The sequence below is a fragment of the Abramis brama genome, assembly GCF_963993115.1.
Source record: "Abramis brama genome assembly, chromosome: 10".
NCBI lineage: Eukaryota > Metazoa > Chordata > Actinopteri > Cypriniformes > Leuciscidae > Abramis > Abramis brama.
In genome coordinates, this window is record NC_139972.1 from 10,296,541 (window position 1) to 10,368,629 (window position 72,089).

The following is a 72,089-nucleotide window of genomic DNA, read 5'->3' on the forward strand; positions in this document are numbered from 1 at the left end:
TTCATCTGAGCCCCGGCCATCAAAGGCCAAAACTCACATTCGAGAGTTGTCGCCTTATAATCTTTTTTGTAGAGATATATTGAAAAACAAAGGTGAGAAACACAATTTAAAGGTGCTATAAGCATTCTTGCACGTTTTTTTAGGCTGAAACGTTTTATTTTTCACATATCGCAACACACTGAACACACTGTTAAAAAAAAACAGTCTCTGCAGACATCCCACGCTCCACAAACTGAGCAACATACAGAGTGACCAGCAGCACAAAACATAACAAACTGTTCCAGCCAATAACCGACAAGAATGTTGTGGGGTGGGTTTGGGGGGTTATTGCATGGATGAGAAGGAGAGAGGGTCTAGCTAGCCTCCATTTTGTGTGTTAGCTCAAACATCAACAAGAGGTACGCCAACCAAGATCGCTTATAGCATCTTTAACGACTGCTTTTAATTTTTATACTAAATTGTTTGTTTTTGTACAACCTGTTGAAATCAGTTTCATGAGGGTCATGTAAGGTCATGATGAAACAGATTTTCATGATAGTATTTAGCAAGTACTTTACTCACGCAAGTTGCAAAAGAATCATCAGTTGATCTATTTCACGTTATTTTGTTTTTACAGAGTTGTTACAGAGAAGTGGGTTTTTCACAACCCAAAACCAGTGTTTTCGACTGATTGTCGTCATGTAAATTTACTTTAAAAAGAAGATGCTGACTTTGTGTTAAGTTTTCTGTGCATCTATTTTTTCCTCAGGAACAATGAATGATATTAAGGGAAGGTGGGCCACATTGGGGGAAGAAGAAAAAAAGAAGTATGTTGAGGAGGCAGCAGCACTGAGGGCACATGGGGAGGCACAGGACCTAAGCCCTGAGATGAGGGATGCCCGGATAAAAATGCACCTCAAGAAGATGAAGTTAGAGGTTTGGAAAGAGGATTCATTTATTAAGCATTAGTGATATTCTTACATAATTAGATGGAAGGATGATCAACAGCAATTGTAATGTGTGCAGAACATTGTTTTAGACAACTGGATTGTTTATCTGTAGATTTTATCATAATTTCAAATGAGTTTATTCCAAATTAATATTCCATCTGATTTTTGTTTACAAGGCTTTCAACATCAAATATTCTCACAGGCTAGTCTATTCAGATCAAGGTGGTCAATTGAAGCATTAGTAGTCACAAATGTCTATGAGTCAAATTATTAGTTGCATATAAAAACACAGCTAATGTATAGTTATTGTAACCCTGGTGGTCCCTGACCACTTATTTGCCACGTGTGACAACACTGTTTTCATATATTGCCAAGACCAAGCCCTCCCCAGGGCTCCCTTGTAAAAGAGATTTGACTATCTCAATGGGACATCACCTGGTAAAATAAAGGATAAATAATAAAAAAAAAAAAAATTGCCAAGCCCTGTTATGAGTTGTTTCCTCAGTGTATGTTGGATTTTTAAAAGTAAGTTTTGTCTATTTTGTGTATAATACATTTTTTTTTACAATTTTTGCGGTTGTCTTCTTTATCTAAATATTGTAAAGGTGTCCAAGCTTGAGGAGTTAGGTGTGGAAACAGCCATCTTGTCCTTTGATCGTCAAAAGTCCTCATTAGAGGTTTTTGAAATCAGCAGCAGAGGAGCCACTGATTTCCTTGATAAATCTGATACAGTGAACAACTTTGCACTGCATTTCAAAGGTATTGGTTTATATTAAAATCCACAGAAATGGTCTCAGGCCCATAATAGTGCAAATTTACATAATACAGTTTTATGAAATTAATTGTTGTCTGTTGTTGCATCTGTAGCCAGCTCCTCAGCCGCAATGCCCAGTGCCAGAGAACACGTCTCTGTTTTGGTGGGAAAAGTAAAAGATCTCTTCAACCAAAAATATAGTAAGCATAATTTCAAATACTTTTAAAAAGGATGTAAAGAAACTGCTTATCTTGATAACCTATTATACCTTCATGAATCCATGGTATTATTATCAAATAAATAAATTATCTAATGTTTGCCCATCAACCATTAGATTGTCACCTTACCAAAATGACTGTTTGCAACCTTTACACTGGCTAACAACTAGAAGGGAGGGTCACAATTGTCCAACTGTGTAACATTGTTTAACATATGTGTGCCCATGTCTTTAAGAGGAGGCCGGAGGTACTGGAAGGGTCCCCTACCAGTCCCTAGTGAATCAGGGCTTGGTCATTAGAGTTTCTGGACTGCCCAATAGCCTTACCCTGAAAAAGCCTTCCTTTTATGGAAGGAACCAATTGGTAAGAATATTGCAAGCAGCAGAGGAGATTACATTTGAAATAGGTAAGTGAAATTACCAGTGGTTGTCTTTCTCCACTTGTGTTTTGGCAGACCATTTGGCTCTATACAAAGTGGTGAAAATAAGTTAGCCAAAGAATAATACAGGCCTACATTTAAGTCTTTGTATAGTGCTGGGCCATTGTATCTCTCTGTCCCTTCACCCCAACCTGTCAAGGACGATGGTCGCCCAGGTGTAGTCATGGTTTTGCTTAAGGTTTGCCTCTGCCTCTTAAATAGATCATATGATGCAATTTCTTGTTTTCCTATTTCTTAAGTGTATTATGTAGCTGTTAGTGCAAGATCTGTAGTTACAAAGTCTCAAATATTCTTTGTAAAAGTTACGGTTCAGCCACACCTTCCTGAAACACTTAAAATGCCCCCACATCTCTATGTCAGTGTGTGGGGCAGTTTCATAACACCGCCCAAATGTATACGCTAAAAAAGGTGTAACTTTTATCCTCGCTGGCGCCGCCATGTCATCGAGATGCTGTGTTTTTCGTTCAAAAGCCAAACTACATTGTTTGGCCTTCCAAGGGTTGTTCCAGAACAGTAGAACCCAAATATTTAACTGACTGTTTCTAGCACGTATCTCGTGGCCTCAAGATAGTAACTCGTGGCCTCAAGATATTAACTCATGGCCTCAAGATAGTAACTTGCGGCCTCAAGATAGTAACTACTCGTGGCCTCAAGATAGTAACTCGTGGCCTCAAGATATTAACTCATGGCCTCAAGATATTAACTCATGGCCTCAAGATAGTAACTACTCGTGGCCTCAAGATAGTAACTCGTGGCCTCAAGATAGTAACTCGTGGCCTCAAGATATTAACTCATGGCCTCAAGATAGTAACTACTCGTGGCCTCAAGATATTAACTCATGGCCTCAAGATAGTAACTCTTGGCCTCAAGATAGTAACTACTCGTGGCCTCAAGATAGTAACTTGTGGCCTCAAGATAGTAATTCTTGGCCTCAAGATAGTAACTTGTGGCCTCAAGATAGTAACTCTTGGCCTCAAGATAGTAACTTGTGGCCTCAAGATAATAGTTCTTGGCCTCAAGATAGTTACTCGTGGTCTCAAGATAGTTACTCGTGGTCTCAAGATAGTTACTCGTGGTCTCAAGATATTAACTCGTGGCCTCAAGATATTAACTCGTGGCCTCAAGATATTAACTCGTGGCCTCAAGATATTAACTCGTGGCCTCAAGATATTAACTCGTGGCCTCAAGATAGTAACTACTCGTGGCCTCAAGATAGTAACTCGGGGCCTCAAACTTACAAATCTTATACATTCTGGTCGAGTCGCACTGGCAACATTGATCAATCAGCTTGGTCATCTGCATCATCAGATGGGGCTCTTATTGATAAGTTTACATGTTAAAGCTGCAGTCGGCAACCCTGGAAGATTGAGTGAACATAGAATTGTTTTTGAATGTTTACAACTCTCATGCCCCTCCCCCACTCCCATGAGCTTAGATTTTCTAGATAGATTTTCTCTCCGCCATCATGCTTCGTACAATCCAACACACCAGCAAACTTCAGGCGTGTGCAAGTGATATTGTAACGTGCGCGAGAGGGGAGGGAGGATCTGTGGCGTGGGCATGAACTGTGATTGACAACTCTCACCCTGCGCTGATTGGACCAGAAGAACCGGGAGCAGTGTATTTTTGTTAAACAAATAACAGGCTCCAGGTGGAGGTGGAAGCGCGGTTATTTTTCTATAACCGGCTGATTTATGTTTTTCTGTTGGAGCATAGTGTCGGTTTCAATGAATATGATAAAAAAAAAATCCTACAGACGGCAGCTTTAACATTAGTTAACCCCTACAGTAGTGGAATTGTTGAGTCTTTGTTAATAATATTATAAAGAGTATGGTCTAGACCTACTCTGCTTGAAAAGTGCTTTGAGATAATTTTTATTATGAATTGGCGCTATATAACTAAAATTGAATTAAAAATGATTCTGGTTACAGAATATGTATGTGTCTTTGACAGTTAGTAAAGGATGTGACACTATTTCTATTTTTGTCATTATAATGCTACATAATTTCTAAAAAGGCACATCTCCAGAATATCTATAGCTTTTTAGTTAAATGTGACTAGTGACTGGCCCTTGTCAATGGTTTTCTTTTTTTTTTTCATGCTAATTAAATTCTATGCATATAACTCCTGCAAATAATATTCCTTAATTGATACTGCTGTGTGATTATTATTTTTTCCAGTAATGAAGGAAGTCTAATTATTTGTTATGCTCATATTACACAATTGTTTTTTTGTTTTTTTTTTCCTAAAAAATATACATCAGATGCAGCACAATGCAACCCCACTGACATGGCAGAGGGAATGTCTGAGCATGTGGATGCAGAAGGTACGCTGAGTTGTATTTATTTTATCTTTAAATAAATGTATAACATTAAACTTAAGGAGCATAGTTTACTAGATGTGTAACTGGCCATTGCACAGCACATTTAACCAATGTATACATTATTGTAGTAATATTAAATCAAAATATACATTTTTGCAGCACAATGCAACCCCACTGACATGGCAGAGGGAATGTCTGAGCATGTGGATGCAGAAGGTACGCTGAGTTGTTTTTATTTTATCTTTAAATAAATGTATAACATTAAACTTAAGGAGCATAGTTTACTAGATATGTAACTGGACATTGCACAGCACATTTAACCATGGTATATATTATTTCAATAATATTAAATCAAAAGATTAAATTTTCACCTTTGTATGATGGTTTAATGTTTTCATATCACCAAACACAGCAGATGGCATCCAGACGAAGGCAGTGGAGGAAATTTTAGAGGCCATGTGTGAAAATGGTATTTTTTCTATTTGTTAGACATTTTACCAAATGCTACAAATCAGTTTTTGGTATTGCTTAAGTTCGAACTTAGTTAAAACAATAGGCCTATGTCACGCAACAATTGAAGACCGGAAGTACGTCTTTTAGTAGGGAATACAAGTCTTCCGGTTAGCGTTTTACAATGGGGGAGTCCGATAGTTACTGCCTGACCAAGTCTATCTGCAACCTGCCTGAAGTCACCTATGACGATGTGGTTAATCTAATAATAAACGTATTAATCTAACCCAAGACTTGCGGAGTGTTTCCTCCTTCGGGAAAGCGTGAAAGCTGAGATAACGTTTTGGCTGTCTACGTCCTGATGTAGAGCAACCCGGTACACTACAACAGCTGCGTGTGTAGCTTGCCATTGTTGTTATAGAGCTAAACCGTGACCTACAAATTGATTTTATAAAGAGTTTTAAGTCTGGGACCAAGTCGACAAAAAGTTTTTAAAACGGCCAAGAAGGCAAAAGTATCAAGTATCAAGCTCACTGCCTCCATAGATATCATATATAAAGGCTAGATGTCTCGTGCGCGTGGAAATGAAAATCAGCATTGTGATTCTTTTAGTACACAAACTTAAAATAACCAAAAGACACGTAACAGCGGACAGATATACAGGCTAGTGCTGTATCTGAATAAGTCACGGCTGAAGGGCGTTGTTAGGCATGACGCGAATATGAAACATTGGCCGAGGTTCTCGGTTAAAGCTAGCGGGTATTAATGTCTGGCTAAAATTATTGTAGAAACTGTGTTACTAAGACCTTTGTACACCCAAATAGTTGAATTTCCAAAACAGCCTAATACATGAATGAACCTCATCGTCGATTATGGTCTAGTCTGAGTCTAACATCATAACTAACATGGTCAGGCTGGTTGTTTCCATGTTCTAATGCTGCGGCAGCTTCCCGCAAAAGCTCACTAACAGATTTCGCCATATCTCGTCGTCTCGATTACAATATAATCACATTTAAATAATTTCGTTTCACACATTCAACTCATGCGGGATATCGATGACTTGGCTAGAAGGCGTGTCTCAGCGCCGTTACTAGAATAAGCCACACCCACTCATTAACATAGAATTTGCATGCAGGTTGTCTTTGAAAATGAAAATGAAAACTGAAATAAAAGAGGAATTAAAATGAAAACGAAAATTTACATTTGTATTTGAATTGTGTCACTATTATTGCGTGAGCATTACTAAAGAGCATTATAAAAACTGTATTTGTAGTTTCTTTTTCACGTTTGGCTTTTCATTTTAATATTGGCAGTCTTGCCGCGAGACTGTAGTGAAAATGAAATGTGAAATCACCAATTGCATTTTATTTTTCAATTTGACAGGGATAATGCTGTGAAAATGAAATCATTTAATTTCATTCTCAATTTTGTCACATATTTTGCGTGCTGTTTTCTGTAATGAAATCGTTAATATGGTTTTAATTTTCATTTTAATCATTTAATTTATGTATTTAAATTTGGCAGGATATTCCTTCCATAGTAGTCAGGCTACCTGGGATGGTTTAGACATTAAGGCTGAATATTTAAATCCTTATAGAGAAATACTATTGACCGTAAGTTCTTTATCCCTACTCCGCGTTCCGGAAGCAGGAAGTGTGATAAAGGCCTATTGTTCTGAGAAGTCTGCCATTGACATTTGACACAAAGAGAAAAGCTCACTTGTTTGAAAATTACAATTTATAAATACAGTATTTATCCAGGTGACATTAAACAGTATATATAAGGTTGATATTCTGATAATTTTACACTTTGAATTGACTGAATTGAATTTATATGCAAATAATGGAACTGTATTTTTAATCAATGATTTACTAATTAACTATTGACAGTATTAATGCTGACAAGTTGAATTATGAATTTGTAATTAAGTTGTTGTTGTGTTTTATGTACTTTAGGTGTACAGCTGATGGAAGGGTCCTTAGAAACAGCCACTACTGTAGCCATTGTGATGACTGCAGATAAAGGTACTGTATCTTTCCACATTGTGTTTATTTGTATTTAACAGTCAGTCCCATTGAGACAAATGAGCTCTTCCTCGTAATAGACCTGGCCAAGACTAGCAGTGAATCTATATAATCTATGAATCTACAAAAAGAGGCAGTTTCAACAGATTACAATACTACATTAAGAATAGATATGGAAACAGAAGCATGGACTAAGACCTTTTAAAAAGGAAAAAAAAACACTAGACTGTGACAAATTGGTCTCCAATCCTTTTAGGATGAAACAGCATTTAACTAGATTTACTTTTAAATCTTTCAAGGGGCAGATTCCAGGCAGAATTTACAGAAGAAATTAACAGCCTTATTCCAATCTCTGTAACGTATAAATATATTGAGAGTGCAAAGGATGTTGCCTAGGATATTCTTTTACAAAACAAATTTTTCAGTATCAGTTATGACATTACGATTAGTAATCATAAACCTGCAACAATGTTAAAGGAGAACTCCGGTCAATTTTAACATTGAGCTCATTTTTTTGTACATTTGGAGTGCTGTCAATACAGAGAACAACGACAAAAATCGGTGTTGCCTACACCGAGTTATTCTATTTTTAAAATTTGCACCCTGTTGACTTCAATGGGGCAAGTACTAAACCTGCTTTTAGCCTCTTAACATCCTTGATGTGTCATTACAAGTGCACAGAAAATGTGAGTGATTCCTTCAGAGTGAACACGAGTGAGTCTGACTGCAGTAGATGTGAAAGATATGAATAAAAATTATGTTATTTAAGCCAGCGCAAATACCTTTGTTTACATCCTGTTTTTCGGTTGAAGTCCAAAGTAGTCAATTGCCGAGTTCATGCGCGTGATCATAGGTATTAAACCTATGCGTGTGAACTCTGCAATCGACTACTTTGGACTTAGAGGCTAAAAGCAGGTTTAGTACTTGCCCCATTGAAGTCAACAGGGTGCAAATTTTAAAAATAGAATAACTCGGTGTAGGCAACACCGATTTTTGTCGTTGTTCTCTGTATTGACAGCACTCCAAATGTACAAAAAAATTAGCTCAATGTTAAAATTGACCGGAGTTCTCCTTTAAGCTCTGGAAGAAGCTGAAGAACTGTGTCATGAGTTTTCCTTATTTCAGGGTGCCTAACCCGAAATACTAAAGCCGCTTTCTGAAATTGAACCCAGGAAAACCTGCTTTTATCTTGATTGATTACCAGCAAGATCTGAGATTAATTGATGTGCAATACCCACATATTCCTTTGGCAACAGTTAAAAATGAACAAGCTGCCTTTGAGATGTTTGTGATGAGTATGATTTCAACTAACTGGTTATTTGTGGTTTTCCTTTGGTAGATGGAGGCAATTTGTGCTGTATCTGCCGTGTCCATTTTGATGACAAGATGAAAAATGCTAAAAAGAAGTGGCGTTCATGGTCCCAGTGCACAGTGTGCCAATCATGGTCACATACGGCATGTAGCTTTAAAAAAAACATGTGCCTTCACTGTCAAAACACCATGCAAACACCCTGAAGATAACTTGTTTGAGTAGTTTTACTATGTTGATGGCCCCAACCCATCCACACACACAAAAATAAAGGGACCAATAAAGTTATATTGTTCTGAATTGAGTCTACTTGTTTTTTTATATATATATATATATATATATATATATATATATATCTGTTTCATCATTTGTTCAGTAGGGCTGAGTTTTATCAAGGACCTAACCTTCATCATAACTTTACATGTTTAAGAGTCTTGCTGTCACTGGGAGATGCTTGGCAAAAATTATATTGAAAAGATGGTTTGTGATATTTGTGGAAACTTTAGTATACAGTTGAACACTACAATTTTTTAAAAAAATGTTAAATGGTTTATGGACGTTGCTATCACTGAAGCCACCTAGTTGGCATTGCTTCCGTTTTGTGTAATATTAGATTCAATGTTGAACAAATTGACTACCAATAGGCCTAATAATTGTCTACTTAAAAGTAATACTACTAATAGTTAATAACCTAAGAGGAGAACTTAAAATATATTTATAGATTTTAACTTTAATATGGTTTTAATCATCTTTAATGTAACCAAACGTTCGTACAGGTTTCACATAATACTAACAGAAATAATAAACAATAGCAGTTTGAACCCTTCTCCATTTTATTACCACAGGTACAGGTATTCCGCTATTCCAACTTATGTTTCCACATGTTAGAATATTAATTCTCTCTCTCTCTCTCTCTCTCTCTCTCTCTCTCTCTCTCTCTCTCTCTCTCTCTCTAATTCAATTCAATATAATATCTGTGAACATTTTCACACCACAGTGTTTTAACATATATACAAATTATAATATATGTGAACATTTTATATTACAGTGTTTTAACACACACACATAATAACACTGAGGGTCACTGGGGTGGACAGTAGGGAAACACACATTCACCTGCTGTCTCAGGCTGTGGCACACACACGTATCTAGCACGTGTGGCACATCTCTCTCTCTCTCTCTCTCTCTCTTTCTTTCTTTCTTTCTTTATTTCTTTATTTCTTTCTTTCTTTTCTCTTTAATTCAATTTCCTGTTTTATCCCTTTGTGTGTGTTGTTCCTTTCAAGTAAGTCTGTAATAAGTATTAGGGCCTATGTTCTAAGGCAGGGGTCATCAACTACACTTGTCCGAGGGCCAGAACTTTTCTAAGCAGACACTATCAGGGCCAGATGCTCTTGTAAAATTAAAATATTATTTTATTAATATTTATTAATAATTATTATATTATTATTATAAGTAATATATTATTATTCATACATCAATTTGCCTTTAAAATGTATGTTATTTTTTAGCCTTTGTCAGTGTTAACTTAATCATATCACCTGTACGATAGCAAGCCACTATCATTTTATCATTTATCAAGTATATTTGTATAGCGCTTTTCACAATACAGATTGTATCAAAGCAGCTTCACAGTATTAAAATAAAATAATACAACAAAGTTTGTTTCTAGTGGAATTTATTGATTGATAGAATAAAATTAAATATCCCCAAAATATCCCCAACTGAGCAAGCCAAAGGCAAGGGCGAAAACGATATTTTAGGCTTCATATTCATGAGAATGTATATTCATATTCCTGAGAACAGCTGTCAAGCCCGATGTTAAAAAGATAGTGTCGAAGGGGAAATGTAACTTCTTTCTCAAACTGTGTGATTGTTACATTTTTGTCTATGTTTTGTCTCAATCATGTGACTCGAGGTTCCTGTCGGGAAAACAAAAACGGCGGACAATTAAATATCTCTTGTCTTAAAGATAATGTGTTTTATAACGCAGCACCACAGTAGACTGACGTCAAATATGACGTTTTTAAAAATCACGCCTTCAGTTATGAAAAACAAATGTATTTGTGTGTGTGTGTGTGTGTGTCTGTGTGTGTTTTTTTTTGTTTGTTTTTTTACATTTTTCATAGCGGAAGTAGCAACATGGGCCGTTACTATGGAGATGAGGACACTCAGTCCGCTTTGCGTCACGTGAGCAGAGCAGTTGGCGCGCTGGTCTCCTGTTTTAGTTAAAATATAGTCATTAAGCAAACATTTTTGTCTTTTCTTAGCATAGATCATATACATGTAGTATAATTATTTATTAGACAGTGTGTGATATTTGATATATTGGGTAGATACATGTTTTCACAACCCTAGCACGACCCTAAAACGGTGGAACTACAACTGGGGTGCTGATGTCAACACAAGTACTAAAGAGGGGTCTAGGGAGTTGTAGTTTTTTTTAAAAAACAGGGTTTTCCCTAAAATTGGAAGTTATAAATACTTAATTGGTGGCATTCCAGGGGTTTGAGGGGATGTTAAACACATTTTTGGCATCAGACTTTAAATATTGTCTTGTTCAAAGGGGGATTTTTTATTTTCACACCATAGTCCCCCCCCACCCCTTGGTGACTATGACTATGACTACTCAACTTATAACCCATGTAAACACCTTTCTCTAATAGTTGGTCTCATGTCCGTAACCCTTTTTGTTCCATAATTATAAGCCTTCAAATATGCCCTGAGGTTAAGGTTCAGAGGTCAATATCTCAAAGCAGTAATACTATAGAACCTTCAAATTGATATATGTTACTCTCCAGGTCAAGACCTTTCCAGTGATGTATTTGGTTTAGCTATATGACAAAGTTTTAATTTTTTCACATTTTGGACATGTGCCCTATGACATGGCTTAGGTTCAGAAAGCACTTCGAGGGCTTCAAGTGTGTGTGTGTGTGTGTGTGTGTGTGTGTGTGTGTGTGCGTGTGTGTGTGCGTGTGTGTGTGCGTGAGGGTGTGCGTGAGGGTGTGCGTGTGTGAGAGAGAGATTGTATGTAAATGTGAGAGAGTGTGAGTGCAAAAGTGAGTTTTGTTTCTACTCCTGCCATTCCCACACAAGGTTGCAATTCTTAAATGTGATCTAACAAAGGTAAAGAGAAAATATTAACCATATATGCTGTTTATATTGCTTGTAACTGGGATAAAATAAACATCTGTTGAGTATTTTAACATACATTTTTATATTATGTTGAATTATAAACCCCAAAATGCAGCGGGTCCACCAGACCCACGAACACTGGCTGAATAACAAAAATATCCAATAAAGCACTGCACACACTTTTTTGTCTACTAAAATCTAATAATACCGAGCCTGGAGCCCTCTCCTCGGACAGCACGCCAAATACGCATTTATTTCTATCTGACTTATTTGTAAGTGTGAACTAGTGAAATCAGGGAATCATGGCTAGTGTTTTGTTTTATGCAGTCCTCTGTTGGGGATGCAGTATCACTGTAGATGATAAGAATAGGATCAATAATTTGATTAGAAAAGCTGGATCGGTTATTGGCCTAAATCCTGATTCACTTGAGGTTACTGTGGAGAAGAGCACAAGGTCAAAATTAAAAAAAATTATGTGTTACAAAGGTCATCCACTACATTGTATTTTTAGTGGATTAAAAAGTTCATTTAGTGGAAGATTAGTAATGCCTCGGTGTTCTACAGAGCGATTTAGAAGGTCTTTTAATCCGAATGCAGTTAGGTTTTTTAATGAAGTTGTGTAATTTTTTTTTTTTTTTTTTGTATGTGTTGAAATGTTTTATTTGTCTGTAATGTGCAATGGTGGCGAACGAATTTCCCCTCACAAGGATTAATAAAGTTTTCTAACTTCTAACTAACTAACTAACTTAGGTCATCCTGGCATAAACCAGTCACAGAAAATTTAAAAAAACACCATTTAGTATGTTTGTAAGTCATTTGGTTTATGAGGACACAGTGTCTTTGGTTTATAAATACCCATGTCTTTATACACATTTGTGCCCTCATAAACCATATACAAGAACACACACACACACACACACACACACACACACACACACACACAATAACAGCAGGCCCTGACAGGAGGAGGAGGAGTGGTCCCGAACATCGTTCGTGTAATATAAATGGGGGGTGGGGGCTGTACAGTGTGTGGTCATTGAAAATGGTCATTGAAAATGTGTTCTGAAATATATTCTTCACAGAAAATGAGCCAAGACCAATGAGTCTGAGGTTGAAAAAATAATTAATCGTATAATTTTTCTTTTGATATAAACAGTGTCACAAAAGTGGCATCACGTTTTTACGTGTGGGCAACGTAGCTGCGAGAGGTCGCTGATTGACAAGTGGGTTGCCCTATCACAGAGGCACAGAGGTCAGCAGATTGACAACTGAGTGAGGGGTGGGGTGTCCGCTCTCTCCGCCACCATCATACTGTACAACCTCAAAGGTAGGTAATGAATACACGTACTGATATGAACATATGCTTACGGAACCTGAATAATAAAGTTAGTTAGCGCTGTCTAAGCCATCATTCATTAATTATTTATCACCATTAATTTATAGGAATGTATCTAATGACATAGGGGTTTATCCAGCATTATTATTAGCCACCGCATTTAACGTTAGCTGCAGTTGGCAGCAATGTGCTAACCGAGGTCAGAATTATATAAGTTGAAAACTTTATTGACGCCAATACCTAGATGAAAACAGAAATCAACTATGGAGTATGGGTTATTGTTGCATAAAAAATATGAAACACACATGGAGTGTTGTCTGACATTACTGATAATACTGAAGTAGGCCAAATTACAAACATTTGCAATGTAACACTTAAATAATGCAGTGCCTTTGTCACTTTGGTTGTCATTAAATGTTGTCATTAAATGTTGATTGTTTTATATTCTAGTTTTAAGATGCCAAGAGGGTCAACAATAACAACCTGCGTGAGTTGCAAAGCAGCTATTGGTGTGGCCACCAAGACCTGCAAATATTGCCAGTCAGTACAGCCAAGAAAGCAAAGACTGGCAAAAAAACTCCAGAAATTTGAGGCCAGAAAGGAGACGTGGTTGAAAAACAAAAACAAAAACCAAACCACCTCTCATGTTATTGATGAGGCATCTGTCTTGGTATGTGTTTAACGTCTGTAGTTATTATTATTTACATAATTACAGCCCACAATGCTTCAGACATTTATAATTGCTTATATTTCTGTATAAATTATATAATATATATCTTTATTTTCAGGTCGAAAAGTTAAACAGATTGGGGTACAAGGCCATAGTCTTCATTGGAAAGAAAACAAAGAAGCAGAAAACCTGGTCCGCACAAGTCCTCCAGCCAAAAATGGCAGCTGTCCGACCATTCTGAAAAATGCCTTGACAGGATGAAGGCTCTCTATGAAGTGTTAATTAATAGTAAGTGTGTGCGATTATTTAAAATCTTACTCCAGTCAACATAAAAACAAATGTGGCACAGACACAGCAATTACAGTTGGGAATTGTCTTGGTAGCGCTGCCACAGGGCAAACCACAGTGGACCAAAAATAGCTATTCACCTGTTCATCAAATTTGATCTTTGCTTTATCCAATAGGTTTTTCGGTAAAACTTTAGAATAATGGTCCGTCATTAATAATTAACTATGCAGGAACTACTAGTGATCTGGACCATTATTTTAAAGTGAAAAGCATCTTTTTTTACTTTAAAATAATAGTCCAGATCACTAGTAGTCCTTGAAGACTGACTAGGTAACCCTTGAGTATTTAGCGATGCATTTTATGACCACGTTGAGAGTAAAAAAAGACAATTGCTAACGTCTCAGACACGTTAATGTTGTGATTAGTAATTAATTTAATTAGTAATTCTTTATAATTTGTCATAATTACCTATTAGTTCTTAATTATGCAAATCTCATTAAGTAATTATTGATTATCTAATAATGAACTATCTCCTAAATTTGATATTACTTACTGATTAGTTAAGCTTGTTTCTATATTAATTAATTGTAGTAGCTGAAGTGTTAATGTAGTAATACTCATTAGTCCTGCATTACTTCCTGCATAGTTACTTATTAATGACAGACCATTATTATAAAGTGTTTTTCTTTTAGAGCTGCGACAATTAATTGATATTTGAGATTATTAATCAATTATACAATTAATCACCAACGATTTTGATAATTTTTTAATAAAAAATGCTCTGCTTTCAGAGTCTTACATTTGTATATATATATATATATATATATATATATATATATATATATATATATATATTCATACATCATCTTTTAGATTATGAAAATAACCGTTGTTTGCAGACTTAGTTTCTTTTACTAGTCAGTGAGCCACATAGCTCACTGATTGTCTGCCATACATAGCAAAATAGTCAACAGCAAGATGCATTGCTCAATTCAACTTCAAAAAACTATAAACACATATCTCCACTTCACATGGGGTAATGAGATCCTACAATTTGCACCAGAGTACAAAATCAGCCTCGCCTCAGTTCTATAGAGAGCATAGAGTCCATAGGGCAGCATTTATAGACAGAAGAATACAAAAGACAAATGTACTGGATGTTTCCTTATGGAGCACAGTCACTGCTAGAAAAAAAAGGGTACATTTGTTCTTATTACAGGAGGTGAATAATTTCCTCTTTTTGTACCATTTGTACAGGTTGTGCTAACCAGCAGTCCACCACCAGTCCTCCTCCCATCCAGTCCCTCATCCAGCCCACCACCAGTCCTCCTCCCATCCAGCCCACCACCAGTCCTCCTCCCATCCAGTCCCTCATCCAGCCCACCACCAGTCCTCCTCCCATCCAGCCCACCACCAGTCCTCCTCCCATCCAGTCCCTCATCCAGCCCACCACCAGTCCTCCTCCCATCCAGCCCACCACCAGTCCTCCTCCCATCCAGTCCCTCATCCAGCCCACCACCAGCCCTACTCCCATCCAGTCCCTCATCCAGCCCACCACCAGCCCTACTCCCATCCAGTCCCTCATCCAGCCCACCACCAGCCCTCCTCCCATCCAGTCCCTCATCCAGCCCACCACCAGTCCTCCTCCCATCCAGTCCCTCATCCAGCCCACCACCAGTCCTCCTCCCATCCAGTCCCTCATCCAGCCCACCACCAGTCCTCCTCCCATCCAGTCCCTCATCCAGCCCACCACCAGTCCTCCTCCCATCCAGTCCCTCATCCAGCCCACCACCAGTCCTCCTCCCATCCAGTCCCTCATCCAGCCCACCACCAGTCCTCCTCCCATCCAGCCCACCACCAGTCCTCCTCCCATCCAGTCCCTCATCCAGCCCACCACCAGTCCTCCTCCCATCCAGCCCACCACCAGTCCTCCTCCCATCCAGTCCCTCATCCAGCCCACCACCAGTCCTCCTCCCATCCAGCCCACCACCAGTCCTCCTCCCATCCAGTCCCTCATCCAGCCCACCACCAGTCCTCCTCCCATCCAGTCCCTCATCCAGCCCACCACCAGTCCTCCTCCCATCCAGTCCCTCATCCAGCCCACCACCGGTCCTCCTCCCATCCAGTCCCTCATCCAGCCCACCACCAGTCCTCCTCCCATCCAGTCCCTCATCCAGCCCACCACCGGTCCTCCTCCCATCCAGTCCCTCATCCAGCCCACCACCAGTCCTCCTCCCATCCAGTCCCTCATCCAGCCCACCACCGGTCCTCCGGTCCTGTAATATGTAGGTCTGGATAACTTGCCTTTCAAATATTACTTAAAGGGAAATATAACGTTTCAAAATTCTGACAGGATGATTGACAGATGTTGAAGCAAAAACTTTTGGCAAGTGAATTAGGTTATTAAGCTTTCCTAGATTAACATTTCACCATTTCAAATCAGATTTCAAATACAGTGATTCTTTTGCCTTAGCCAGATATACTTAAGTCATATACTTAAGTCATAAATATATCATGTGTTGCCTGTGAAAATCATTTTTTAATACATTGATGAGGATGTATGAGGTCAAACTCATGTACTTTTTTTGCTCTTTCAGAATGTAACCATGGGATCCATCCTAGAAGGGGAACCTTACTACCCAGTGAAGAGCCCTGTTCACTCTGGTATGTACAATTTATCATAGTTTTGATTGGAGTAGCCTCATTCTTAGTACTTCAAAACTTAAAGTAATAGCCTTGGCTTGTATTTGTGGGCGGCTGTGGCTCAGTGTGTCGAAGTGTCCTTGGGCAAGACACTGAACCCACACTTTCCCCCAGTGTGTCATTGGGTGTGTGAATACGTGGGAATCCAATCTCCAAAGCCTGTCTGCAAACAGTGTTGTATGAATGTGTGTGTAAAAGGGTGGTAGTGATGAACATTGTAAAAGTACTTTGAGTGGTCCCAAAAAATTATAAAAGCACTATATAAGTGCAAGTCCATTTAACATCCATAATTGCTTCAGCCACTTAACTGAACGGGTTGTATTTGGGATAGCCATCTATATGTGGCTTGCCTTTAATTTATTTTGTGCAAAGCTCTTGCTCAAATCTAAATGAATTATAATTTGGTGCATGTGGGTACCATGAGATTAACTGGATGGATTATGATATGAATAATGATACTAAATAATGATATGTTGCATGCTGCCTAAAGGTTAAACATACACTCTAAACAGCGCAAGGGAACGGAGATCTACTATGAAAAAAAAACTAACTGAGACTGAGTTTCACTTTTCAAAATGTGCTATCACATCAGGCCCATAAGAGGGCGGACAATTTTTGGCAATGAGCTTTTAGTTAAAGTTTTACAGTGTTTGTGTATTTTATCAGTTATGTGGTGCTTAAGGCAGATAAACCTGACTGCCATAATGGAGAGACATATGTTGGGCATAATCACCAATTTATTCTGAGCAAGGATTTCCTTTTTCTTTACATTGCATTTTGATTAGATGTTGACATTGGGATACTAAAGTAACACACATTGGTTAAAGGCATTTACAAAAGTCCAAAGACTTGAGAGGTCTTTCATGACTACATTTTCAAGACTATTATTGTGCAGCAAATTGCAGAGGTCTTTTACAGTGGATACCTTCAGAGCAGAGGTATATGATTTCAAATAAATGGCTACACCGTAGGTAATGCATATTCAAACCTTAACCAAAATATTACCATAGGCAGGCAATTGACTGTTATCAGGTTACTGTAAGTTTATAAACCTACTGAATGAAGGGGTTGCTTGCTGTTCCTCATTGCCCTTAACCTTGTCATGTTTGTTTTGAATTTAATTCATGGCTGATGTAATGACCTAAATTAATAACAATCTCTTTTAATTACAGTGGGAAAACTTGGCTGACACAGTGGGTGACGGAGGAGAACACCAAGAATTAAGGAAATGTTCAATCCCATTGTTTTGTACCATAAGCTGTTTATGTTGTTATACAGTATATTAAAAAAAATTAAAAGCCTGAAAGACTCCCACTTTGTAGCAAACCAGAGAACACATGCTGTGTTTGTAAAAGCTTGACAGCTCATCTCTCTCCTTCACACATAGATAGATAGATAGATAGATAGATAGATAGATAGATAGATAGATAGATAGCGCATTACCGCCAGCTACTGTGAACTTGATCCAGATACTCTAACAACTACCCACTCCCCATCCTTCTTGAAGTCACGTGACTCAACCAAAACGTTTCAGTTTCACATTATTCTGGCAAGATCTAAAAAAATCTTCGCAACAACGAGCAAGCGAGTGATTATGTACATTCATTGAGTGAATATTATGAAAATAAAATATATATTTGTCACTAGAAATGTAATCAAAACTTATTTTTATGCAGAAATTAACTCAAAATATGGCGATATTTTTTTAATAAATTCAAAGTTTTTTTTCTGTCAAGATGGGGTGCTGAGTGTATAATGAGAAATACAATTAACTTTTTTGATTTTAGCAAAATGAAACTGAAAAATTTAAAGGGGTCTGAATACTTTCTGTACACACTGTATATGGGTCAGAATAAAGGTTAGATTACAAGTTATAAATTACGCTAACACAAAAGGGGAAAAAATAGTTCACTCACTTTATTTCATTAAGCTTTTATTGCCATTACAATATGAACAATTTGTTTTTAACCTCTGTGAGGCACTTTGTATTACTTACTTAGTATGAATAAAATTTGATTTGATTTGATAATGAACAGCGATAGAGGATCAATTACATCTGAAATGTATTTCTAGATTGGCACTGAAGAAAAGAAAAAAGGAAACCACAGTCAGCCTAATTGCTGTCATCATCATCATTGTCATTTTCATTGTCTTCATCACAATCACAATCACTAGCACCAACATCGTCATTATACACCAGTGTCTGTGTACTTAATGTCTGGTGGTCCTGAGACAGGCAGGAGTTGTCTGTGGTGATGTAATCACAAGTTGAGGGAACAATGTCTGGTACATGCTGATTAAACTTCACAGTGGTTTCATGTAGCTTTCTTTCCAGCTCTCTGAGGCGTTGGATGAGAGCAGCTTTTGCACCAGGCTGCTCTGTGTCATCGATGGCAGAGCACAGAAAGGTGTGCTGCTGATGGAGGTGATCAGTTACATTTCTCATTTCATGGTAAACCAGGAGTTTTTCCTCAACTGCCCGTGTCTTCATGTGCAAGGCATCAATCCCTCGTCTTTTCAGACTCCTTGGGACTTCATCTTCTTCAATCTGGAAAGGGCAAGACAATAACAATCACAACTTAACAACCCAGAGAACTATGCCATTTACCAAGTGATCTCTAAAATTATTTAGATGGTTTCTATATGCAATATGGTTCCTGGGTGGTTTATGGTTACGTAACTATACTCACAGCTTCATCAAGACAGAAGTAGACGGGCCAAGAGGGATCACATGCTTCCTCAAAATGCATTGTTGCAGGGAAGATGCTCCTTTGTGGTGGCCATTGTATGCTGTTGTATTCTTTGATTGCTTGTTTTAGTCTTCTATTGGAGTTGGCCACCTGTTTGGACAGTCTTATGGCAATGCCCTGCCCATCTGAAGCAAAGTCAGAAAACAGAAAGCACAGTTGGTCTTTTTGTTATTTATTATGGTTATTGGTAAACATTAAAGGAACCTTAATTTGGGCAAATGTGCTCCTTTTGCACCTCCCCTCGAGTTAAACAATTGAGTTTTACCTTTCCCCTGTTCATCCAGCCGTTCTCTGAGTCTGGAGACCCCATTTGTGGCTTTAGCTTAGCATGAATCTAATCCGATTCAATGATTCCTGCTAAGCTAAAGCCACAAATGGGGTCTCCAGACTCAGAGAACGGGTGGATGAACAGGGGAAAGATAAAACTCAATTGTTTAACTCGAGGGGAGGTGGAAAAGGAGCACATTTGCCCAAATGTTTGTGTGTCACTTTAACAGAACCAGAAGTGCTAAACAATGTCTCTCTAATAGTATATACATTCATGAAACTGTTCAGCTTGTCCACATCACTTTACCTGGATATTTTCTTTTCAGTTGGAGGAGTACTGCTCTCTCTCTGGATTCAGTTCCAGCTCTGCAGATCAGCTGGGATCTGAGCTCCTGGTCAACGTCTTTAAGAGTACACTGGAAGTTCAAATCTGATTCTTTCCATCTGGTCTCAATGCGGTGTTTCTTCTCCATGTTAAGCAGGGAGTTCTCAGTTCTACAAAGGTAGTACATGAATATTATCAAAGCACCATTTACACATTATATCAAAGATCAGCAACATATGGAGACGGGTAACTTACTCTGTTTCATCCCCCATGTATGCCTCACAAGTCCCAGATCTGTGTATTACAAAAAGAATATCAGACAATTTGGTGGTAGCCAACCATAAAGAGTTACTAAGCTAGACCTTACCAAATATTACAGATGACATAATTGTGGAATTCATAACATCACTGGCCCAGTTCCGACCTGGTATTAACATGAACAGTGGACAGCTTTAAACACAGGTCTAAACATAATCAGTGTGTACCGCAATGTGGTTGGATCTGGCCAAACCACACACAGAAGTTGTCCAGGTCAGTTGTCCTGCCACACGTAACAGCATTCTAACAGCATTTGACAGAGGATTCAATTCAGAAATGTTGACGTTGTCCTTGTCCATGTGCTTTTTAAAGGCGTGGTGCTAACAATATAGCAGTGGCAGGCCGCCACAGTTGAGTCACTGTAGGGGAAACACTGGAATGCATTTAAATACCAGGTCAGACACACTTAGGGCACTTTGTATCAGTGAGAGCACATGTTAATACTGGGTCTGAACAGGGCCACTGCAACAGTTTCCTACACCAATGTGCCTTGTTATTACATATCAGTAGACAAGACACTGAATTCTTACTTGAGATTGTAGAACTTTATCAACTCCTTAATGTAGTCCCTTTTCCATTTAGAGACAGTGTCTGGAGATCAGATGAAAATGTTACAGCTATATTACTTTTTCTTTTCTTTTGTCAGGTATTTTTTTGGTAATTACTGTAGTTACATTTGCTTAAAACAATGGTTAAAACATTCACTTCAGTTGCTTACGTATTGGTTTTGGTTTCTGTTGGGACAGCTCTATCTCTCTTTTCTTCCATCTCTCAATGTGTTGCTCAGAGATCAACACTAAAAAAACAAACAAATAAAAACAAACAAACAAAACAACCGACTGATCAATTCTACATAATACCACTATGTGCAAAATGGTTGTAAATTAAATGGAAAATTATATGATCGTAAATCTTAATCAACACAATTTTATTTTTTACTCCTTCTGCTTCTTGTGCTCAATTTACCTGGTGCCTCTCTGATGACAGATGAAATGTCTTCTTCAGCTAGAGTTGATAGTTTCTCTGCTTTGTCCAGTTTTTGCAGGAGGTTCAACGCTGCAAAGAAATATTTGAATTTACTTGCGTAGTACAATTTGTTCAAGCTAAACTCCAGAAAATATAAAATGTGTAAAATTTAAACCAACAAGCACAGTGCGTTAAACTACTAGCACTGATTTATGACATCGCCATACAATGGTAAACTAACCAAGGTCAGTAGATTTTCTCCGTCCATAGTGCAGAAGTGCATCAGTCAGCAGGTCAAGCCGGTGAGATGGAGTCATCTCCTTTGTGACCCTGGCGAATCTTCGGAGGAAAGACCACAGTCTCTCCATTCCTTCCCCATCAGTAAGCCCAAACCCACTAAGCCGTCTGGTGCTGTACTTGATCTGTGATTAAAACAAAGTTGTAAAATATCACATAGATTGACAAAACCTCTCACATTGTCCGCAACATCTCACATTGTCCGCAACAGCACGGCTGTGAAACAAGTTTAGAAAACGTCAGGAAAATGCTAGATTCAAGATTACTTTCAGGCCTTTCTACTTTATTTAAGCAGTGCAGTGGACAGGAGAATGGAAGCTAAACAAGGAGGGAATGAAGTGTTCCCACAGATCCTGACATCTGTTTAAATCCAATGGTATTACCTGGCAGGGCAGTTTGTGTCCATAAACGTGAAAAGCCGGCACAGCCAAGGAGATGTTGGGAGGTATACCCTCACCTGATTTCTGTTTGAACACAGTATGGCAGAGCTTTTATTTGTAATTTTAAGATCTTTTAGAAAATATTGAAACTTTACACAGAAGTTTAAAAAAGAACTCACGTTCAAATGTGAGGCAACAACACATGCAATATCATAGACCACCCGCAAGTGTATGTTCTTCTTTGTGCATCTTTGAAGAAGCTCATCAATGACATACAGGGGATAAGCTAGCCTATAACAACACAAAACATGGGAATTCTGATACACTATGCTGAGCTCATTTAGTAGTATGTTGCAATATCGCCCATACACATATCACAGGTTAATACACTTCTATTACAGTATGTCATAGACTTGCCGTTCTCCTTGGCTCATGTTTACAAACATCAGTGGGATTTCATGACGACAGGAGGCTCCAAACACTCCTGTAACATCAAGCTTTTTCTCTTTTTTTTGTGATCTCAGCATGTTGCCAGCCTTGAAGTTACTGCAGTCCTGGGATAAGGAAAAATGCAGATGGTTATAAGAAGACAGGTGTTTTTCTATTAGTTTAAGTTTGTGATAAAGTATTCTACAACTGTGACTAACCTCGTGAGGCTTGGAATTATCAGGATGTGAAAGCAGATATTCCTGTACATTATTTTCAGCAACAAACATGCGGGTCCCATGTAAGGGCTCAACTAGGCTTGTCCCTGAGCTTTGTTTCCTCACAAGGCCAAAGTTGGCATCCAGAGTTACTATCATATCTCCATCCACCTAGGAAACAATAACTTGAGTAATTCTGGTTTTGTATCTGGTGCAACAAAAAAGATAAAAGATGCACAAGTTCCCTCATTCATACTCACACCAGGCTGGTGAACATATACTGTTACCATTATATAAAAATGTAACACTTCACATTGATTCAATCTGATCATTTCATGGGAACTGCAATCAATTAATCTAACATGAACTAAGCTAGGAGTAGAACCCACCTTTGGACATGCTGGGCACGTGGTCCCATCATCAAACTGAGGGCAAATATCCACCAAACTCCTTTGTCGGAAGTGGTGATGCCTAAAGTGGGATATGGATTCTCCCACCAAGGCTCTGTAGAGTGCGTTAACCTAGGTATTAACCGCGTCAGCAAAAATGTTACTGAAACATCATTAACATTAAAAGCCAAAGTAATACTTTGCATGGTTCATTACCAAATTATAAATATAATTATAAATATATTTCTTATAAAAAATTAAAAATCAGCAATCTTCTTTCATATAACTGTAAGATCCTAGTTTTCGTATGATTTACTCTTTGTTGTGATATATCATGATCTGAAATGTTGGCGTCACAGATGGGACTTCAAAATTAACTCTGCAATCTGACTCACCTCTGTAAGAGTCAGATTGTTTCTCCAGCGCAGAGTGTTGCAAAAACCCTCAACAGAAACCTGACACTCCAGTGACAGACAAACAAATAGTTCCAGTAAAGGAATGGAGAAGGCAGTTTGAGGCTTTTCAGCTGTTGCTGGCCAGAGCCCATACCGCAGAAGAGTGCAGGCTTCAGGTTCACACTCACACATATCTATAGGGATGGTGCAGAGACGTCCTGCCAAAAAAAATACATAAAAACATAACCAAGGAATACAATAAAATAGTCTATTGATAATGATAGACAATCTTATTGATAGACGGCAGCATGGCAGTGGCCATTTACACTCATTGGCCCAGGACAGCTGTGGCTACACAAGTAGCTTACCATCTCCAAGTATGAATGAGTGAAAGAATAATGGATTCAATGTCGAGCTCTTTCTGTGTCTTGAAAAGCGCTAAATAAATCTAATCCATTATCATTACTATAATGTATATTAACACAGACATTGTGTCACCAGTAACCTGATATGTTATTACTGGAAAATTGCACATCAGAAGAGTGAGAAATTCCTACGAGAACGTCATTGCTCAACATTTCATCAGCCTCTCTTTTCTTTTGTCAAGGAAATTAAACATGACTTTTAACATTATAAAATGACAAACCTGTGTTGACAATGACTTTTATATCTTTCCTGTACACAGCATGGTTTTCATGGCCCTCGGGTAAATACAGGAATAGCCCCTGGTAGGATGGTTCATAATAAGAATTCTGAAAGAAAGATAACTTTAACTAATAGTTTTGGAAATGAGTAATTCAAGACAACACAAATTGTAGTATTGTGCTAAAACAAGATTTACAAATATTTTGCTATATGTATATGTGTGAGTGAATGCTGTTGTTCATACATTCCATTTATCAGGGACGTGCAATGAATTGTGGTGAGTGCTCCTCAGACAGGCTTCACAAAGGACTGCCGTGGTGCTGCACTCCAAGCACCTATAATCAGCAGGCCGTTGGCAGACAGAACACTTGGAAGTTATTGGTGCTGAAGTTTCAAATGAAACTTTGAGCATGTCCTCCTTGACTGCATCCCAGGCGTTTAGCTCTCTCTTCTTCGCCTTACTGTATGCAGTCTCAGAAGATGAACTACAGCCTGCTGCTTCATCTTGTTCTGATGGAACAAGTGTGGAGTCCAAAAGGCCTGTTTCTTGGGAGCTGGGCTTGGGGATGTCTTTATGTGTAAGGTAATGAACCTTTACACAACCATTGATATTCCTCCTCAGCACCTTTATCTTGATGTTTCTTAACCGTGTGCCTTTCAATGCTTTTCCCATCTCTGGAAAAAAAGGCAATAAAGACATGCATGACTAATGGATACAACAAAAGCTAGATTTTTGTTCCTTAATGTGCATGATGTATTAAAACATAGGCCGAGATGTCACGAGTTGTGGATGGTGAGGACCTAAATGCAGCAACAAAGTCAGGAGGCAGGCAGGTGGAGGAACTAAGTTTAAATCAAATAAATGTAACAGACTACATGGAAGACACAGGGGAAGCAACATGGATCTGGCAGGGAAATAAAGAAACCTAGGGGTATATGTACACTGAGCGGCTAACAATGAGACAGAAACCAGGCGTGACAAGGAGCAGGAAGTAACAGGACAGAATGCACAAGGGAATGAACCAACAAAATAAAAAACAGGAAACAAGACTAAGGCAAAACTAACACAAAAGGAACACAACACCAAAAACCCGGGAGATCATGACATAAATACATAACTAGATAGATAATAAATCAAATAAACTTACCACTGCAATCGTGGAACAGTTTTTACTAATCTGGGAATCAAAAGTTGTAAAATGAGATGGACAAAGTCAAGTACAGAGAAACATAAGCAGAAAAGCAGACAGATAGAAAGACCTGTGTATAGGTTTTTTGTTTCAAGTTCAAGGTTAATTCAAGTAATGCATTTTTGTTAGCCTGTTGTTGCTAGCTTACATAAATCAAAATAGAGCTACCACAAACCTGATATCACTATCACTATACAGTAGGTATACGAGCATGATATAGCCTGAATGAAGAGTTTGTATGAAGCAGATACAAAATATATGTACAGTGTAGTCATTACACAGACCGCCTTTAAGGCTAAAAGGTGTAACGTTAATTTACAGGAAACTCACGGTGTAATAAATCGTTTTTTCCCCTCATCGGCTAACTTTTTTTTTAACTCATTACGTTAGTTAGCCATGGTGGAAGCTAAATTGTTAGTAGCCTAATACTAACCGTTTTGTTTCTATAAAAAACAACAACGTTTTTGTAGTAAACTAGCTGTAATAACTAGTAAACTAGTAATGCTATCGCTAATGCTAATGCTAGCTTGACCGGTAAATACAGCAAATGCAAATGGAAAAAAAATCGATAAAAACAATATCTGGTATTTCGTTTAAACTCTTTTATGTTACCTTATTATAGTTTTAATATAACAGTTTTTTAAAAAATGTGTTTTTTTTAGCTCATAAACTAAATAAGAACAGTTGAAAATGTCTTAATTTTCTGTCATTTTACCTGAAAGTCGCGGGAGTTTTGAGGTCTGGCGGCGGACTGTATTCCTGGGGGACTGGATCGAGAGTCTCTTCCTGTAGGATGCTGATCAGCGATGTGAATAAAAAATGTGTTTTTTTTTAGCTCATAAACTAAATAAGAACAGTTGAAAATGTCTTAATTTTCTGTCATTTTACCTGAAAGTCGCGGGAGTTTTGAGGTCTGGCGGCGGACTGTATTCCTGGGGGACTGGATCGAGAGTCTCTTCCTGTAGGATGCTGATCAGCGATGTGAATAGATGATAACAACCTACTGCACCTGCTAGGAGGCACAGTAGGGACCTACTGGCCCATAAGAATGGACCGATAACCACTGATAATGTCCATTCAATCGGGTGATAACATCCGAAGCGGGTGAGAAGAAACATTGTGCCGTGAATCAGAATCTGATAAGCCTGATGGAAAGAGCTGTGGAAACATGTCTGGTGTTTAACAGCGACACGTGTATCATCAAGCAGAAGAGCATATTCTTCTTTGGCAACAACACAAACAAAGACATCGTACAGCTAAAGTCCACGATATACAAAAAATGCCAATCCAGCAGTCATCCTCACACTGGAGGTAGAGGCGTCACAGAGAGGCATTGGTGTAAAAGACAACCGTTGCTTTCGGCTCAAAGACACTGATTGAATGTTAGTCACACAGGAGATTATTAGAACTGAGACTGTAAAAGAACCCAAGCTAAGTACAAAAGTTAAATAACATACAATGCTATATTTTGTGTTATATTTCCTTGGCAGTTAATTTAAAAAAAAAATAACTAAAGGGATAGTTCAACCAAAAATAAAAATGATACCATGCATGATTTACTCACCCTCAAGCCATCCAAGGTGTATATGACTTTCTTCTTTCAAACAAACACAATCTGCTATTTTTAAAAATATCCTATTTCTTCCAAGCTTTATAATGGCAGTGAATAAATTTGATATTTGCCTTCTGAAGTGAAGCGATAGGTTTTTATAAGAAACATATCCATATTTAAAACTTTATCAGATAATAACTAGCTTCCGGCAGACAGCATGATGTATTGACGAACACAGAAACGCAGAAAACTTTTTTTTTTTTCTTACACAAACTCATCGCTTTGCTTCCTAAGGCCTTTATTAACCCCTGGAGACATATGGATTACTTTTATGATGTATGTGTGCATTTTTTTTGGCCTTCAAAATCTCACCCTCAATTCACTCCCATTATAAAGCTTAGAAGAGCAAGGATAGTTTTAAATATAACTCAGATAATCTAATCTATGTTTCTAATGCAATGGCTGAGGGAGGGAAAAAAAGAAAGAAAAAAAATATATATATATTGTATGCAATGTGACTGCAATTAGGCCTACAATTACTTAACATTGTTAAAGGCACACCAGGCAGCTTTCCGTTTTTGTCAAACAGCGACCCCTAGAGTCGCTGTGGAGTACTTGTATTTAACGTTACTGTCGTAAATAGCACTCGCGCAGAGCTGTCTCTGCACTCACGGCCTGATCCCTTCCGCCCTCTATACCGGTACCTGTTCAATAGGATGGAAGCTGTAACGAGTGGAAATAAGGTGTGGCCCCTTTAAGAGCTGCGCGCGCCCTGTTGAACTGTCGTCGGCAGTCTGTGTTGTATCATGTGCACCTCGAACACCCGTATGCGGGTTATTTCAGTTTGATGCTCATTCCTACTTTTGTTTATCAAGTAAAGATGTGGACGTTAGAACGGGTGACAGACAGTTACACGAGTTCGACTGGGGACTAAAGTGCAAGTTGTGAGATGCCAATCGCCTCCGTGAGTCTGTCTGGCTCTCGGTAATAACTTCATCTGTGAGCTATCCCTATTTCTCCTCCTGACAGAACGCGTTACAAAGCGTCGGACATCGAACAGGCACAGATAACCTCTGAAGATGTCTACTAGTCCATCAACAAGAACGATATTTACTCGAGTCTGACTCCTTGCTCGGTCAGTCTGCCGTTTCCTTTCTTTCGTCCTCCACAAAGCTTTCCTAGCTTTGTGTGCAGTGCCGTAAAGCAATTTGTTACATCGCGAGACCTGATATCACGCGATACTTCCTGACGCGACCCGCCGGCCCAAAGTTGCAAGGGTGGTTTTTCCGCTCACAGGCGCTCGGGGGATGCGCGACGACCACCATTCAACCCGAAACAAGTCATATAACTATTCCAATGACTCCGAAGCTGTTCGGTTAAGGTAAAAAAGTTACTTAGTGCACCTTTAAAGATCATAATTCATTTTCATAATTATGTTCCTGCACATTATTTGGGGTCCAAGGCAATTGCTTGCCTTAACCCTCCTATTACCTTTGGGGTCAATTTGACCCCATTCAGTGTTTAACGCCTCTAAATACATACTTTAAAAAATTTTTTTTGCTTCATATTTAAAGACTTTTCCTAATTTAATGGGGACAACTGGGTAAACATAAAATTAACATGATGATAGGTTTTCAATGTTCTGTACGTACTTTTGTAGCATCGGTGTTCTTTGGGGTCAATTTGACCCCAGGCTCATTTTGCTGTATAAAACATATAAGAAATATCAAATTTTTTGTTGTTCATATTGGTGATTAGGCACAAATCCCACATTTATTTTGGATGATATTGAGGTCATTATAAGTTGAGATTTTATGATCTTCAAAAACCTTCACTCTGCTTTAGGGCCCTAACCTGACATTACCATATAGGCCTACTTGAAGTATTGCGAGAACCACTGATAGTTCACACGATATTGTGGAGAGGGGAATCATAATTCTCACAAGAAATTAGATATTTCCAGTGCCAATTATATATTTCCAGGGAAGGGAAAACATAATTCTTGCAAGAACTTTGATATTTTGTTCCGTGGGGGAGGGGAAAACATAATATAGGGGAGGAGCAAATGTATGAAAGCTTCCACAGAAGCCTTATAAACTATTTCTCTTTGTGCTTTGTGAGCTCTCTCTTTATGCTCTTTCTCAATTGAAAATTACCTCTTAGCAAAGTTTTTTGGGGGGGGGTTTGGGTTCTATACGGACTTGTTCGCCAGCAAGACACCAGTCGACCCGCCCGCAATGCAGGACGACGCCATACCAGCCATCCCGTCAGTGTTGACCAGTGAGGTCAGGCATGCGTTCCAGAACATCCAGAAAGACCGGCGCCAGGGCTGGACGGAATCGAGGCCGAGCTGCTCAAAGAGGGTGGACCGATGCTTTAGGCAGCATTGGCCAGCCATTTCAGCCGCTACATGGCGCAGAGAAGAACACCAGATCAATGGAAGACGGCCAAGACAGTGCTGCTGTACAAGAAGGGTGACCGCGAACAGCTGAGGAATTATCGGCCAATCTGGCTCCTGCCGACCGTGTACAAGGTTTTCACCAAGGTGCTGTACAACCGACTAGCCAGGCAGTTGGACGAACAATAGCCACCCGAACAGGCCGGCTTCCGGTCTGGCTACAGCACAATGGACCACATCCACGTGCTGAACCAACTGGTCGAACACTGCCGGAAGTACAAGATGCCCTTGATACTGGCCTTCGTAGACTACGAGAAAGCCTTCGACAGCATAGAGATCAATGCCGTACTGCTCGCCCTACAACAACAGGGCATCTCCTACGAGTACGTGGACCTTTTGCAGGAGCTGAACAGCGGATGCGCCACCAACATCACCCTGTTCGACCGGACACTTCCCACTTGAATGACAGGGTACAGCTGTGGCCAAATTTGAAATTTGTGCTGCTTCAGTTGTTATGATGTTGATTCACATTTTTCTAGATTATTGTGCAGAGTGATCAGAGGCATTTTACATAATTTCAAAAAGCTTTATCACAAAACCCCACATTTCACTGTTTTTGTCATTGGCACCAAATTACCAGCTAACATCATTTTACTAATCATATCATCAGCACATAATTGTTATAAGGAAGGAAGAAGTGCTTCCAATCATTGTGTTCTTCTGTTAGCAATGGTTTCCTCCAAAGAAAGATGGAGGATCATCTTTGCATCAAAATGGCCTCCATTTACCAGATCATCAAGAGCTTCAAGAATAGAGGTTCGGCTGCAGTGAAGAAGGCTTTAGGATGTCCCAGAGTGTCTAGCAAGTACCAGGAACTTCTCCTCCTGAGGAATCAGCTAGGGAATCGTGTCACCACCAGTGCAGAACTGCTCGATATTGGCAGCAGGTGGGTGTGAGAGCATCTGCACACACAGCGAGGACAGGACTTTTGGACAACGACCTGGTGTCAAGAAGGGCAGCAAAGAAGCCACTTCTCTCCAATAAAAACATCAAATATTGTCTGAAATTCTGCAGGAAGTACAAGAATTGGACAGCAGAAGACTGGTGCAAAGTTAATGTATCTGATTAGAACATCTGGAAAATCGATTGTCCAGAGAAGAAAAGGTGAACGCTACCATGAGTCCTGTGTCGTGCCAACAGTGAGGTATCCTGAGACTATCAATGGGAGTGTCATATTGACCCCAAACCCATCCTTGATAAAATATATTGTATAATATAATAAATAAAAATCTATTAAAACACCAAAAATATATATAATTTTTTAATTTTAGATAAATCAGTGACATTTTATAATGATTTGCTAATTTGTCCATAGTCGTGCAATAGGTATTCTGGATGTAAAAGGGGTGGGGGTGCGGATGGGGGGTTGGTGGTGTTTTATTTAAAGGGCTATTTAAGTAGTCAACAAAGAAACATAAAGTACCTGACTTAAACCTTTGGGGAAAAAATCAAATTGTGGGGTTTTAAATTGCTGGGGTCAAATTGACCCCAGTGGGTAAAAGATGTTGGTAGATTTGAGGGTAACAGGAGGGTTAAATCCGTTTCCTTGGATCGCTTTATTGGAGGAATTATTAATTGTTTTATTTCTTATTGACCATTTTGAGGAAGTCCAACACACCGTACATGGCGAGACACACAAAGATGCTCAGTGACATTATTAAAGGAGTCAGTGCTGCAAGTGTGAACCGTTTTAATTGGTCTTGTCATGGTGTTGAAGAAGAGGGCTGGTCGAGTGTCAGAATAAAAAGCATCTTCTTCCTCTTCCTCATCACTCCTGCTTCACTGCAGACTCACTCAACATCTCTGAACCTTCTGATCTGAGCAACAGATAACATGGTAAGTTACACTCATACTTCTTTATCACTTAATAATTGTTAGTGGAGCTAAAGCTGCACATTTGCTCAAGTTTTTTTTCCCGAAAACTCATAATTTTTACCAAAAATATATTTAAAAAAGTGGCCATAAGATGTCAAGGAAAATTCCATTCCTACAACAAACAGAATGCTGTTTTAAATGTATATGCACTTTGTGTGTACTGTGCATTTATTTTGTATAAGTGTTTGTGTATTTGCTCCAGGTTTTCGCTGTGCCACTGAGGATCCTCCTGCTCTGCCTGCTTCACTTTAGCTCTTGTGCTGTAGGAGAGAATGTGAACCCAGAAGTCCTCAAGCGTATTGTGCAGAAATTTCAGAATGTGTAAGTGTTTTTGATTGAACATATTAGTAGTAAAAATAAATAAATAAAAACCAAGAAAAAATATATACACAACCAAATAAAGAAATGACAAGAAATATATAAAGAAAAAAACTAAAAAAGTAGTGGATTTAGTAACAGAGGTTGTTAAAAGTTATAAATCAGCAGTATTTGTCTTTTTTAATTACATCATCATGTTATAATTTTAACATTAAACTTTACATATATTTATTATAATACTACATAATTACATACAAATAAATACAATACTTCTATTAATATTTGTAATTTTTAACACACAACATTAAATTCCCACTGCTTTCATTTCCAGGTTGGCTGAGGACATAGGACAATACGCTGTTGTGTTCAGAGTCGAGAAGAGCAAATGTCTTAAGGCTTCTGGCTATCCAGATCAGATCTTACTAACTCAAGTGAATGAAACACTTCGGAACAATGAGGTTTATCGGAGTAATGACCGTGACCTCATTGCTGCAAAGGCTGATAAAGATTTACAACTAGATTCAGAGTTTCGCCTGAAGAATTATCTGGGGGACATATTAAATGTTGGTGATAAATGTGTGGTTTATTTCACTTTTAATTCCCCCTGTTTGTCAAAATGCCTATCAGGGCATTCCACTATAAAAACCAGTCTTAGACGTTTACAAAGATATAATGGAATTAAAGCCTTTGCATTCCAAAACATCTTTGCATGGGAAGGAGGATCTGATGAAAGGAATGAAGTGATAAACAGACTGAAGACAATTGCACGTTCTTTGCCATATTATCAGTGTGAGAGAAACCAAGCTGAATGTGAACGCCTGTAAGTAATGCTTATACTTTAGTTTCTTTCCTCACACATAGACAGTTTTATTTAGCTAAGGATTTTTTCCTTTTTACAGCAATTGCAGTAAACGTTAAAATTGGCAAATAAATTCTACAATCTGTGAAATGCATAAATTGTGATATTGCGTGTGCTTGATTAGCTGGTAATTATTGTTAGAGTAAACTAATGTCAGCATGTCTGCATAATGCTGGAACAAATAAAAATACATTTTGTTGAGCATCATTTGTGGTTCAAAGTATCATCTCATTTAAACACTCTATAAGAACACGTTTTTCAGTCATATGGATGATAGCCTTCTATTATCTTATACTTTTAAGCTGTGGCATGAATATGAAATGCTATATATATTTAGCACATATTTAGATGACACATAAATACATAATTATGGGACCAGAGGTTCAGGATCTTGACTCTACATGACTGTAAGGACTGAAAAAAACTGCCAGATCACTGATGTGTCAAACAGATAATAAAGGTATTTTTTTTCAACAAATGCTGTTTGCACAAGCCACACAGCAACAATTGAAATCATATTCCATTAAGTACAGTCAGCATCAGGTTTATTATAGACATGCTATTATAGAATAAAATATAATAATATATAATTATTATTGATAATAATAATTATAAGTCAATAGTTTAAACAATATACTATTTCAATAATATTTTAGAATTTTTAACATGAATTATTAAAATGACAATATAATTTAATTAAATAAAAATATTATACACACATTGTCAGGGTTCTGCCTGATTTGTCTTATGTTTGAGTACATGGCTCTGTCTTTGTGTTTGCCATGTGCTCGTCCCGCCTCCTTGTTTAGTCCAGTCTAAGTCCTTGTTTTTACAATAAATAAATATAAATTCTATGCTCTATAACATAAGAACATTGTCAAGGAATTACATACAAATACATAAAAAAAAAAAAAAAAATTATACAAAAACAATGAAAAACAAAGGATGACAAGGCAAAGAGATATGACAAGGCATACCCTACAATTGCATTGACACAATAACATACATACTGTATACAAGGAAAGCTTTTAAAGGGACAATGTGTGGGAATTTCTCCCATCTAGTGGTGAAATTGTATTTTGCATTCAAACAAATTGTGCTCTACAGCGCCTTGCGTTTTCAAACGCGTCGCATCTACGGTAGCCGTTATGTACCAAAAAGCTATGACAGGATGTCTTCTACTTAATCAAGTTTTTCTTCAGGTGAACAGGTTTGTTATTTAAAACAAACTACAACTTGAAACAACGAAAAAAAGAATGTTACAGTATGAATTACTGACTGTGAAAAACATGAACTATGGTAATTAGTAGTAATGCCTTCTTTACTCGTTATATTTTTTGAAGTACGTGCATTGTTAGATATCATCATCATCAGCGCCTTCTCTACTTTACTCAATAGCTGCTATTCATCAAAGAGCCTGTTTAACTTTTAACTATAAATGTTCTACTGTCTATATAATAAAGTACACAACCAAGCAATGAAAAAAAGCTTGTAATTAAGACCGTAACATTGACTTACCTGTCGAGAAGAAAGCAGGCAACTTCAGCGTCTCTTTTGAAAGCTTTCTCCTGCATTAGCTATCCCGACATTAACCCTTGTTTTTGTAATCTCCGGTCACGTTTCCTTTTACGGTCTATTTAGGACTTTTTCGACGATGAGGACTCCTTATCCTGTGACTCCGCGTATGTATGAATGAACGGTGTATAAATAACCGTACAGTGCAGCCTTTTAAACTTGCCGCGACAGTGACAAGTGCCTCTCTCTGCTTTGCTCCTCCGCTTCTGCTGACTTCAGTCACGTGACGCTGGCTCTGAACAAAACGCGTTGGCCTAGTACCGTACTTTTTGTCCCTCTCTGCTATTATAGTTTTTCAAGATGGCGGAACTACATGGAAGCCTCCGTGGACCTACCCTTCCCATGTATATAAAGATAATAAATTCTTCGTTTACTAGGATTAGTCTGATCATTGGCAGAGGTATTTGTGCACCATTGAGGACATATTTATGAATAAAAATATTGATTTTAGATAATAAAATACCTAAAAAGCTATGCATTGTCCCTTTAAGTGCATGTATTTTCTTTAAATATTTCTAAATCTTAGGGATTTTTTATTATTTATATAACAAAGAGATTTAAGAAGTGAGATTAATCCAGTGTCAAAATAAGTGTCAAAATAAGGATAGGAGAGAATACCATTTGCAAACTTTTGTTTATGAATAAAGAATTTGCTATATAAAATAAAGAAATTAACTAACTAACTTCTATGGGTTTTTACCTAGAGATTGGCATGGAGTACTTTCCATAAGATCATCTCTCAATGCAAATCAAACCAGCTATTAGGCTAACTGAAATACAACCATACCTAGAGATTCTAGGTATGGTGAAGGCTATGTGATGATGTGGGGCTATTTTAATTCCAAAGGCCAAGGGAACTTTATCAGGATGCATAGTATCCTGGATCCATGAAGTAACTGGCCTTTAAAAATAAAAATCTGCCTGCCTCTATGGGAATTTAACATAGGGGTGTCCAAACTTATGCACCCTGTATTTTAAGGAAGAACATTGATTTATTTACGATACATTATTCATTCACAAAGAAAATTGGTGTCTTTAAAGGTTGGATTTTTCCTCATTTTTTAAATTAAGGCATTAAGTTCAATTTCCAAAAGATGATTTTTTATTCCTCTTTTTAGTCAACTTTAGCATGGGTGTCTAAACTTATGCATAGTGTAAGGCCGTGAAATTGGTCCAATATGCCGGTCCTCCAATAACACAGGGAAGGTTATCACATGTTCTGTCCTTACTCGTGCAAAGTATTGGTTGGTTAAATTTACAATACATTTAGTTATGTATTCTCTCGTTAATTCATCTGACTCCATAAATGAAAGGTTTTAATAATATCTGTGCCTCACTAAAAGTGAGCGAATGTTTGACTATTCCTTTTAACCATTGAAGGAACAATGTCAAGATCAGTTAGAATAATCAAATGTAACATCCTAATGTTTCAGATATCAGAGATTAATTCCACAATCAATTCAAATATCTAGAACATGGTTATACATTGGTTACACCAAATAATCTTACCCAGCTTTTACCTGATAGAAAGAGAGAAAGGGAAAGAGAGAGAGAGGGAGAGAGAGAGAGAGAGAAAGAGAGACACCTATCCCATTTCTGTCCATCCAAGAAGAAGAGACCCGATAGAGCAAGCACACCTTCCTTTATACTGTTTGCCCAGGTGATATGGGGGATGGGGAAAACCACCCTCAAATGGTTTAACCAGTTTTCTCTAAACTTCTATAAACCTTATTACCTTTTATTTTATCTATCTGGATATGAGATATCTGTACCACTCACTTTGAGACCTTTCAAATGACACCAAAAACATAAGTTATTGATAAACATTCACATTAAACCATGTTCTTGTGTGAGTTCTTCGTTGTTTCTGAGAGGAAGTCAGGCTGTATGGGGAGGTTGAATGCTAATTAGCCAGTAAAGCCCTTTTGTCTCATAGACCAGGCCCCAACCAGTATTTTCAGTCTTACAATAGCACTGTATCATTTTGGAACCACCTGGGGAAAAATAAAGATTTATTTCTGACAGTGATATCAATGTTATTCCATAACAGTGTTTTATGAGGTGAAAAACCGTGAATGTAACACAGCTTCCAATTAAGGAGACACTGTTGATGAAATCTGGACAAGGCGATAGCTAGCTAGACAGTAAATTACCTTTTTAGAATAAAGGAGAGACTACAGATTTGATTTAATATTTGGTTACAGATAAAGTACCAAATTGATTTTGGATTGGCGAGACATCTTAAAGCCAATTTATTTGAAAGATATTTACATGTCAGAAAATTCTAAAAACTCAATGCCTCAATCTGCTCTGTCGTTAGATAGCACTTCTTTTTTTAGTTTATGAGGTTTCCTTTTCCAAATGAAAAAAATAAATAAATTATTGACTTTTTAGCAATTTTGTTCTCCACAAATAAAGATAAAGATGGATTAACAAAATGAGAAAGACCTTCTGCCTTTGACAGGAGGACTCTGCCTTATAACGACAGGTCCCGCTGTAGCCAGATTTTAAGAATACTTTTAGATTTAATGATCCTAGATGAAAAGTTAAAATTTTGTCTAGCCAAAAGATTTTAATTCAAATAAATGCCTAGTTATTTCACTGTGGACTTAACAGGGATATTTTCTATTGAATCATAATTTAAACCATGGACAGGCATGATCTCACATTTTGAGATATTGAATTCTAAACCAGAAGCACAAGAAAATTGGTAAATTAAATCTAAAGCCTTTGACACATATTTTCCATCTTTTAAGAACAACGGGTGTCATCTGCCACCTGTGAAATTTTAATTTCCCTCCCAAAAATAGAGATTCCTTTCCATTTTTGATTTTGAACAATGCTCACAACTCAGTAACTAATAAAAATAAAAAAGGAGAAATAAGGCAACCACACCACATCTTACATCAAATCTATGAGAAGTGTCAAAATTAATAATAACAGAACTGTTAACACCTTTATAAAACATAGAAATAAAGAATCACCAAAACCAAACAACTTAAGTGCTTTTAAAAGAAAGTGGTGTCAAAGGCTCTGTAAAAATCAAGAAAAAGAATAAGATCTTGAGATTGCAATGAATCTGCATAGTCCAACAATAACAGGAACAATTTTATATTGTATGGAAATATTCATCGTGTCATCCGAAGCGGGACCAGAAACAAACAAAACAAAAACTCTTCTAGCACGTGTATTTACCTGTGTCAGCTGTGTTGTCGATGCCTCGAGAGAGGTCGACGTCAGCACGTGGCGGCCATCATGCCACAGGCAGCTCGCTCACTCGTTCTTCTTCTTCTTCTTCTTCTTTCTTTTAATGGCGGTTGGCAAACAACTTTTCAGTGTGCATTACCGCCACCTTCTGATATGGAGTGTGAATCACAATAGCCTTCTCTCACTATCCTTTAAATAAATAAATAAATAAATAAATAAATACATACATATATATAAAACCAATAAATAGCTTCATAAATATCTAATAACATTATTAATATTCATACATTATCATTATTATTACATACAACTTTCTAAAACAACTAAACTCATATCCTTCTACTAAGCCCTGTTTTATTCAAAAACACAAATATCGCTCTATACCCTACATGCCCTGAATTCATTTGTAGTATTTCCCTCATTTCAAATCTAATTTTTTCTTTCCTAAACCAGTCTTTCAGCCTCATCCTTTCCTCCTTATACCTATGACAATTCATAATTACATGTTCTACTGTTTCGTTAATATTACAGACCTCACACATCCCAGTTTCATGTTTCCCTATTATTTTAAGTGTACTATTTAATCCAGTATGCCCAAATCTCATTCTCGAAATAATGTCCTCTTCCTTTTTGTTCCTATTATTTTCTCTCATACCTCCTACCCTCTTCTGGATACTGTAGTACATTCTCGCTTTTGTTTCTATATTCCACTCCTCTTGCCACTTCTTTCTCATTTCTGCTTTAATTATGCTTTTAACTTCTGCCTTACTATACCTTATTACCATATCTATCTCTGTTTTTTTGGTAGCATTTTTGGCATATTTATCAGCCAATTCATTTCCTTCTACTCCTATATGGGCTGGAATCCAGATGAATTTTACTACTACACCTACTCTATTAATTCTATAAACAGCTTGGGCTGATAAATGTTTAATTAAACATTTAATCTCCAACAAAATATCCTGTCTTGCTTCTGATTGCATGTTCTTAATACTGATTAACGCACTGCATGAATCTGACCCTATTAACACTTCCCTTGCCCTACTATTTTCAACCCACTCAAGGGCTAAGAGAATGGCCAGCATTTCTCCTGTGAACACTGACAATTTGTCATTAACTCTCTTATTTAACATAACATTCATTTCTGGTATAATAAACGCAGCTCCTACTCTATTATCTTCTGTTTTTGATGCATCTGTATATATCTTAGTAAATATAGAATAATTCTCCTCTATGTACCTATTAACCTGACATCTGTTAATACTATTCTCTTTTTTCAACTCTAAAAGGTGCAAATCTACCTCTAACTCCCCTAATAACCAAGGTGGAACATTAGATAATGGCACAGTTGGACTTAACGTCATATCTCCTATCCCTATCTCATTGACTGCATCGATTATTATCCAACCAAAGCTCTTAATCTGTCGTCTTTCCCTTTCTTGACAAGGTTGTAACACCTTCTGAGTCGGGTGTCTTTCCTTATGCCCTTTTAAATTTGCCCAGTACGTTAATGCTATCTGATTTCTTCTATTCTCCAATGGCATCTCATTCATCTCTACTTGTAAAGCCGCTACTGGGGTTGTTTTAAAAGCACCACAACATAGTCTCAGCGCCTGACTTTGAATAACATCCAACTTTTTTAATAATGTTCTTGAAGCAGACTGGTAAACTGTACATCCATAATCAATAACTGCCCTAATTAACCCAATATATACTGCTTTCAATGAGGTCCTACTTGCTCCCCACTCTCTACCTCTCAGACATCTTACTACATTCAATATTCTTTTACATTTCTCAACAATATTCTCAATATGTATTTTCCAGTTAAGTTTTTTGTCAAACCACATCCCAAGATATTTAAAACATTCCACTTTCTCTAGATTTTTATCATAAAGTTTAAGTTGAATCTGTTCTTGATTTTTCCTTTGAGAAAAACAGACTACTTTGGTCTTTGCCACTGAAAACCTAAAACCCCATTCCATTCCCCAACTCTCTACCTTCCCAATAGCCTCTTGCATCTTCCTCACTATATATTCTATATTCCTTCCCTTTTTCCACATAACACCGTCATCTGCAAATAAAGCAACACTTATAGATCTATCAACTCTACTAAACACTTCATTCATCATAATTGAAAACAAAACTGGACTAACTATACTCCCTTGAGGAGTTCCATTTTCCACTAAATACTTTGTACTCAATTCTTTCCCTACTCTTATTGCGATCCACCTATCAGTTAAAAAGTTTTTAATCCAACTATACATTCTCCCTCTTATTCCCATTTGATAAATCGTAATCATTAATCCTTGTTTCCACAACATATCGTATGCTTTCTCAACATCAAAAAATACAGATATTATACTTTCTTTATTAATTTGAGCTTTCCTAATTTCACTCTCTAAACATATAGCCGGATCTATTGTGCTTCGTCCCTTTCTAAACCCGCTCTGGTAATCCTTTATCAATTCCTTTGTCTCCAAATAATACTTTAATCTTTCATTTATCATTTTTTCCATAATTTTCCCTACATGTGAAGTTAAAGCAATCGGTCTATAACTATCTGCCAAAGTCGGATCCTTACCTGGCTTACATATGGGAACAATAATTGATTCTTTCCACTGTTTTGGCAAACATCCCACTTCCCATACCTTATTATATAACTTTAATAATGTTTCTTTACTCTCATCATTTAAATTTTTTATCATACAATAACTTATTTGATCATTCCCTGGCGTTGTTTTTCCCGATTTTCTTAAGACATTATTCAACTCACCCATTGTAAACATCACATTTATGGTACTTTCATTGTCCCCATCAACCTGTATTACTTCGACACTATCTCTTATTGTTTTCTCCCTCTGTATCTTTTCCTCATTACTCAAATTACCATCGCTATGTATTTTCACAAATGTCCTTGCCAGCAACTCTGCTTTACCTTTGCTCTCTACTATTATTTTCTCTCCTTCTTTCATTATAGGATATCCATACTCTCTTTTATTTCCTGCCATTCTCTTAATCATACCCCATACTCTATCTAATGGTGTACTTCTTCCTAGCGATTCACAATACTTCCCCCAAAAGTTTTTCTTAACTCTCCTTATTGTCTTCCTTACAACAGCCTGCTTCCTTTTATATTCAATTAAATTCTGAAAGTTATGTGTCCTTTTCAGGACTTTAAATGCTTTATTTCTCTCTTTAATTACCTTTGTGCTTTCTTGCGTCCACCAAGGAACTATTTTCTTTCTGCTACTGCCTCCTCTTTTTGGTATCGACTCTTTTGCTGCACCTAAAATAATACCACTTATTTCTTCATTCAGATCTTCAACTCCCTGGTTTATACAAACCTCCTTTAATTTCCCTTTGGACAATATTCTAAACTTGTTCCAATCTGCTTCCTCAAATTTCCACCTACTTACTCTCTCTTTCTTTTGCATGTCCCTTTCTATTCCAATTTCTGTATATACAGGATAATGATCACTCCCTATAGTACTTTCCTTATTTACTTCCCAACTACTTATCCCTACCAAAGACTGGGACATCAACATAAGATCTATTGCAGTTTCCGTACCCTTACTTAAATTTATCCTTGTACCAGACCCATCATTTAGACATACTAATTACTTTTCTTCCATTATTTCTTCTAAAATTTCTCCATTTAAATCTTCTTTTTCACCCCACACCTTACTATGTGCATTAAAATCCCCGCACCAAATAATTTTACCTCTCCACTCCTCCAGAATTGATTCTAATTGTACTCTCTCTAGCTTTTTACATGGATTATAGAAGTTAATCACTTTAATCTTTTCCTTCTTGTTCCATATTTCAATAACTACTACCTCTAATTCTTGTACTGTTTTTAACCTCCTATAAACTATACCCTCTTTAATAAATATTGCACACCCCCCTCCAATTCCATTTCTTCTATCTTCACGTATGGTATTATATCCTTTAATAATGAAATCCAGATTAGGTTTGAGCCATGTTTCCTGAACGCAAATGATATCTGGTTTCTTTCCTAGTTTATTAATATATCCCTTAAACTCATATCCATTTGCTAACAGACTTCTAGCATTCCATTGAATTACCAACATTAAGTTATGCTTTGAGAAGCCGTATCTGCATTCCCTTCTCCATGGTTAAGGTCATAATGTATCTTTTCCCAAGACAAATTTTTCATATTTAGGAACTTAGCTGCTGCCTTAACTATGATTTTAATCTTCTCTGTTTTTGTTTTTGCTTGTTCAGAACAATTTATGACATATGCTACAAAAAGCACTATCCTATCCATTAGCATTCCTGTATTTTCCTGTTCTGACCCTGTTCCTTCCTTATTCGTACCAATGTCTTCTTTTCCTCTTTCATTATTACATATTTTCACAGCCTCTGCATATGTCACTTTCTGACTTGATTTCACTTTTTGAACCTCTACTGCCTTTTTCCGGACTTCACAGCCCCCATATGCTGCTGTGTGGTTCCCTCCACAGTTACAACACTTTATTGTAACATTACTCCCACATTCTCCATATGCATGTTCTCCTCCACATCTACCACATCTCTGTTTCCCTTTACATACATTTGCAGTATGTCCATACCGCTGACATTTATAACATCTTAATGGAGGAGGTACATATTCTCTGACTTTAAAGCTCATATATCCTACCATCACTTTCATAGGTAGCACCTCATCTTTAAACTGTAGCAGTACGGACTCGCTATCAGTTTTTTCTCCATTCCTGAAAGCCTGCATTCGAGTGATTTCTGTGATCATACCTCCTTTAATCACTTTCCTTAGTTCTTCCAGATTCTCTTCTATGGGAATTCCTGTTATCACTCCCTTAGTTCCTCTCTTCTCACCAATTATTTTCTTCTCCACTATTTCTTTCTTACATACTGATTGCAGTTTCATAGTTTTATTTTTCTGCTCAACATTTTTGCATTTCACCAATAGACTCCCGTCACGCAACACTTTCGCCATTTCTATTTCCCCAATCGTTTTCTTCAATCCATTTGTAAGAGTGATCGGGCTAACTGATGTAATTTCATTCCCCACTTTAAATTTAAGAATGATCTTAAACTCTTCCATCATTATCTTTTTCCTTACTTCTTGAATTTCTTCATCCTCTTCTAATGTTCTCTTATTTGTCATCTGACTCTTTCTATACTCTTTTTTCCCTCCTCCTTTCCTACTCGTACTCTTTTCCCAACCCATCTGCATATCTTCATCCTCTGAAACTCCACTATAATTTGCCATTCTGATCCAGTCACAAATCAGATTATGCCATGAAACCGCAAACAAAACAAACAAAACAAACAAAATAAACAAAGCAACTAAGAAAAAACAAAACAAAAACCTTCCTCTTCAGCAATGTCTCTGCTCCGCCCAAGCGAGTCACTTGCCGATCGACTGTCTCACCCGCTCACTCGTTTAATGGTGCATGTACTTTTAAATAACCATAACTTGCTCAGTTTTCTACCGATTTTCAAACGTTTTTTTTGTTATAAACGTCAGAGATGTAGTTATGACACTGCATACATACACTGCATACATATGAATAATTATAACATACATGTTCAAGCATTCGGAATTATAGCCACGTTAATAAGGTATGTAAGAAACCAAACCGTTTGTAAATCCGTCAAGATTTCAGGGAGATAAGAGGATATGTGTGCGTGCTGATCATTCACCTTACATTAAGCCTGCCTGTGACAAGATGGCCGAACGGTGATGCCGGAAGTGACTGCGCCATAAGACATCTAACGTTTATATATGATATCTATCCTCGAAAGCACCAAAGTGACTGAAGGATTGCCATAAAGCAGTATCTCTGGTCGTACAATGTGTATGACGTCATTGACACTTTAAAAGACTTTTTAAAGCAAATAAGTGACTCTAAAAAAATCTAACACCCAGCAATGTGTAATTTCTTTGCATCTCCTTTCGAATACAACATTCAAATTACTAGACAAAAAATTATATCCTGAGAAAAGTGGATTTTAATGTGTATAGAGCCATAGACCTCCATTCATTCTAGCCTGACTACGTCAGACTTCGCACTTCCGCTCAATTTCATTTCGCTTCTGTACTCAGTCTGAGACAGCTTCAGAGCTTTCTGTTTGCGCATAACACACGCCTTAACCAAACGTTATGTGATTGGCTTACGGGTAACCAATGATTTTAAACTTCAGACAAGCGCCCCCCCCCGCGAGAGAAAACACTTCTCTATTATGCTATTCCAGACTCTCTCTACGAAGCAAAGTGAAGTAGCAGAGTCTGGTATTACCAGGCTACATTCATTCTGCACTCGTCCTGTGAGCGCCCTCATATGGAATCAGAGAGGAACTGCAACCAGTTCAGAAGCCAGAAGTGAGAGTGAAACTTCTCGCTAGTGATGTGACATTTGAACCGAGGCGTCGGAGCGTGTGTCGAGAAAAAGTGGGCGTGCCAGATGAAGCCGCGATTCGAGGCTTGTGTTGTTAACGTGAAAATCACGTGACTAATGACAAACGAGGCCTCGGTTTGTGTGGCTACGTCATCGGTTCGGTCTGAGTGTCGCTTCCGGATTAAAGCCGGTTAGTATGGCAAGCCATTTGAACATTTAAAAGCAAATTTTGACTATCCGGAATTAACATTGTAGATATCAACAATGTCTTTCTGACTAGTCGTAATTACATTTTGGATAGTTGGAATTGTCATTCAAGATATCTGTAACGTAATTGTGACTAGTCGAAACGACAGATAGAGATATCTGTAATTCAGTTTTGACTAGGCAAAACTGAATTACAGATATCTGCAATGACGTCATTGAAAATGACATTCAACTCGTCACACATCTTAAATGACAATTGCAGATATCTGTAATTCAGTTTTGACTAGGCAGAATGAAAGTTAAAGATATCTCAAACGTCATTAGACTAGTGCAAATTATTGTGCATGACGTTGCTCTATTTTACATATCCATTTCCCCTCCCCACCATAATCAAAGAAAAAGTGGGTTAATTTCTTTATTTCTATGAATGGAAGAAGAAAGAAGCAGGCATGGCGTTGGCTGTAATCGAAAAAAACACCAGAAAATGTTTTTTATATACAAAAAAAAATAAAATAATTTTTACAATGCTATGTTTATGTTCATGCTTAAAAGGTTGTTGTTGCCGTAAGATTTATGCGTGAAAAAGATTCACACTAATTCACTTTAATAAAGATGCTTACATGCATGCTATTATTGAAAGTACAATAACATTAACTTCCTTATGAGAAACAAAGTTCTTAGTTCAGATTAGTTCTTATTTTTTATTTTATTTTTTCAGTTTGAAACAGCATGAAAAAAGACGATTAAAAACTCTGGTTGCTCCGACATGGTGCTAATCAGTGCTAATTAAAGTTAACAGTTAACAGGTGCTATGTGATTTGATGATTTGAACAACACGCTCTGCTCCCGCCTAAAGTGTGATGCATGCATACAGATATCTGCAACGTAATTTGGCCTAGTCAAAACTCTAATTCAAGATATCTGTAATTACATTTTGACTAGGCAGAATAAAAGTTACAGATATCTCAAATTTCAGATATCTCTAATCAAACTTAATTTCAAGATATCTTTAACTTGATAATAGATATCTACAATTAAATTATGACTATCCCTAACTCCATTTTGAGATATCTACAACGCCATTTTGACTAGACATAACTCCAGTTACAGATATCTACAACGTAATTTCGCCTAGTCAAAACTTAATTTAAGATATCTGAAAAGGAACATGTAGATATCTTGAATTGAGGTGAATTAAAGATATCTTGAACTGGAGTTATGACTAGTCAGAATCTAACTGAAGATATCTCAAACTAGAATTACAGATATCTACAATTCAGTTACAGATATCCATAATTCACATAGTGGATATCTGCAACTGAATTGTAGATATCTGTAATGATAAACCCCATTCAAATGAATGGCAAAAGTGATGTAATTTGTCCTAGGAAGAATGTCTTTGTGGATATCTGAAATGACAATTATGGATAGGAAGAATGTAGTTGCGGATATCTGAAATGTTCTTTTTGACTAGGCAAAACTGAATTAAAGATATCTGCAACACATATCCAGTCTAGCTTTTAAATGTTAAAATGGCTTGCCATAGGTTCGAAACTCGCGCCTCCTTGTGGGTGTTGTCAGCAGTAGTAGAAGCAGTTGTAGAGTCAGAGAGTTATAAAACTATCATTGTATTGTGTCATATGTGAGGGCTGTATATTATTACATTATCAGGTTAGTAGTTATAGTATATTATTATTATTATAGTAGGCCTATATTATAGTCTTGTTATATTAATTAGATAAGATTATTTGGATTGCTCTGGATTTTTGGATCTGGACTGGACTGCTTTTTGATTTGGATTGCCCTTTTGGATTTGTTTGCTTTTTGTGACTCTTCCTTTTTCCTGGTAATGGAGCCAGCAAGAAAGAGGGAATCCTCCCCTGTCTGGGCTCAACAGAAGCATCAGTGTCCTCATTTACCACTGCCATTTTTACGTTCCCCTTCATCCTCTGTTCCTTGTGAAAGGATCTTTTCCAAGGCTAGAGAGATTTTGTCCAAGAAGAGGAATCATCTAAACCCCAACACACTTGAAATAATTCTGTTTCTCAATAAAAAAAATCAATTTTTATTTTCCTTCCTTCCGGACTATTCTGTTGCAGTTTACTTTAATCTGTTATCTATAATCTGTTAAATTAATAAATGTACTTTATTACACTCCCTCTAACATAAGCACTGCACTCAACAGTGTCACTGTTGTTGTTCATACTGTCCCTATCCAAACAATTTATGAATAATTAATGAACTGTGAGTGTTACTCTGGACAAGTAAATTCAGACAGAGAAAGATACATATTTTATATTATACACAGTAATGGACAAATGTCTGATCATGTCTTTTTATTATTGCAAATGAAAGGTTACAAACATCAACAGTGAGTACAAAATAAATAAATAAATATTTATTATTTATAAAAATATTTTTATAAAATATACATTTAAATATGAATATATTTACATTACAAATAAATATTTTTATTTATTAAAGCATTTTTATAAAATATATATTTTTTAATAAAATAAATATTTTTTATAAAATTAGGGAGGGAGGGAGGGAGGGAGGGAGGGTGCGACACTGGTTCAGAATGAATTAATTTTTTGTCTGCTATTTCTTTGCACAGTCGCTAGGTGTCACTAGTGAGCAATGATGAATGAAGCTTCGAGTAATGAACCTTTAGCTGAAGCAATGGCCTGCAAGGTCTCAGTGGTTCAGGAAGCCTCATTTTGCCATCACTACTTCTCGCCATATTAGACATTCTATGATGGTGCCTAAAACCAAGGGTTCGCACAAACTAAACTGAAACATATCTGGCTAGCCACCTAAACCGGCTTCATGGTATAGGCCTCAGAACATGGGAAACACTGAAGTATATATACATAAGGGGTGATTGGCAAACAAGTCACACTTGGGAACAATCAGGAACTAATCAACAAGAAAAACTACAAAGGACTACAAAACATGCCATGAAACAGGAAATGACAAAAGTCCACATACTGTAAGAGAAGGGGAACATGAGGCAGGAATCATGACAGTGTGAAGGCTTGATAAATGTTTAAAACTCTTCTCACACTCACTCTAACAACTTTTACTATGATTTACTAATTTTTTTTTTTTTTTTTGGTGAAACATTTTAACACTTAAAAATATTGATTAATGACATATACCATATGAACTGAGTAACTGTAAGTAAAAAAGTAGATCTGAGCAACTGCATTTGGTACATTAACAAATACAATTATAATTAAAGCTGCAAGCAGCATTTATCGGGGTTCAAGCAATTAAGGCCTGTAAGGCCTCAAAGCACAAAAGCATAAAAAGTTATTAAGTTTTATTTAGCAAGCATTTAACCACTGACATCATAGATGGAAAAGATCATGTTCTAGCATGATTTACCATGATATACCACATTCTAAAATTATTTACCATAGTTCATCATGATTTATCATGGTTTACCATGATTTACCCTGTTCTAGCATAGTTTACCATGATTTACCATGTTATAGCATGATAAACCACGTTCTAGAAAGATTTAACAGGATTCTTACTGATTTACCTTAATACACCACATTCTACTATTATTTACTATGACTTACCATGCTTCTAGCGTGATTTACCATGATTTACCACATTACTAGCAATTATGTGAAGTGTCAGTGCAAATGAAGTGATAAACACTGACAAAATATGATTGTGTTATAATAGTTATTGTTATACAAGAGATTTTTTTTAGTGTCTACCCTAAATATGAATTAATCCAAAAGCACATGTGAAAAGACTTCATTAATAAGTAGAATGGCCAGCAGAAGCCAGTAGAAGACCACTTATTGGCTCACTTTCACTTTAAACTTAATGATTTGCACCAGTTTTCTGCACTAAATCAAACCAGTTTTTCCATGTCAACTCAATAATGCATGCTCACACACACACACACACACACACACACACACACACACACACACGCACGTTTTTTGGATATGCTATTGAGAAAATATATTTATTTGTCTATAGGCATTTCTTTGTGATCTAATAATATAAAACTATGTTACCAGTATAGGGCTGTAACGATTCCTCAATTATAGTCAAGTACTCGATTAAAAAAAATCCTTGATTGCAATTTACCCCTAGAGTAATTGGCAAAATACCAAAAGTGGTGCATTCCACAGACGAGAATCAAACAACCGCAGAATTACAGTTTTCTAAGACAACGCGATATTTAAAACCATTTACAGTCATAGTATAGCATAGTGCCATTGTGAAATCACAAAGTCTGTGATTCAGTTAAATAAATATATCCTCTGTTTTTTGCTTGTTTGTTTTTTTTTTCACACAGAAGACACATGGGTGCAGATTAGCCTACATGTTAAAATTACCTCAGCTCCATCCACAGTAAACGCTGCTCCAAGCAAACTCAGTCTCTGCAGTGCTGTTTGTTTAGGTTTCCAATAACGTGCAAATATGGGAACGCAAGTCGGACGCAATTTGTGTTTCATAGTTGCACTGTTATCATTTGTGGAGCACATCTGGGTTTCTCAAACTGCTGTCCATCGCGATTTCAAAATAAAAGTTTAAACTCTTGCTCTGAATTTGCATGTTTTGATGTGCACATGTTCTCGTTCAAGAAATTACAGTGACTGTAGCATTTCTATCCTACAGAAGTGGTCAAATATTAAAGTTTAAGTTGACATTTGAATTAGTTGTTTGGACAATATTAAACAAGGATTTGATAATGCCAGGCTTAGTGTAACAACAACCAGGCAGCTGGCGCCCTCTGCAGGCATTTGTTATTTATGTACATAAGTTATGTTTATATTAGTTTATATAATTTATTTTACATGGGTATATTTTAACAGTGTTCTTCAATAAAACCAATATAATTACTTACTTTGATACTTTACTTGAACCAATTATTGTTGCTTGTTATTATATATTTCTATTTTAAGTCATTTTAAAGGCTGTTGTTAACTTGAATCTATTTTTTACCACAATTTTTTTTATCCGATTACTTGAATAGAATACTAAAATACTAAATACTAAAATACTAAAATAATCGATAGCTACAGCCCTATCATAATAAAAAAGATTGCTTTTTAAAGCATTTGTTTGTTTCCCAATACTGAAAGCTAATGAAAAGGTAATGTGCAATCCTGCTGCTCCCTCGAGTGGACAAAAGTGGTATTAAAGCTTGCATTTTACAATTGAAGTGTTTTAATGAATTAATGAATGGGAATTTATATCTCGGGAACCAGAAGGCAAAAAAGCATATATAGTGCTTGAGGAGCCCTGTTAAATGAGACCATCAATGTGTTTTTGGGCGATTGATGCTGGAAGTTATGACTGTTCAAATGCAAATATTTGGGGGCTTTTATCTCTGGAATGCGCAGGACAAATTACACCACATTTGAATCGAAGCTAGCCAAGGATGGGCCCTTTCCAACGAGCTCTCACACAAGGTTCGGGGTGGTCTGGATCGGGAGTTACGGCCGTTCAAAATCGGGGGTCCCGCGGACTAGATCCGCGCGGGGGGCGCGCTCCCGAGGCCCGCGACGACACGTTTCGATCAAGAGCCTGGAGAAGACCTTACCATCAAAATTTGAGCGCGAAACGACTTCCCGTTTTCGAGTTATGAGTGAATTTGTATTTGGGGGCGGGGCTTAAATGCCCGTTTTACTTTCGTTTCATTTCATTAATTTACTTTAGTCCATTTCCATATCTCAGTGTGACACAATTGTCAAGTAATACTCCGATAGAGAATAGATACAAAATATGATTTAAAATGTTAAAATAATGATTTTATAAAGTCTAAATATGAATTATATGACAATATTAGGGAGCAGTATGATGAAATGGCAGCAGGGGGCAGTAAAATACCACTTATTGGCTTAATGACATGTTATATAATTTTTACCTTTTTAACTGTTATAGAGGCAAATTTTGTCTGATCTGTCTGAAATTTTTCATGCTTATTAAGAGTCATGAACATTATTATATGAGAATTATATGAACATAGATAGGAATAGGAATTTTTCCTAGGAAAAGACCATTCACAGCCAATACAGGCAATTTACCATAGGAAATATATGGTTTTAAAGCGTTTTAACAGTTATAGCGCCACCTTTGGTCCGATCTCCATACAAATTTCCAGGCTTCTTTAGCATGTTATGACAAATATGCGCATCAATTTTTGTGAAGTTCTGTGTTTTCGTTTAGGATTTATAGGCTTTTGAGTGCATTTTGCCACGCCCATTTTCTTTATGACCCAATATACCCATGCGAAAAATGCAAAAGTTCGACTTTTTTTTGATAATTAATTATCTAGAGAGTCCATAGAATTGTCTTAGACTCGTTTGGTTCCGATCGGGCGAAAAACCAGGGACTAGTTCGCAAAAGTAGGTTTTTAACATAATTACGAGGATTTAATGAACGGTTTGATTGACATCAATGGTTCTTGAGGCAAAGTTGTTTTCCATGAGAAGGTCTATCAAATGATATGCATATTGTGTGGATATTTGTAACACCACGTGATTACGGAGCTGTAAAACTCGTTAGCGCCAACTAGTGGCCGATTTCTTTCAAAATTCTTACAGACCTCTAGGGCCATGAGTCGAACATGCCTACCGAGTTTTGTTCCGATCAGCCTCCGTTAACCTTGTCTAATAGGTGCTCAAATTTCATTGGCCGATGGCGGCCATGTTTTTTGAGATACGCCAATGTCCTCATAGACATACAAGGCACCTTGGACCAAGACACTGCATACCAATTTTCAAGTCAATCGGACTAACGGTCAGGTCGTCATAGCCCTTTTCATGTTTTTTTCATGTTATAGCGACACCTAGAGTTTAATCGTCGCGATTTTTTTACTGTGACCCAAGATTGAACTCCTACACATGTGGACCGAGTTTGGTGAAGATACCTCATTTACATCTTGAGTTATAGCCCTTTTAGTAAAATAGGCTCCTCTCACAACATTAGTTTTGCGCCCCCTAGCGACTGTGAATCGAAATTTCAACTTTTTTTCGATAATTATTGATATTCAGACTCCAGAGAACATTTCTGCACTGGTTTGGTTCCGATCGGACGAAAAACCTAGGACTAGTTCGCAAAAGTAGGTTTTTGACAAAATTCAAAATGGCGGAAAAATTTGCATACCGGAAATGAAATCGGAGATATACGTTTTGTTCTTCAGGGTTCCAGCTTTCCAATGATATAAGACACTTGAGTCTACGACATATGGTCTAGGAGTTATGAGCAGTTTCACGCTTTTGGTCGCTATAGCGCCACCTATGGGCCAATCGGAGTCATACTCTTTGAACCTCTCCTCGATTTTTGTACTACCATTTGGCAAAGTTTCAAGTCTCCAGCACTTACGGTTTAGGCTGCACGATGCGTTTTACGGCAGAAGAAAAATAATAAAATCAGCACAATTACAATAGGGTTTCAGCACTTCGTGCTTGAACCCCTAATAAAATTAAGTATTCTTTAGTTTCCGTTTTAGTTCACAGTCACAACAAACATGATCTCTCACTTCATTATAAGTTTTCAGTTTTCTGTTCAGTCGTGAAAAACTCTTTCCACAAAGAAAGCACATAAGGCTTCTCATCTGAATGAACTTTCAGATGTTGTTTTAGACGTGATGACAAATTAAAATCTTTACCACACTGATCACAGTTGAATGTTTTTTTCTCCAGAGTGAATGCGCAGATGAACACTGAGAGCTGATGCTTGATTAAAACTCTTCTCACACTGAGTGCAGTGGTACGGCTTCTCTCCAGTATGAATTCTCTCATGTGATTTCAGGTGTCCAGAATGAGTGAAACTCTTGTCACAATATGAGCACTTGTAAGGTTTTTCTCCAGTATGAATTCTTTGATGCCGTTTCAGTTGACCAGCTGTAATAAAGCTCTTCCCACAGTCACAACACACATGATCTCTCACTTCATCATGTGTTTTCTGGTGTAGTTTAAAACTGTTAAGCCGTGAAAAACTTTTTCCACAGAGAGGACACACATAAGGCTTGTCCTCTGAATGAACTTTCAGGTGTTCTTTTAGTTTTGATGATGAAATAAAATCTTTACCACACTGATCACAGTTGAATGGTTTTTCTCCAGAGTGAATGCGCAGATGAACACTGAGTGTTGATGAATGATTAAAACTCTTCTCACACTGAGTGCAGTAGTACGGCTTCTCTCCAGTGTGAACTCGCTCATGAGATTTCAGAGATGCAGATTGAGTGAAACTCTTGTCACAATATGAGCACTTGTAAAGTTTTTCTCCAGTATGAATTCTTCGGTGAAGTTTCAGATAGTCAACTCTAGTAAAGCTCTTCCCACAGTCACTACACACATGATCTCTCACTCCATTGTGTGTTTTCTGGTGTAGTTTAAAACTTTTAAGCCGTGAAAAACTCTTTCCACAGAGAGGACACACATAAGGCCTCTCATCTGAATGAACTTTCATGTGAGATTTTAGACTTGATGATGAAATAAAATCTTTACCACACTGATCACAGTTGAATGGTTTTTCTCCAGAGTGAGTACGCAGATGAACACTAAGATTTGATGCTTGATTAAAACTCTTTCCACACTGAGTGCATGTATACGGTTTCTCTCCAGTGTGAATTCTCATGTGTGTCTTAAGCTTTGCTTCTTTTTGGAAACTCTTTCCACACTGAGTGCAGTAGTACGGCTTCTCTCCAGTGTGAACTCGCTCATGAGATTTCAGAGATACAGATTGAGTGAAACTCTTGTCACAATATGAGCACTTGTAAGGTTTTTCTCCAGTATGAATTCTTTGGTGCAGTTTCAGTTGACCAGTTGTAATAAAGCTCTTCCCACAGTCACAACACACATGATCTTTCACTTCATCATGTGTTTTCTGGTGCAGTTTAAAACTGTTAAGCCGTGAAAAACTCTTTCCACAGAGAGAACACACATGAGGCTTCTCATCTGAATGAACTTTCATGTGAGATTTTAGACTTGATGATGAAATCAAATCTTTACCACACTGATCACAGTTGAACGGTTTCTCTCCAGTGTGAATTCTCATGTGTATCTTAAGGTTTCCTTTCTTTTGGAAACTCTTTCCACACTGTGAGCAGGAGTGCAGCTTTTTGACTTTTGTTTCTTGAGTTTTGAAGTCACAGTGTTTCTTTACGTCATTTAGTTTTTGCCTTTTCTCCGTCACTTCCAGCTGGTCTAAAATAAAATGTATTATGCTGTTAGAATAAAAAAAAACATAAGGTATCTGTCTCTTGTGAGTATAATGTATCTTTGATCTGGAAAGGTCAGTTCAGTTATATACAAGGTTATGATCATTTACATGCATTTCTTTATCATTTATCATCCATATACTGATTATTAATTCATAGAATTATTGAAGAATCAAGAATGGAAACTAACCTATTTGTTCCTCAGTATCTTCATGTTTTATGCTGGATGGTTCTGGATCACTCATCTCTTCAATCTCCTCTTTAATAAACTCCATCTTTAACAACACAGTCTTGGGGTTCTGATGCCAGAGATGGACTTTATTCTTTAAATACATAAAGCTAAGCAGCTTCTGCTGAAACAACTGCAGAGTCCTGCCTCACACTCAAGTACATATCCACACATCCTTCCCAAAGTGGTAACGCATTCTACAGATATTTTAAGAGATGGACAGGTGGGAAGGTCTTCACCATATGACACATTCTTGCGGGCCTGAAATAGGAGTACAGCTGTAAACACACCATTCACTTGCCAGCCTCTTGTTCACAGTGACAGAAACACATGATAATAGAATAACTTATTCACACATATGGCTGCTCTTAAATCACTTATTTTCTGAATATTAAAAATCTTGAATATTCCCAGTATTTATTGGTGAATTGTTGTGTGAGGGGCTTCACTGTGTGAACTGTGATCACTGTGTGATACTGACGCCCACAGGACCAGATCTGGAATGCATTGATCACTCAAGCCTGTTTTTCATGCAATAAACCCTTTAAAATGTGATTTTGAGCGTTTTTATTATTACTGTTATTATTAATAATAAAAATGTTGCATGCAGCTGCCACACACACAAATATAATTCAAAAGCAATTACAATATTTTATGATTTTATTTATTTATTACAAAACTGTGCAGCCCTTTCCTATATCTCTATCCATGATATTGATCCATAATAGAAGGATGTTTGGATGAGGGATGGATGTTTGGATATCTATCTATATAGATGTACAAACAATATCAACTTATACAGATAAAATAGTACTGAATTATGTGTTACACACAAGTGTTACAACTAACCCCTCTGTCTGTTACAGTTAACCCCACATATGGGGTAAGTTGTGACATTTGCACTTCTGTCACTTTCAGTGCAACTGTACGAAAATGATAGGTCATAAGTATTCATTTGTAGCAGTGATGTGTATGTTGCTTGTGTAAATAAATAAATAAATAATAATAATAATAATTGAGCCAAAACTAAAATGTGTTATAACCAAGAGGGAATGAGTTCACTTGAAAATACCCGGTTCAAAAAACAAAAATGAAAAACATCTTTACTTCTTCGCTCAAAACACGAGTAACTCTTGAAATCCACGCATGGAGAATAACCATAGACAGTATAAGAAATGGACACAGCGACCCCATTGGATTCAATGGAGACAAGTGAAGTCAATTAGAAGCACTCGCTTCCTGATGGCTGAGCGTACTGCACAGACTCAAACTGAGCTTGACGACGTAGATGTGACGTGAGCAACCCGTCTGTCTTCTAGTAGCTGTGCCAAGAGAAATCTGAATCATTCCCTTACGAAACTTGCAGAGACGGAGAGTGTGAGTAGGAGGTGTCCATGAGCTAGGAGCAGGAGAAACTTTTGCTAATAAGTATTCTGATTAATTATTTTGTCATTTTGCCTCCACGTCCCCCTGATTGCGCGCGAGCTTCTCCTCCGTTCCATACAGTAATTTCCTACTATGCGACAGAGGGTCGTGTGGTTATGACGCAATCGTTAGCCTATTTTTACAAAAACTGCTTCTACGGGGCCATAACGTAAGATACAAGGTAATGGAGCCTTTTATACATTTTCGTGTTTCTTCAGAAATAAATAATGGACAAATGGAGTCTTTAAACACCTCAGATGTAAAGTTATTCGCTGTCAAAGTGACGCCAAAATGAATGGGAGTCAATGGGATGCTAACAGCAGGTGATGGTCTGCTAATCAATGGTGGCGCCCGGGGAAGCTTCAGTGTTTTCCGAAACATTGGCCCCCTGAGAATAACTTCTCACCAAATATGTGTTTTTCCTGTTGCACCTTTAAAAGTGTCCGTGTGCAACGCAAAATGTACTTTAGTTCCTAGTTAACATCGACACTCAATATTCATGAATGGATTAAAACAATTTAACAAAACATGTTAAATAACAGAAATAATATGTGTGGCAGTTATAGTAGCCTATGCCTTCACTGGCCTTTAAAAATGCTCTTTAATTAAATTACAGTTTTTCCTCAATTGCTTAAACACTATAACCAGGCTTTTGAACTAAAATTTCAAAACCATAACGCCATTTATCAAAAAGCACACCCATTTCCCTAAACTATAAACACTATTTCCTGTTTTGACACATGAGTCAGATTTGTTGAACTGTCACTGCAAAACTCTACACACAAATCCCTTCATTTCTCATTGCCTAGACCATGTTGTCATTTAGAAAGCACTAGCATTCAATATTGTTCACTCAAGTCAGCACAGCTTCAGCTCAGTTAGACACAATTACCCAGGTGGAAACACTAAGAGTCAAAATTTAACACACATCAATCAGATCCTTCAATAGATAGATAAAAGGGCCCAAATCAGTTTATTGCGTTTTGGAACAATGGATCCAGAAAGACATGGAGGAAGAGGCCGAGGAGGGATAAGGAGGAGGAGGAGGAAAGGCAAGGGCAAGAAGACAAGCAGATTCAGATGAAATTCAAGCCACTCTAGTTGCCCATGTCTTTATCAATGGTATGACTATGAGGGAGGCTGGGCTACGAGTAAGGCCAAATTTGAGTCGCTTTACCGTTGCCTCCAGAACCTTCAGGGAGGAGTGGTGGCAAACAAAATACTATCACTGAATAAGAGACAAACATTTCCAATAGTCTTTGATTAGGTTTATTTTCTTACAAGAAAAGGCCAGCAGTCGTACAGTCACACAGAGTGGCTGCAGAGTGTGACAGTGAAGGGAGGGCATCCTTTCTCCTTTATAGTCTTGACTCCCAGAATGTTATCTTTCTAGGCAAATGATGGTATTTCAACCATATGTGGAACATTCTTAGACGTATCCATCATATTGTATCCTTGAGTGGAGAACCTCCTGTCACGTCCCAACACTCTTTACCATTCCAATACAATTCGAATTCCATATTAGAATATGGTATGTGTGTGCTCTTTTACTGTCATATGTTGGTCACACACATCTTACTGTAAGTTAATATAAAAAAAAAAAATTAGAGGAGAGAGGGGGGGGGGGGGGCACAAGCAACATAACTTACCAGTTTTGGAAATGTTGTTTAGAATTTATTGCAGCAGTGTGTTAGACTATGTTGTAGTGTGTGTGATTTTGAGGGCTTGTGTGTCCTGTCTGAGGGTAAAGTTTGGTTTTTCAGCAAGAGTGAATGGTTTTGAGTGTAGAGCTTCATTTTGACCTGAAAATAGGATGTCTGGGGAATTGGGTGAGACGTTGTGGATTTGTGTTTATAGTTTTGAGAATACGAGGCATAGTTTCAAGAAATGTGTTTAAGCAATCAAGAAAAATGGTAATAATATAATATATATAACAATATAATTAAACATTTAACAACAATCAGTGTAATGACAATTTTATTCTTTGCATGAAAACACTTGAATTAGCCTAATTGAACACTGTCTGGGTGTATTAAAACTTCAGAATTATATTCATATAGCCCTGCAACAGTGATAAGTTAAAGCTAAGAGAGGTCCAGACCAACCTTCCGAACGTATGACTTACAGAAGGTATACTTAACTAAGAACGTTTCGGGAAACACGTATTAACGATAAGGTGTAGCTTAAGGTGTAACTTAAGAACGACGTAGCGTTAAGAAGGTTTCGGGAAACGCAGCCCTGTACTTTATTGCTGTTCTGCTGCAATCAAGCTCTCCCTGTTTTCAGTGTTAAAAGAAACCCAATTATTCACGGTTGGATTTGTCCATATTTGACCCAAATTTTGGTTGAATAATTATTTTTTTTTAAAAATGTATACCTATACATTGGGTTGTTTGAAGTCTTATTGCCTACTTTTATATTTAATAATAATAATAATAATTTTAGGAGATCTCATCGCGTTAGAAAACCACCTGTTTGAATGGACTTATAAAAAGAAAGAAAGAAAGAAAGAAAGAAAGAAAGAAAGAAAGAAAGAAAGAAATGTTTGTGTAAAAAATATTGTATGCCTTGAATTATAAAATGGACTGTTAATTGATTGCTGGTTTTGTCCTTGGGATGGTGTGAATTGTTATGTAATGTTCATGATTGAAAAAAAAAATACATTAGGGATGTAATGAGTCTAATACTAATGACTGTACGAGTTAAATGCATTTGCTAAGGAATGGTGTGATCATTTGTATTTGATGGGTGTTTCATGTGGAATAAAGACGTCAGCTCCCACAATCCCTTTCTCTTTATTTGTGGTCGATTAAATAATACAAAGCTGTTTTGCCTTTTACATTTTAACAGAATTCCCCCGGTTTCACAGAAAAGGCTTAAGACTAATCCCAGATTAAAATGCATGTTTGAGCTGTTTTAACTGAAAGCAACTTGCACTGATATATCTTTTCAATTTTTTTCAAATTGTTTGCACACAATTTCTGAAACTATGGCAAAATTTCTTGAAACTCTACACAAAAAAACACAAAACACACACACAACATGCAAAACATCAGACATCTCTTGCAAAAGCAAACGCATCATTCAAAACTATTTTAACTTTTCCAAAAATTGTGTTTTTTGTGCAGTAACTCAACACACAAACATCAAATGATTAGCCATACACACCAAACTACACACAGATGTGAAAACAATACTTTTGTATTTTGTTTCAGTGTACAGGAGTTTCTCACACGTATATGTATGTGTATATATATCTATATATATATCTATCTATATATATATATATATATATATATATATATATATATACACACACACACTGAAAATGCATACAAGTCAGAAAGTCAACTTTATATATATGTATAGTATATACTGTACATACATACATACATACACACATACTGTACATACAGTACATACATAAATATACATATATATTTGCACTATAAACATAAATTCAAAGAAGTAAAAATAATTTCTTTCTTTCTCAAAAAAGAAAAAGTTTTGATGAGATTTGATTTCCAAGTGATAAATTTATGTATAAGTTATTTCACACATGATCATTGGGTGTAGGTCATCAGTAAATTAGTGTGGCATGTAGAGATCTGTGTTTAGAGTTTTGCAAAAAGTTTGTCAGCAATGTTTTTCTAAGACATGTTTAAAACAACTACTTAAATGTCCTAATTGACCTAATGCCTAACCCCGGCTTAATCTAAGCCCTGTCTGTGAAACCAGGCCATTGTGTTTGACCATCAGTGATTCCCATAAACCTAAAATATTCAGTATTTTCTTCTTTAAGCCTGTAAAGTTACAACTTTGGAGCTGGCAATAGATTATAATAATTAATCATAATTCATTTAATAAATTCTTTATAGGCTTCTTAACATGATAATAATGCATTTAGTTGCTTTTATTGAATGATACTCATAGCACAATGTAGAAAATACAATTCACAGTCAGCAAGTTTCACTGCCTGCTGTCAAACCTTGTGACAAATATCTTCATGTGTCTCATGTAAAAGAAGAAACTACTTAGTGAGTTTGTTTTCTGCCATATTGCTGGTCAATTGGCGACCCCTACTGGACAGTTACTTCTGCATTACTTGGATTCTCTCTACATTCAAGCTAATAGTCATGCATTTTGTTTCTCTTTCTCACGTAATGGAAGTTGATCTGGTGATATTTGGCTGGCAGCAAACGAGGGCTCACCTCATATGACGATGATCGCTGGGTGGATATTCCGTGGTGGTGCTGTTTACAGCAGGACTGCTGGTAAATGTAAGTCATCAAAAGAGAAACATCTGACAACATCCTTATTTACTTTAAAAAGTTTCCTGTATAATTTAGGCTTTTTACTTGTTTGAGTTGGCAAACTTTTTAAAGTGTAGCATGTTTACCAGCAACAGGTAGCCTATTACAGTTTTTCTTGATTGCTTACAGTAAACACTATAACCAGGCTTTTGAACTAAAATTTCAAAACTATAATGTCATTTATCAAAAAGCACACCCATTTCACTAAACTATAAACACTATACCCCTGTTTTGACACGAGTCAGATTTGTTGAACTGTCACTGCAAAACTCTACACATAAATCCCTTCATTTCTCATTGCCTAGACCATGTTGTCATTTAGAAAGCACTAGCATTCAATATTGTTCACTCAAGTCAGCACAGCTTCAGCTCAGTTAGCACACAATTACCCAGGAAACACTAAGAGTCAAAATTGATCACACACCAGTCAGATCCTTCAGTAGGTAGATAAAAGGGCCAGAGTCAGTTCAGTGGGTTTAGGAACAATGGATCCAGAAAGACATGAAGGAAGAGGATGAGAACACTGGAGTGGAGGAGGATGAGCAGTAGGGAGTGGAGGAAGAGATGAAGGAAGAGGATGAGAAAGGTGAAGGGCAAGGCCAAAGAGACAAGCAGTGCCACTCTAGTTGCCCATGTCTTTGTCCATGGTATGACTATGAGGGAGGCTGGGAAACGAGTGCAGCCAAACTTGAGTCGCTTCACCGTCGCCTCGATCATAAGAACCTTCATGAAGAAAAACAGGTACAGTAGATGAAACTATGCCTTGTATTCTCAAAACAGTAAACACAAATCCATAATGTCTACTGTTTTATTCCTTAGTTGGGTGAGACGTTATGGATTTGTGTTATTACAGTATTCATAACAAAAATATGAACACCACACAAGGGTTAATATAACTGCGTTATATTAATATAACTATACTATTTTCATCTGAAAGAAGAAAGTCATATACTGGCTTGAGGGCGAGTAAATCATGGGGTAGCCTATTTTTCATTTTAAAGTGAACTACTCCTTTAAAGTGGCACATTTAGCTGATTTAGTTTACATACTCAAAATTAGATTTTTTTTTTTTTTTTTGCTGATTTAGCTGAAATAGCCAAAATTGAGCGTCAATACTCAAAAGTATGTTTGTGGTTTTGACCATTTGACATTTGGGTGGTGAATTACTCACATAAGGAGAAGCTTAAACACTTGCAAAGACCGCAGTGAAAGTGAGTAATTATGTAGTTTCCATTGGTCTTGTAAATGTTGTTGAGGAAGGTAGCCCAGGGTTCAGGATCAACAGTTAGACTCTTACTCAATGAACTGCTTCAGAAAGGAAATCAATTAAAGAAGGTGTTTCATGTAAGTAGGCTGTGTGTTTGCATTTGACCATAAATCATTTTGAAATTGAAAATTAAATTAATTTGAATCAATTTTCTCTTCTTTTCTGTTGGCACACCATCACATAATGTCATTGTTGCACGGCCAACTCATTTTCTGCTCTATCCTTTTCTAAATCACTACTTTCCATTTTGAGAAAAATGCTTATGTCAATGTTCAAATGGTGGCATGTTAATGAATGATTTACAATTATTCCACTTATCTTTCATAAAACTTTTTTCACAGCACACAATTAAATTATTATCCTTGAACACCCGTTCTATGATGTATGATACATAAATCCATGTCTCATCACGTGGCCTTGCACCGACTCATTGTAACAATTGCCAGATCATTCACAAGCACCAAACCAAGTTTCAAACAGAACACAAGGCCTTGTTGCAACACAGACAATAACTTTATAACAAATGCTGTTTGCAAAAGACCCACAGCACAATTGTTAAATCCTGTTTCATTAATTATAGCAGGTATGTTATTGGCATGTTTTTGAAGAAAAAAGTAAATTCAAATGAAAAAATAAATAATACATGTTATGAAAGTGATACCATTTTCCTTGTGTGTGCATTTCTATTGCTATTTACTTTTACAATGATCCCAAAAATTATTTAATATGCAAACCTGTTCAGCTGTCCCAATCATAGCAGTGGGCGTTTACTTCCAAGTCTTGAATGCGGCACGTCCATCAAAACAGATGCTTCGTCCTAATTCGTATATCTGTCCTCGTACATCTATCTATCCACCTCTGTCTACATAATGGTAGCCTCTAACTTCCGTTGATGGCTGGCAGCTTTCCTTACACTTACTTAATTATGACACTAAGGGCCCTATCTTGCACCCAGCGCAATTGACTTTGTACACCGACGCATGTATCATTCCTATTTTGCATGAAGGAATGTTTGCGCCGGAACACGCCTCCTTTTTTGCACTGAACCGCCCAGGGAGCTCAAGTTCATTCCCTAGTTTAGCGACGTGCTTCTGTGGAGGGAAAAGCGCTATTTTACAGGGTTAGAAAACAATTGCGCCACTAACCAGGAAAAAATAGTTTAAAGTCAGTGGCGCGTTGCGCATGTTATTCATATGCTATTTTGAGGGCGCATGCTTGGCCATAATCAATGTAGCGTGTGCACAACGCGCATACACTTTGATTCTCTCATCTACACAGAAGCAGCAGTTTTCATTTTTGCAAATCATACATTATTACGATAGATAAATAGCAACAGCGCCAAGACCCGCCCACAAAGTTACTTGTGCTTTGCGCTTTGACACTTGCGTTTCAGATCGTTAAAATAGGGCCCTAAAAATTATTAATAATAAAAAAGTGTCAAATTTGTTAAATTGTATGACAAACTTGATTAATTGACTTTTTATTTGTAATTTTGAATCTTTATTTTTGTATTTTATTGAAAGTTTTACTTTCATGTTACTTTTAGTTTGTTATGCTAGTTTCCAGTTTCTTTGTTCCTAGTTTCCCGCCAGTCATCAGTTTCCATGGAAATTCATTAATTGCCACAGCTTCCTTCCACGTTTTCTAGTGCGCATCGTTCACTTTTACCACGCATGGCAGAGTGCCAAAACTTCGCCGGCGCCTTCAGCACCACCCTAAACACGGTCGAGCCAACGCTGGACTAATATATCTATGGAGGAATTTTGTCATGTCAAATGTATTAATAATACCATCAGAATGCAACCAAAGCACAGGATAGCAATAAGTAGATGGCTATAAATAATTGTAAATCATACAAAATAAATGCCATGATCACTAGATTTTATAGGTGTTACTATAATGCTTTTGTTAATGGTGATCAGCAACCAAATATTGATAATGTTGAAGTTACTGCCTTTTGCCTTGGCATGACTTCTCACTTTTTGCTGACAATACAAAGGCAGAGTACAGTAACTTAAAAATAGTGGTCAAAAGTTTGGTCAAGTTTGAGCTCAAGATTTTTTTATGTATATAATTTTCATTACTAAAACATCTATTTGCCAGGTGAATAAGATGAATAAATCTATGGATTTTCTTTTACTGTGGGCGATGTAGAAGAGGATCACACCACCAGCGTCCAGCCCCACTCAACATCCATCACCGCCCCAGAGCCGGAGCCAGACGCAGCGCCCACACCCACCGCAGACCGAGAGACCTTACCCGCCATGGACATCAAGCCTGAGCCAAAGCCCACAAGAGAGACAGAGCCAGCTGCCAATTCCTCAAAGCAGCGCCTGAGGGCCTGGCTGACCAGGTGTGTGAGCCAGCCGTAACATTAGACAGTGGGTTTTTAATGGACCTGGACTCTGTATGCAATGGCTAATAGACCACCCATGAACATTTTCTGTCACTGGTCCCTTCCTACATTAATGAATGTCTTCATCATGGCCACTGGTCCTGCCCTGCCCTAGTGCGTAGGAACTACTACCAACATACAGGCAGGAACTTACTGAAATGTGGATATTCTGTATGGTGGTGCTGTTTACACGACTGCTAAGTAAATGTAAGTCTTCTGGACAGAAATCAGCATGCATATTTTTCTAAATTTAGCAAACCAAAGGGTATTATGAGGAAAACCACAACTTGAAGGAATTCAGTTTACACTGACTGAACACCGATCAGGAGACGTCACGTCATGGCTGCATTTCTCAAAGGCATCTCTATCTCAGTAAGCGTAGGTTCACAAATATTATGTTTACTAACGTACATCATGTGAATTAAAAGTGTGTAATTCCCCCATTTAAATGTTAAGTTGGCACAACTCATTATAGTAAATCAGTTCATTTGCAGTTTTTTTTTTTTTTTTGATTTATGCATTACACACATAGACATTGACCAGAGGCTTCTGAGTCTTTATAATTTTGATTAGTTTGAAATCACTTTTTAACAATGTTGCCAGCATATCATTGTAACAATTCATTTCCCCAGACCACATAGGGGTGAATTAAGGTGGATTGGGACACTTTTTTCAGTCATCCTAATAGCAAAAAGTGTCCCAGTCAACCTGAATTCACCCCTCTAATTTATAATGATTACAGACACTAAACATCAACATGTAATTGTTTGTTGTGCAACCTGAAGTCAAGAGCAGCCTATGTTGACTGCATTCCTTGGTATGGCAAACTCAGCTGATGTGTCCTCAAAGTCTGCCTGTGTTTTCGGCCAATTGGCATTTGGTGGGGGGTGGGGGTTAAATGTCCAGGTGGCCAGACGTCCAGGACTATAAATAGTTAATTGCTATAATAGCAGAAATACTTTACTTACATCTTCATTCTTGCATCTGAAGAAGACTCACACATCAACCCTGAACCATCAGCATCAATGGTCAGTAATATTCATATTCGTAATACTTAAAGGAATAGTTCACTTTAAAATGAAAATTCTGTCATCATATACTCACCCTCATGTTGTTTCAAACCTGTATGAATTTCTTTCTTCTGCTGAACAGAAAGGAAGATATTTAGAAGAATGTCAGTAACCAGACAGTTTTAGATACCATTGACTTCCATAGTATATTTTTTTCCTACTATGGAAGTCAATGGGACCCAGAAACTGTCTAGTTACTGACATTCTTCTAAATATCTTCCTTTCTGTTCAGCAGAAGAAAGAAATTCATACAGGTTTGAAACAACATGAGGGTGAGTATATGATGACAGAATTTTCATTTTAAAGTGAACTATTCCTTTAATATGATCACCTTGATTATCATTTTATACGTGTTAAAGGTAGACGTTTATCTTCAAATTAATTATTAATTTGTATTATGTTATCTGATATTGATCAAGTGAAGGCAGAGGACTGTCGATTAATGTATCTGTCAGTAACATAGTTGTGTTTTATATATGTGTGTGTTTGATGTCTTTAGAAGTTCATTGTGTTTCTGAGTGGACTCCTGCTGCACTTTCTGCCTCTTCATTGTACAGAAAGTGTGGAGGAACAGAAAGCGAACCTTACAACTCTTGCTCACATAATTGACTTCTTCAATCAGAAGTGAGTATATTTTATTTTATGATGTAGAACAAAGAGGAAGTTAATGAATTACATGTCATTAGTAAACTGTGTTTAGGCTGTTGGACATCATAAAACACTTTTAAATGGCTTCATTTGATGTTTTACAGCTATATGGAAAAAACTGGAGAAAGTGATCCCAAGCCGTTTGCTGTAGCCATCAATGTACAGAGGAATGAATGTCAAGGGAACTTTGATCTTTCGAACTTCCTGAATCATGAGAACGCAACGCTTGTGAAAAATTACATTTATAGAGAAAATAATAAATTTTACAATGGTAACAAAAGCCTCATTGCTGCAGGACGTTTAACTGGAGGAAAACAAAATTGCGAAAGTAAACCAGTGTCTTACCTGCTCCAACCAAACGCAGCATTTACCAATCTCTTAAACCGTACAAATGACAGCTGCGTTGTTATCTACACCGTCTATTCTCCCTGTCAAAATACACCAGCCAACATTATACCAACCCTTGAAACCTTGAAAAAACACAGTGGAATTAAAGCCTTTGTCTTTAGTCTTGGGGTTGATAAAAATGACCATACATGCTCTAGTCTTGCACTAAACTGTACAGAGATTGTGAAATATGTTCCCCTCTATCGCTTTGTGAATAAAACTGTTATTCCTATATAACAAAGCAATGCCAACACCAGTGATGAACAAGCTTATCAGGGAATGAGTCTGATGTCCCCATCAAATATAATGAATAAGTTCTCAAACATTTAACTAGTTACTGTACTGAAATGCAGCTCATTTAGGTTAGGGTTAGTTGGTAGTTTCTGAGGTAGCTGAAGTTTTTACTAGTGTAAAAAAAAAAGTCCTGAAAGTCAATGTGCTTATGCTGTATTTAGATGGCAACTGTCTTGTAATAATTGATATATATATACTGCCTTACTGCATGATGAAAAATAAATATTTGCTCAATAATTGTACAGTGGTTTCATTTCAGAATAATTCACGGACAATTGCAAACACACAACCCTTTACACCTTCTTTCATTATTTCCTGAAGAAGGCACATTTATTAAGTGTTAACTCAATGAAGTCTTTTAAGTTTTAAGAAATGTTATATAATTTTAAGCTCTTTTCATTTTCTGTTAATTGTGGATTATAAACTTTTTTCAAACGATTTGAGTTGTGCGCCTCTGAACACAGAATGACAACAGAGCAGCGAAACAAAAGCATTGAAAGATGTTTTTTTCTGTGCTGCAAAGTCAAATTAAAGTATCTTAAATGCAATAATTTAAAATGGTTGTAGATGTAAATGTCTGTATTATTATATGAAATTATTTATTCTGTGACAATTTTTTTTTTTTAATAATACAAAAACATTACTAATTTGATAGACATTCACAGCTCTTGGTGTCAACAACTATATGTTAAGCCAAGAATTCAGTCATGAGTGATCACACAAAATAAGTTAATGGTTTATAAACATTTAACACATAAACTTTAGTGCAATATTCACTTGAACAGATCATATTTTCAGTCCTACAAGTCATCAGGAACAAGGAATACTTTAACCATGGATGAACATTTTGTCATAAATAAACATAACTTGTTTTTACTTGAGTTATAGCATACATCAGGTTTACAGTGAATCATATCTTACATTTTAGTATTATTGGCAATGCAGCCAATCATTTTATCTGGCTCTCGAGTGATTTCTTTCTATTCTATAACAATCCCTCAAATAAGGAACATTCATACCAATGCAAAATAATCTTTACACACTTGAAATAACACATTTTCAGGTAAAAAAAAAAAAATGCTGTTGCACAAAAATTTAAACAAATTCTGTTGCTTCAGTTTCATCTGAGCTGAAATGAGCATTTATCCTTCTGTATGAAATATTTAAGCAATCCAGACGTATTACTAGTATATTTACGAGTCCTTTGTCTAAATGAATTGGCTTACAGAAATAGTATCGATTTAACTATTGGCACTGGATAAAAGAGCAAAACTGGCACTATACTGGACATATATATATAATATTTATTTATTTTTATTTTTTTTTGTTTCTTTCAGGAGCTGAAGGCCCCCGGTGTGAAGCTAGCTGTCCTTGCCCTTTTGGTGGTATTGCCGTTGGCACCTGCGTTTCCTTCACTTAGCGAGAGTTGTGTGGAGTAGAATTTGGTGAGTGGTGTGGTCTAGGATACTGACTCACTGCCCAGCTAGCTGCCCTACTGGTAAGCCTCAGCCTGAAAGTGTTTGTTTGTTTGTCTTTATTTTTGGTCTGGTGCACACTGAAGTGGTGTAAACTCTTGCCCCCTGAGTCAACAGTTTTTATATATTTAAAATAATTATTGTTGTGAAAATAAAGTATTTTGTATTCAGATCCACGTCTCTTATCCTCTGTGGTAGCGAACCTGGGTGCCTTATGAAATTTCCCCGTTCACGTAACGGGGTGGCATAGTCTGCTCTTTATTTTGCTCTATTTTGTCCATAAGTGTAACTTTTGCCCTTCCACTACCCCGGCACACTCGGACACGCTTAACAAAAGTTCTACCACCAGATCATTATAGGAAACACAAACCCTGATTGCTGATCTATGTATTTATTCAGTAACATGAAGAATATCAGGATACTATTTAAATCGATTTCTGGACATCATAATGTTATTTTTTGCTACAATTATTATTGCACACACACTTTTGCTACAATTGTTATTGCACGCACATGCACACTCCTGGGTTTAGCCTGTGTGTCACTATGACACAGGAAGTCATGACTCAACACTTAAGTGTTCCTGATCACTAAGATGGACATAAAAACCATATACCAATGTGATTTCAGACTTTTACTCATTAGAATTTGTAGAGGTGCCAATAGTTGTGAAATTCAAATATTTTAGAAACATTTGTTTTATAAGAATTTGACTTTAATTAAAGGTTAGATTTGTGTGAATTTTATGAATTTGACTAAGAAGAGAAATCGCAAAAACAAATTTTCCCAGTTCATATTTACCAAAGGTGCCAGTATCTGTGACTGTGGAGCCCACTGTGTCATTAAAGACAAAAGTCTCTTACAATGTTGCCAGAAGCTTTTTACAAAAAATAAAATAAAATAAAAAATAAATTCCAGAAGTTTTTGTGGAAATTTTGGAAGTTTTAAAAAAAATGAATGAAACAAACATTTTCCAATTAAATGTCAGCAGAACAAGAAAAAAGTGGGTCAGATGAGCTTTTGTACACACTAGGAGAAGCTTAAACCCTGACAAAGACTTCTGTAAAAGAGAGAGTGGTTATGTGGATGCTTTCAGTCCAGGGTCCAGGACTATAAATAACATCTACATCACTTACATCTTCACTCTTGCGTCTGAAGAAGACTCACACATCATTCCTGGACCTTCAGCATCAATGGTCAGTAATATTCATATTTTAATACTTAACATGATCACCCTGTTTTTATTCATTGTGTGTTAGAGGTAGTCATTTACTCTTAATAATAAAGATTCTTTATTGGCACTGATGGTTCTATGAAGAACCTTTATCATCCATGGAATCTTTACATTCCTCAAAAGGATCCTTATAATGGAAAAGGGTTCTTCAGATTATTAAAATATTCTTCACATAAGATTTTTTATTTTATTTTTTAGAACTGTTCTCTGAAAGGTTCTTGTTGGAATTACTTGTTGACTTGTTCAGTACTTCTTGTAATTTTGACAGGTACGAGGACAATGTTTAGATCAGTGCTGCTATGATTTTTGCAACTAAAATTGACATAAGACGTTTTTTCTTTTTTTTAAGCGCACACAAGAATTTTTCCAATGCTGTCTTTTTCTCCACAGGGTTGCTGAATGATGTGCCTGCAATAGGTGTTGTTGATGTATTGTCAGTCTTGATAGGGAAAGATCAACGCATTCTTATCCTTGGGCGTCATATTGACGCTTTTGACATTTCGTCTACATCGAACGCACATGGCACCCTTAGCGTCAATATGAGACGCACAGAGCTTTGTTCGGTTATGGGTAGGTTTAGGTCTGGTGTAGGGTTAGGGTTAGACCGCTAGGAGGCGCCTTCTGGCCCATTTCTATCTGCGTCTCATATTGACGCTAAAGGGTGCCATGTGCGTTCGATGTAGACGAAATGTCAAAAGCATCAATATATGACGCCCTAGGATAATGCTGTTGTTTCATTTAGTGTATCTCCATGTGTTCTCTATCCTCTATATCTACCTCTATACTCCATAGGAATAATGAATGCTGTCTGGAAACTATGCTGAGTACATTCACACAATCAGGTTGCTGTTCTGAGTGACACCTGATGATTTGCATTGGAGAAGTGCCATTCATCAACTTTTCCTAGACGATCCTTGTAATATTGTGCCAGGTCCATTGCAACGCCTTCTCTTCCTTCATTCGAACCTGACATCTCATAGTTGGGTATGGTACTTCCGACCTCGCTGCTTTACTCCAGGACCAGGACACCAAAATGTTTTTGACCATTTATTGCTTTATTCATTTTATTCTTTACTAATAAAAAATGTATCCATCACTTCTTCGTGTGACTGGATCTCAGTGCATCAGTTCAAGGCGGCTTCAGTCTGTTGTGGAAAAGCAGAGGCTGACAGTCACATGAGTGATAATGGGCAGAAACATTTTAGTGTGAAAAATGGGGAGTTTAAAATGTATTTTCATGAATATGTATCTTCATATTACACTTTAAATCAGAAATGCAGAAAAGAAAAAAGCTGAGAGAATGATTGAAAGTCATTGTGCTTATACTAGATGCCAACTCTCTTATATTTACTGAATATACTGCTTGATGAAAAATAAATATTTGCTTAATAATTGTTGTGTGTTTATTTCATTTCAGAGTAATTCACGAACAAATGCAAACACATAGAGTTCTATGACGAATAAAAAACAGAATTTTAGATTTTAGATATTCACTGGCCTTGGTGTGTTAAGCCAAGAATTCAGTCATGAGTGATCACACTAAAGTTAATGGTGTATAAACATTTAACACATAAACATTAGTACGATGTTCACTTGAAAGGATAATATTATCAGCCCTACAAGTCATCAAGAACAAGGAATAGTTTAACCATGAATTAACTTTTTGTCATATTTTTTCTAAAACATAATTTCTGTAATTTGCTTTTACTTCAGAGTTATAGCAAACGTGAGGTTTATAGTGAATAATATCTTACATTTTAGTCATTACATTTTACATTTTGTCATTTTCTGTGGATGATTTCTTTCTATAATAAAATCTTAAAGAGGTAGCAGTTTGGTCATAAAAAGTAAATCAGAGCAATTACAGTCATAATCCACCTTAAGTGAAATCTGCTGCATGCGGTTTTGTTGCTTGATGCACAAGCATGTGTTAAGGAAGGGTTATTTGTAGTCTTTCCCAAAATTTCAGAAGAGATGACAGAGTGTGAAAGTCAGATAGTCATGCAAGTTTGAGACACGACACACCTGTATCAGACAAAATAACACACACTGAACTAACACGTATTCTTTCTAGGGTTACAAAACAAATTCTGTTGCACAGAATTCCAAACAACTTCTGTTGCTTCACTGTTAAATTAGCTAACATTAGCATTTTTTGTATCTTTCTGTTAGAAGTCTTGAAGCAATCCAGAAGTATATCTTGTATATTTACTAGTCCAATAGCGTTAGACTTTATGATGGATCATTCCTCTACAGGACTGCAGTAGAGAGGACATTCATTGTTATGATATTTGACTTCTATATTTGCAAACTATAACTGATATGGACTGAATTATATGCAAATGTCAAACAGCTTCACACAGAACATTCACACGGCCTCCTATGTTAAATATTACAAGTAGTTTATTTGCATATGGCTGATCACAGAAAAAAATATTCTCTGAGTCAGACGGGACCAAACACATCTTCTCTGAAGAGCTCAGAAGCGTCTCCCTTCTTCTCTAAAATTCATTATGGTAATTATTTTCATCATGGCTTTTTCTGTTTTGTTGCTTGTGTTTTTTTGTTTATCAGGTTTGTCGTTTTAACTTTAGGCGTCTGGCGCACTGAGGATGTTCATGTTCTGCCTGCTTCATCTGTGTATTCAGTGCGATCAGGAGCAAGTGAACACTGACGTTCTTGTTAAAATTATCCAGTATTTTGATGACAAGTAAGTCTATATTTGCACAATTACAGTAAAAGTGAAATGTGTTAATGCTGAATGTGCATGTAGCAAAGTTAAAAACTCAGGGGAAGAAGGAGGCGGGAACCGGCAAATGTCTAACATAAAACATCCCCTCACGGACGACTGCCACACAAACATAAAACACAACATGTTGGTTCCCATAGCCTTGTGGGTAGAGCGCTGACATATAGCACCCTTGCACTTCGGGCAACCTGAGTTTGAGTCCTTTCCTGGACCTTTTCCGATCATGTCCCCCTCTCTCTCCCAATTCTCTTCTTGTCTACTCACTGTCCTATCATAATAAAGCAAAAATAATAGCAAAATTATAGCAAAAATAAATCTTAAAAAAATAAACCCTCGAGATTAGCTCTACTCCCACAGTAGCCGCAGCACCTAGGGGTGAGGACAGATGAGTTGAGAGAAAAGGAGACAGAAGGATGAGGAGAGACAGAGTCGAGAGAGGGGAGAGAGTAATAGAAAAATAAATCTTGGTCCAGTTCCCAAAACGCACTGCCATGTAGTTCCCCACCAGCTGGACGAACTCCTCCACAATCCACAATGTCTGGTGGTGATGCTGGATAGCCCTCAGTGGACGACCTCGAGTCTAACTCCTCCAACACATGGTGAGTGGCGACCAAGCGTGCAAGTCCTGAATCACCCCCAGGTGGCTGGTCCCAGTATAGGTCATAAACCCCGCCCACCCCATGAAGTCTAATGGACGCGATGGAAACTAAGCAATCAAATTACACTTCAAATACATTTTTTCCAAAGATATTTTTTGTAATTTTATGTAGTTTAACATGCTGGTGTATGATAGTGCATGTAAGTATTTTTTCTTTCTTTTGTTTAAATAAGAATGGTTTTAGTTATTTGGTGGAATAAAAATGGAAATGTGACGTCATGATTGACAGCTGTGATTTCACACCAACATAATGAGTTGTTCTGCAGTAAACCGTTTCTGCGGGAGTGAGGATGGGACTGTAATATCAGACATATCGAGGTCGATGTGGCGCGGAGGTGACGCTCATTAGCAATCGCACCGCCGGCGCAGCTCTGTTCCCACAGCTCTCGGCCCCGCCCCCTGCTTGCCACAGTGCATAAGCAAGGAAAAATGTTATTGATTCTGTCTCAGAAACAAGTTTTAGTTTTTGAAAACGGCAATATTTGTAATTTTTGTCTTCTAGGTTACAGCCAAGCAACCATGACAGTCCTTATCAGTATTCTGTAGTCATCAGGGTCCCATATCAACAGTGTACAGAACAGTTTAGTCTTGATTCGGTTTTCAACATGAACGAAATGGAAAATGCCTTCAGTGATTTCAAGACTAATGGTCAGCGACGGCTTTGTGAAGTCACCCAAGACTTATTCAGTCTCGCTGCTGCAAAGCCGAGCTGGATCCAAATGGCCAGTTCTTCTGGAAAAACATTGCATTCTGAATATATTCTTATCTATCCTATGGATGCCACAAATACATCTCCTCTGGACAAAATTTTGAGAATGCCAAATGATGATCAATGTGTTGTTTTGTATACTTACTACTCACCTTGCATAGAAAAGTGCATTAAAGATAAAGCTGACACTATTTTGTATGACTTTTCAAACTGGCTAAACACACAGAGAACTAGGATTAAGGCTTTAGTTTTCCAAGAGATCTGGCACAAAGACTGGACTGGTGTCAGAGATCAGTTTGCAAAGATTTATAATCTAGTGCCTCTCTATCGTTGTGTGAAGGAAAACAATCAAATGAAATGCTATATGTGTGAAGATGCTGGCAGTGAGACGTTAAATCAAAATTGTGTGTCTTAAAAAAACGATGTCAATAATCATACTGCATATTTTCAAATCACTGT

At 37.1% G+C, this 72,089-nt stretch overlaps 2 protein-coding genes and 1 long non-coding RNA gene across 5 annotated transcripts; 2 read left to right on the forward strand and 1 right to left on the reverse strand.

Annotated features, from left to right (window-relative positions):
- Positions 1-310: 310 nt before the first annotated feature.
- On the forward strand, positions 311-17,876 carry LOC311090142 (uncharacterized protein). Of its 3 annotated transcripts, XM_084125283.1 has the most exons (10): positions 311-398; positions 749-915; positions 1,535-1,688; positions 1,797-1,883; positions 2,137-2,307; positions 4,604-4,666; positions 4,823-4,879; positions 5,076-5,132; positions 7,069-7,137; positions 8,477-8,743. In XM_084125283.1, the coding sequence occupies exons 2-10, from the start codon at positions 754-756 to the stop codon at positions 8,650-8,652; spliced, it is 996 nt and encodes a 331-aa protein (XP_083981409.1). In that variant the 5' UTR covers positions 311-398; positions 749-753; the 3' UTR covers positions 8,653-8,743. The 3 variants fall into 3 exon arrangements, with proteins under 3 accessions (XP_083981409.1, XP_083981411.1, XP_083981410.1); XM_084125285.1 differs by lacking the exons at positions 311-398; positions 7,069-7,137; positions 8,477-8,743 and adding exons at positions 16,473-16,539; positions 17,751-17,876 and having other exon boundaries at positions 615-915; XM_084125284.1 differs by lacking the exon at positions 311-398 and having other exon boundaries at positions 615-915; positions 5,079-5,132; positions 8,477-8,713.
- Positions 17,877-18,529: 653 nt separating this feature from the next.
- LOC311091529 (uncharacterized protein) lies at positions 18,530-25,944 on the reverse strand. The gene is made up of 18 exons (XM_084127489.1): positions 25,860-25,944; positions 25,103-25,132; positions 24,199-24,629; positions 23,956-24,061; positions 23,310-23,527; positions 22,915-23,046; positions 22,529-22,696; positions 22,299-22,435; positions 22,061-22,172; positions 21,885-21,965; positions 21,446-21,626; positions 21,205-21,294; positions 20,957-21,034; positions 20,769-20,829; positions 20,176-20,214; positions 19,903-20,090; positions 19,269-19,453; positions 18,530-19,126 (listed from the first exon to the last, which is right to left on the reverse strand). Exons 3-18 carry the CDS (start codon positions 24,625-24,627, stop codon positions 18,692-18,694), a joined length of 2,640 nt encoding a protein of 879 aa, XP_083983615.1. The 5' UTR covers positions 24,628-24,629; positions 25,103-25,132; positions 25,860-25,944; the 3' UTR covers positions 18,530-18,691.
- A 1,323-nt stretch (positions 25,945-27,267) lies between these two features.
- Positions 27,268-32,413, forward strand: LOC311091199. Its single transcript, XR_014608019.1, has 4 exons — positions 27,268-28,077; positions 30,759-30,990; positions 31,232-31,350; positions 31,679-32,413. It is a non-coding gene; the product is annotated as an uncharacterized lncRNA (long non-coding RNA).
- The last annotated feature ends 39,676 nt before the right edge of the window (positions 32,414-72,089 follow it).

What these genes read in the sequence shown, in the direction of transcription:
- LOC311091529 (XM_084127489.1), bottom strand. Translation starts at nt 24,627, where the DNA reads ATGGGAAAAGCATTGAAAGGCACACGGTTAAGAAACATCAAGATAAAG. An exon ending in ACAGAAACCAAAACCAATAC is followed by an intron (nt 20,830 to 20,956) that starts GTAAGCAACTGA and finishes TCTGATCTCCAG; the next exon opens with ACACTGTCTCTAAATGGAAA. An exon ending in ACTTCTGTCTTGATGAAGCT is followed by an intron (nt 19,127 to 19,268) that starts GTGAGTATAGTT and finishes TGCCCTTTCCAG; the next exon opens with ATTGAAGAAGATGAAGTCCC.
- LOC311090142 (XM_084125283.1), top strand. Translation starts at nt 754, where the DNA reads ATGAATGATATTAAGGGAAGGTGGGCCACATTGGGGGAAGAAGAAAAA. An exon ending in GGAGATTACATTTGAAATAG is followed by an intron (nt 2,308 to 4,603) that starts GTAAGTGAAATT and finishes AATATACATCAG; the next exon opens with ATGCAGCACAATGCAACCCC. An exon ending in TGAGCATGTGGATGCAGAAG is followed by an intron (nt 4,667 to 4,822) that starts GTACGCTGAGTT and finishes ACATTTTTGCAG; the next exon opens with CACAATGCAACCCCACTGAC.